The sequence below is a fragment of the Bufo bufo genome, chromosome 3, assembly GCF_905171765.1.
Source record: "Bufo bufo chromosome 3, aBufBuf1.1, whole genome shotgun sequence".
NCBI lineage: Eukaryota > Metazoa > Chordata > Amphibia > Anura > Bufonidae > Bufo > Bufo bufo.
The window spans coordinates 127,220,605-127,292,693 of NC_053391.1; positions in this window are offsets into that span (position 1 = coordinate 127,220,605).

The following is a 72,089-nucleotide window of genomic DNA, read 5'->3' on the forward strand; positions in this document are numbered from 1 at the left end:
CAATATAACATCTCAACATTCACAAATATACATTTCTGACATTCAAAAACAAAACAAAAACAAATCAGTGACCAATATAGCCACCTTTCTTTGCAAGGACACTCAAAAGCCTGCCATCCATGGATTCTGTCAGTGTTTTGATCTGTTCACCATCAACATTGCGTGCAGCAGCAACCACAGCCTCCCAGACACTGTTCAGAGAGGTGTACTGTTTTCCCTCCTTGTAAATCTCACATTTGATGATGGACCACAGGTTCTCAATGGGGTTCAGATCAGGTGAACAAGGAGGCCATGTCATTAGATTTTCTTCTTTTATACCCTTTCTTGCCAGCCACGCTGTGGAGTACTTGGACGCGTGTGATGGAGCATTGTCCTGCATGAAAATCATGTTTTTCTTGAAGGATGCAGACTTCTTCCTGTACCACTGCTTGAAGAAGGTGTCTTCCAGAAACTGGCAGTAGGACTGGGAGTTGAGCTTGACTCCATCCTCAACCCGAAAAGGCCCCACAAGCTCATCTTTGATGATACCAGCCCAAACCAGTACTCCACCTCCACCTTGCTGGCGTCTGAGTCGGACTGGAGCTCTCTGCCCTTTACCAATCCAGCCACGGGCCCATCCATCTGGCCCATCAAGACTCACTCTCATTTCATCAGTCCATAAAACCTTTGAAAAATCAGTTTTGAGATATTTCTTGGCCCAGTCTTGACGTTTCAGCTTGTGTGTCTTGTTCAGTGGTGGTCGTCTTTCAGCCTTTCTTACCTTGGCCATGTCTCTGAGTATTGCACACCTTGTGCTTTTGGGCACTCCAGTGATGTTGCAGCTCTGAAATATGGCCAAACTGGTGGCAAGTGGCATCTTGGCAGCTGCACGCTTGACTTTTCTCAGTTCATGGGCAGTTATTTTGCGCCTTGGTTTTTCCACACGCTTCTTGCGACCCTGTTGACTATTTTGAATGAAACGCTTGATTGTTCGATGATCACGCTTCAGAAGCTTTGCAATTTTAAGAGTGCTGCATCCCTCTGCAAGATATCTCACTATTTTTGACTTTTCTGAGCCTGTCAAGTCCTTCTTTTGACCCATTTTGCCAAAGGAAAGAAAGTTGCCTAATAATTATGCACACCTAATATAGGGTGTTGATGTCATTCGACCACACCCCTTCTCATTACAGAGATGCACATCACCTAATATGCTTAATTGGTAGTAGGCTTTCGAGCCTATACAGCTTGGAGTAAGACAACATGCATAAAGAGGATGATGTGGTCAAAATACTCATTTGCCTAATAATTCTGCACGCAGTGTATTGTTGCTCACATACAGCCGTGACACCAAGAGGGGGAGGATTGTCAACACTTGCACTCCCTCTTTAAGGCCCCGGTGGCACAAAGTTACCTCTAACTTACAATAACCAGTTTTAGACAAGCAAACAGCCACATTCTACTGATTGCAGTAGGCTGTTTTCTGCTGACATAAAATCTCTGCCATATCTCTTGTAAATGTCCTTTATGTCTTCACTCCATCAGGTGTAAATTCCCAATGCACATTTTCTGCATAGAATTAAATATTTGAAATATCACTATGTAAGAAATTAAAATGAGAGTAAACGCTTACCTTGACAGGACTACTGTATATGGGAAATTGAGAAAAACAGAATAGCATGTCTGCTTTTAAATAAATTGCTGTGTTTTCAATTAGCTTGTAACATATAAATAAACCAACATTTTGACAAGATAATGAATACAATGATTTATCACACCCATAAATTTTAGTATGACAGACCATGGAGTTTAACTCTGGCTATTGCTGTTTACAGGTAGAAAGGAGGCTTTTAAAATCTTGTACTATTTGTATTTGTGCTAATGGATTTGTTGTGTCTGACCTGAACTGGCTTTATTTATTTTGCTCACTTATATAGCGCTTACATATTCTGCAGTGCTTTAGGCCTCATGCACGCGGCTGGATCCGGAAAACACTGATACCAGCCATGTGTGTCCTGCTATTTTCCATTCCGAACTATTGTAAAAATACCTATTCGTCTCTGCAAAACGGGCAAGAATAGTACATGTTTTATGTTTTTGTGGGACAGTGTAATTAACATACGGATGCGGAGAGCACACAATGTGCTGTCTGCATTTTTTGCTGCCCCATTGAGATGAATGGGTTAGCAACCGATCGCAAAAAATGTGAATCGGATACAAAGAAAAAATACAGTCTCATTCATGAGGCCTTACAGACATCGTCAGTACACTGTCCCCAGTGGGGCTCACAATCTAAGTTCCATATCAGGATGTTTTTGGAGTATGGGAGGAAACCTGAGTATCTGGTGGTAAGCCACACAAACATGGGGAGAACATTCAAACTCCATGCAGATGATGGAGTTGGAGTTGGTTGGATTTGAACCTAAGCCATTATGATGCTCTCCTGTGTGCTTCAGACATTTTATACATTTCGCTATTGCTAGTTACTTTGTGACAAAAATGCTTCCATTCCAAAACTGTCTATCTATCTATCTATCTATCTATCTATCTATCTATCTATCTATCTATCTATCTATCTATCTATCTATCTATCTATCTATCTATCTATCATCCAAACAATCTATCCGTCTGTCTGGCTATTTATCTATGGTGGCAGGATTTGGTTAGGGCATTAATTTGTGGTTGGAAGTACATCTTAATTTTTATCTGATTGTTTATTTGAATTTTTATTTTATTGATTTTTATTAATACAATAATTGTAACAAATGATCTACAATTTACAGATTAAATTAAACTTTTTTTTTTCCATGTTCATGATTATACTTCTCTTGAGACACTGTTATCTCAATGTATTATTCCGATACCCAAAAACCTGTAAATCAAATTATTTACAGTTTCTCAATTTTTTTGCTTTCTTTCTGTTTTGCAATTGAAACTTGTTAACATTCAGCATGTGATTAATATTTTTACAGCCAGGCTTAAGGATGGTCCCAATCTCATATGGAATTCATGCAGGACACACAAGATTGAACTTTGAAGTAAGTGGTAATTAATGTATGTGTGTGCTGCTTTTCTCAGTATATGTAAAATATATTAGCCGGGCAGCATTTATTAAAACCCGGCTCTAAACGAATCCCCATGTGAACTGGAATCACTGTGCTCAGTACTTCTTCTGTCTTATCTCTGATGTCCTCTGCCTATCACTGCCTGACACATTCTCAGTCCTTGTTGTCAAAGCTCAATTTACAATTAAGCATTTTAATAACATGAAAACACTAATCACTACAATATCCTCTTAACAAACGCCATTAATTATCTCTTTCCCACGCACTGGGATCCCTAATGTACTTACCTATGTGTATCTGATATCTTGTCACATCCACCAAAGCTACACAAGCCATGTCATCCATCTTGCAACTTCTAGGAGTGTCTTGTTAATTTGCTAAATTGGCTATCATCTTGCTATTAGAGATAAACTATATCTACAAAAATTGTGTCCTAGGTCAGCCATGCACTACGATTCCCTAAGGCTACATTCCAAAAGTGAAAAAAAAAAAGGCCAATAAAAATGGACTGTCAGTTTTTCATGTCCATTCTGCATCCATGCGTGCATCCATTTTATGTCCGCTTGTCCACTTTTAATAGCCGTTTTACAGCCTTTTTGCATTAGTTGAAAAATAGATGTGGCGAATACCGTACTCCTACTTACGTCGGACGTCAAATACGTAGAGCCAGCGAGATACGGTATGGTCACTGGTTACCAAGGCGTGACGTTACTCCCTCCCTGAGGAGCAGGTAAGTTCAGCTTGGTACAGGGTTCACCGACTCCTCCTGTCCACACGGGCACAGAGAGGCAACAAGCTGAGAGAGCCTTTTCACTGCCCCAGTGAAACAGTGCGTTCTCAGCCCGATTATACTGCCACCAGTTTCTTGTTTGATATAAGCCCGGTCCGCTAACGAGATTATATAGGGTAAGAAACCATCCCGCGGTAGCGTATTACTAAGCCGAAAATACAATATACACAGAAAATATATACAGTGGTCTGAGTGGTAAATACAGATGGTGTAGTACAAACAGGGCTAAGCAGAACAAAATGGTGAGTTTACCAGGTATATGAGTCCTTTGGTTCGTGATGAGTTCTTAGGTGTATTCACATAGAAAGCAGTGATGTCAGCCAGTTGCAGGTCCCTATAAACACATGGCACGATGTGATCTCCCTTCAGAGAAAAGACACGCCCGCTTGCTGTAGCTGGCCCCTCCCCTCCCGGCCTCTGGGAGAGGTCCACTCCCCCTCTGCTGTGGCTGGCATCAAATGAGCCACAAAACCGATTAGGGCTCATGGCTCCAGACCAGAATGTCGCAGGGAGGTGGTTCTGGGACCAATGGATCCACCTGGGTTCCGGCTACCGGTCAAGTCCAAGCATGTTACCGTTATTTGGTTTCTGTGGGGAGATATGTATATCTCCCCTCCCTGGCATCCCACCACCAAACTATGACCACGGGCCTGTTCATCGTGGCCACAGAGACACAAATATGCATCTGGTTTATGTCTGTGATGGACAGGCGATTCATAATTCCTTTAGAGTTTTTTTCTGTTCCATTAGCTGGGTTCCTGGCTGGCTGAATGGAGGTGAGAAATTGTAAACAAAGGTGGCCTGCAAGAAGTTCTCTGCCATTTGGCTGAGCTTTGAAGCAGGGCCCACCTGTGGAGTTCACTACCTCTGCTATCTGACAGCAGAGGGCTGGTGTGGGAACATGGCTGACATTGAACAATAATCCATATTCCTCACAGATGAGTTTCATTTTTTTTTTTTTTTTTTTTAGCATCCCAACCCCTGCTGTGCCCTCAGTCCACCCCCACAATGCCCCCAGTATCTATAATGGCCCCTCTGTAGTGCCACCATTGTCTAGAATTATTATTATTTATTATTAAAGCCTCATTCATTCCATGGTGCTGTACGTATGATAAGGGGTGCATATACATAATTCAGACAATTGCACTAAGCATGAACAAGAGGAGTTACAAACTGGTACAGAAGGAGAAAAGACCCTGCCTGCGAGCTTACAATCTACAGGGTATGGGAGAAAGACACAGTAGGTAACGGTAAAGCTGGTCATAGGGGTATAGAAGCAGGGTCACTGTAGGCTGTAGCTTCTCTGAAGAGGTGTGTTTTCAGGTTTATTTTTAAGGTTTCCACTGTAGGTGAGAGTCTGATATGTTGGGGTAGAGAGTTCCAGAGTACAGGGCATACAGAGGAGAAATCTTGGAGGCGATTGTGGGAAGTGGTAATAGGAGAAGAGTAGAGAAGAAGGACTTGTGAGGATCAGAGATTATGCTTGGGGATGTATCGAGAAAGTAGTTCAGAGATGTACAGATTGTGGGCGGCCTTATATGTATTTGTTAATATTTTAAACTGATCGCGCTGAGTGATAGGGAGCCAGTGAAGGGAGGGGAGAGGCAGAGAATAAACAGGAGGATAAGTGGATTAGTTGGGCAGGAGAGTTGAGGACAGATTGAAGGTGTGCAAGATTGCTAGATGGAAGGCCATGGAGGAGGATGTTAAAGTAGTTTAGGCGGGAAATGATGAGGGTATGTACTAGCATTTTTGCAGACTCCTGGCTGAGGAATGCATGGATGCAAGAGAAATTTTTGAGGTGGCGGCGGCAGGTTGTGCAAAAAAAACTTGGATGTTCGGTTTGAAGGACAGGGCAGGATCAAAGGTTATTCCAAGGCAGCTGACTTGGTTGACTGGGGTAAGTGTGCAGCCATTGATCATGATAGATATGTCTGTTGGGGGGGGGGGGGGTTAGTGAGATGGGGAAAGATGATAAATTCTATTTTATCCATGTTGAGTTTTAGAAAGCGAGAGGAGAAGATATAGAAGATAGACATTGTGGGATTCTGGATAGTAAAGTGGTGATATCTGGACTAGAGACATAAATTTGTGAGTCATCAGCATAAAAGTGATACTGAACTCCATGGAATTCTATGAGCTGTCCCAGGCCAAAGGTGTAGAAAGAGAAGAGCAGAGGTTTCTAGGACAGAGTCTTGAGGGACACCAACAGATAGGGGATTTGACAAACAGGTGGTGTGAGAGACACTAAATGTTTGGTCTGTGAGGAATGATGTGATTCAGGAGAGGGCCAAATCCATGATGCCAGGAGATGTGTAACGGTCGCGTACACACACACACAGAGGAGAAGGGAAGTGACCACTGCGCTCCACCCTTACCCCTGGCCCTGCCTACTTGCCTCGCGAGTCCTAATGACAGGGGACAACTGGACGGCAATCCCTAACTTGGAATAAGTGCAGGGATGACAGACAGACAAACAACAGGACGTGAACGGACCGAGTCAATATCAGGAAAGCTACAAAGTACAAAGGATTAAGCAAAGAATTGTCAGGAGAAGCCGGGGTCAAATACCAGAAGAGCAGAGAAGTACAAGAGGAGTCCTAAGAGAGTAGTCAGGTGGGAGCCGAGGTCACAATACCAGGACGGATGCGCAGTACAGGAGGATCAGGCAAAAGGATGGCCAAGGAACAGGATCAGGTAAGTATTCAGCAGTCCAACAAATAGCCAGGAACCTAGAAATTAACAGGCAACCTGTAGCCAGCAGGCTGCCTGTATTTATAGTGTAGAGTGAGGGTCATGTGACGTGGCCAGCGTCACATGACCGACAGACCAACCAGTCGAGCACCGAGTGATCAGCTCGGCGCTCAAGGCAGACTAGGAGCAGGGAGCCACCCAGCTAGTAAAGCCGCCCTGGGAATGAGGTCAAACACAGAACCTCATTCCAAAAGCTAAGCAACAGTTCTGCGGGCAATGGGGGACCGAGTGCACCTTCGGAACCCCGTGACAAGATGAGAGAGTTTGTAACAGAAGGGAGTGGTCGATGGTGTCAAAGGCAGAGGGCAGATCAAGGAAAAGGAGGGCAGAGTCATGTTGTTTGGCTTTGACAGTGAGCAGGTCATTGGAGACTTTGATAAGGGCAGTTTCAGTTGAGTGGTAAAGTCAGAAGACAGATTTTAGCCATTCAAAATGGTGAGAGGACAGTTTAAGGTGAACATGTTGTTCAAGTAGCTTTGAGACATATTGGCAAAGGGATATGGGGCAATAACTAGACAAAGAAGATGGGACAAGAGACATCTTTTTGAGGATATGTGCAATGGTAGCATGTTTAAAACCAGAGGGGAAGACACCGGTGGTTAGTGATAGATTGAAGAGATGAGTTAGGGGAGGAACACTGGGGTAAGATTGGGGATGAGGTGGGATGAGGTCAAGAGCACAGGTGGTGAGATGTGATCTGGAGAGCCGAGTAGAACTTTTTTCCTCTGTAATGGTAGAGAAGCATGTTTTGGGGAAGAGGATTGAGTAGTTGTGTAGAGGGGCTGTGGGGACTGTAGGCTGAAGCTCCCTCTGATGTTGTCAATCTTTTGTTTAAAGTACAGTATGTGGCAAAGTCCGTAGCTGAGATATGAAGCGAGGGTGGGGGCACCTGGGGAAGGAGAATAGAGTTTAAAATGTTAAAAAGTTGTTTAGGGTTGTGATACAGGGAAGATATGAGAGATGTAAAGTAGGCCTGTTTTACAGCAGCGAGTAATTCCCCCATAGTTGCCCCAGTATATATAAAATGGACTCCACTGTACTCCCTGGATATAAAACACCCCAAAATAGAGCCCCCTGTATATAAAATAGTGTTTCCGGTATAAATAAGGCTCCCCATAGCGGCACCAATGTTACTGGGTTTGGGAAAAAAATACTCAGGTCATCCACTTTAATGTGCTAAAACTTGCTCTGCAATGGGGGAAAATGAAAGGACCTGACGCTCCCAGCATAGATGATGCTTTTATTTTTTACATTTTATTTTAACCCCTGAAAGGCACTTTAACCCGTTTTAATGGGCTGTTATATGGCCAATTCATTTTAATGGGGTTCATCTGGCCGTGAAAAAAGCCAAAAATAGGACACCTATTTTTTGATGGACTCTATTCTTTGGCTGTTTAAAAATGGGCAAGTGAATAGCTCCATAGACTTTGATTGGTTCTAAAAACGGCCATGTGAAGGCTATTACTGTATTTCATGTGAATGAAGCCTTACCCTTTCTCCGCCTTGGTGACATTGCAGATATTAAAAGGTTTGTCTAACATCATAAAAAGTTGTTCAGATGTTTTTAAAATGTTAATTAATGTCCCAATTTAATTGCAGGCCAGGAATCTGAGCTTCCGCATTTCAGATAGAAGAGAGCCTGTGTGTAGAAGCCATGCTTGAATGGAGCTGGCTAGCTCAGTTCATTAGGGAAGCCAGTCCATCTCTCTGTGTTCGCTGATTCAGAAACTGAGGAGGGGGCTGGTTTAGCTAACTAAATAAGCCAACAGAGAGGTAAGCAGTGGCCGTAACCCCGTGGATACGAACAGAGTATAATGCAAAAAAATGTATTAATTAATTAAACCAACAAAGGAGGCAATATGGACAATCACAATACATTAGTAAGTGCCTTGTATTAAAGGGGTTGTCTGGTAATAATATTGATGACTTACAGGGGTGGACTGGCAATAGACCTTACAGGAAAATTTCCCGGTCGGCTGATGCCCAAGACAAGAGTTAGCTAAAGCCCTCTTCTCTGTCTCTGGCTGGGTTCATAATAAGCACTCTGGGGTAATTAACGCTGTGAGAATCAGGTACTCATGTACCCAGCCAGTGTCTAAAGAAGCCTCCCGAATTCATCTGCTGTGGCCCACATCTCACTTCCCAAGCCCCCTGCTCCATATCTTAATAAGAGTGAACTGGAGGAGGAGGATAGAAAATGGCAGCTATTGATGGCCACCACAGAGGGACTGCTTTTGTGGAAATACATTGTGTTCTTTGTGGTAAATGGTTCTGCTGGGACAGTATTTTGTACTTTGACATTGCTGACACCATCTACTTGTGTTGCCCCGCCTTCTGTCAATTAGGACCTGTCTACAACATGGGGCCACTTTTTCTTTTTTTTTTTCCAGGGCCACTTTAAGTTTCCAGTCCATCCCTGATGACCTATCCTCAGGATAGCTTTTTCTACACCATGTGAGATCACCGTACTTTGGTCACATGGCCTGGTTGCAACTCAGTCCCATTTAAGTCACTGAATTGCTAAATGGCTGAGCTGCAATACCAAACACTGCCACTATATGATGTAGAGCGCTGTGATTGGAAAGCTGCCGGTAGCCCACAGCTCCCTTAAACAGCTGATCGGCGGGGGTTTCAGGACTCGGACCATCACAGATGTGATAATGATGACCTATCCTCAGTAGGTGGATCCAGCAATACCATACTGCAGCACAAAACACCACCCCAGAAGAACCAAGCAAGAATGTAGCACAATATACTGCCCCAGAAGAATCAAATACCAGAATACAGCACAAAATAATGTTCCAGCAGCGCAAAATACCTTCCCAGATGGTATTAATATGTCCCACTGTGGTAGTCAGCACCAGCTGCCACGTTCTGTCCTGCTACTCCAATTTCCTTAGGATAGCAAAACTGTTGAATTCAGGAGTCAGAAGTAAGGTTGAGCGAATCGGGTTCGGATTGCTGTATCTGAACCTAATTTTTAAAGGCTTTGTTAAGAATATGGGCTCTGTCCTACTGTAAAATGTATAACCTCTACGGAGATCTTTCCGACGTTTCAGCAAATATCGCAAGACTTACCGGTACTTCGTCTAGCCTCTATTACTGTATCAATGAAGCCAAACTCGTCTTTGTGCCTCATTAACAAAGCCGAGTTCAGCTTTGTATTTTGATACAGTCATTTTTGTGAATGAACAAAGTGACACGTGATAGAGGCGAGACGAAGTAAGTCTCGCAATATTTGCTAAAACTTTGGAAAGACCTCCACGGAGGCCATATATTTTACAGTAGGACGGAGTCCATATTCTTAATGTAGCATTCAAAAGAATCTGAACCCAATTCGCCGGACCCTATTCAAGAGGGCACCTGCAGCTATCAGGCAGGTACATAGGTACTTAACGCTCGCAAATCATTACTTATTTGACTGGTGGCCATAAGGAGGGCTCAGGTAGCCCCCTTGCATCAGCCTGCCAGGAAGTTTCCCTGAGAGTCCATGGCCAGTCCACCCCTGGGTAACAAGCATAAACATTCCATATGGAAATGAAATGTATTTTATGTTAGCTCACCAAATTCCAACAGAAAATATAGCCTTTAAACATGTCATGTGGATGTTATGTGGAAGTAGAGTATTTGTTGGAGAGAACGTAATATTTTATAATAGTGTAGTGTCTGTTAATTTCCCAAACGGCTTCATAGAGTTTCCCCCAAGGTAAACAGTAGGGTGAGAATGGAATTGAAGAAGTTTAATTGTAAGGTAGTAGACATGATGTGAATGAAATGGATTTCAATGAACATGACAATCAGGATCTGATTGTCATATGCCTGTCAGCACAGCTTATTCAAACGGATGTGTGTATATTACATATGCTACTAAATTATCCAGAGGAGAGACTGCACAGAGGTATGGAAACTAGAGCATTACAAAAGTATGGCAAATTAGTTGCAGTACACACTGTATATTATTTTTTCTTTTCTAGGTGTAATGTATGGTAACTAAGAGGAGGCTTTAGATGATCTGTTAGCTCTTCCAACATGTCTCTTGTAGTAAATGCCTCAGTTGTTCCTCCGGAAAGAGTATGAATAAATTGGGTGTGTACCTTCAATTACATCTTATCAGTGCTGACAGTGAAATGGCAAAAGATGGACAAATCATATCAGATTACTAATAAATGACTAAACAACAGCAGACTGGGTATTTTTTAGAGGATGCACACCATTTCTTCCACATTTTATGCTTGTTTGGCCGATAGCTAGTATTCCACCTGACCGCCCCCAAAACATCTGTTTTCCATGGCCGCACCAAGCATGCATGTGTTTTCAGTAGCGAGAGGGGAGTAAACTATAGTTAGACACCTTTTGTTGGTCACTTGTCTCCTCTCCGTCACCAACTTACCTGTCTGAGCTCCAGCGCCGCAGTCTGGGGCTCGGGCGCTGCAGCGCTGTGTCAGACGCACTGCCCCACTTAGCCACACCTCCTGGTGAGGCATCATGTAAGACACACACTCTGGTGATGTGAGCGCACAAGCTGGCTAAGGGAGATTAGTAGTTATTTGTATCACCCATGTACATGGCCTGCCTATCTCAGGACTGCTTGTTTCTAGTCAAATGGGGCGCTGAGTCTTTGGACCTATCAGGATCTGATCCAGGGACTCAGTGCTCTATTTAAACCACCTGCTGTCAATACACCCATGTCAATTATAGGTTTTCCCTTGCTGAGCTCCTGTTGCTACTGTGCGTTTTTGGACTGTTGCCATTTGGATTTGACTTCAGCTTGACTTAGACCTGTGTCTCTGCTCTGTGATTTTGTACCCTGTTTCCCATCTGGTTTTGACCCTTGGCTCGGCTTTTGTGACCACCCTTTTCTCTGTGATTTGGTACTGTATTGACCTCCTGGCTTTGACCTATTTCTGTACAACCCTTCTCTGTGTATTTGTCAGTTTTGGATTTCTGTTGCGTGAACAGGTCCCTGCATTTTTTACCACGGGTGCTTGGTTTGGGTCTCTGCACTTACCAGCATCGGGACGATCTACCAGTTGTGGACTTGCCGCTTAGAGCTTGCTCTGCAAAGTAGACAGGAAAAGCGAGTTGGGTTCCAGTTAGGGCTCACTGCATGAGTGTGTCTCCCTGTCTACGGTCGTGTCACTCTCAGAACAAAAGGATTGAGCAGTTGAAATCCAACTGCCTGATCCTTCTTTCCCCTGACATCTATATCTGCCCATGCATATTAGTTATTTGGCAATACTTGTCAGTTTCAGTCAACATTAATTTAATGAATAGCCAGCTTAACGGGGTTGCCCAGCCTAGGAGTTGAAGACCCCTATGGTCCTAAAATGTGTGGTCCATAAAAAATAAAAAAAACACACACATTTACCTGTCCATGGTCCTGCATCGCTGCTCCATTCCCAGCTGCTTCTGATCTCTCTGCAGGACCAGGAAGTGGTTTGGTCTAATGACCACTTCTGTCAATCACAGGCCTTAGCGGTCACATCTGATTGAATGGTACAGCACATGTGACTGCTAAGGCCTGTAGTTGCCTGCAGGCATGGGGCTAAGCCATCTCCTGGTCCTGTGGGGACTGGAAGCAGCTTGGAACAGGGCAGCGGTGCGCACACAGAAGGAGCGTGGAAGGGTAAGTAAGTGTGGTTTTCTTTTTTTATCACACGTTAGGTGGTTGCTGGCGTCTAGGCCAGACAATCCCTTTAAATGAACTTAATGCCGGTGAATTTTTATGTGGTCATGATGGATATTGGTTTCTGCACTGGACTTTCAAAGATTTCATTTACCACTGAAATGAAGATGTAACATGAAAATCTATCAAATTTCTTACATGTTCTAGAAATAAGCTAATTTGAACAATGTACATATCATATCTATTCCTGTAGCTCTTATCTTGTCACTATAACTGAGTGTAACAATTACATCTCAGAATTCTTGGGGGGGCATTCAAGGTAAATATATTACCGGTAGTTTCTACAGTAAACTGTAGCTTCACATCAAAGGTTTTGCTGATTGAAACCTAGGCTTTTCTTTCCCTATAGTTTACTTTTTTGGAGCATAGGTTCCTCAGATTAGAACTCTCTGTTTTTATATGATAGTTCACAGGCTTGCTGGAAGACAATGGGCAAAGTCTAAGGCTAAGGACAGAACTACAGTCACAAAAGGTCATACAGGAGCCATGCTGAGGTTAGGTGGAACCAAGATCAAATAAGCCAAAGTAAAGCATGCTTAACAGTCTTCCAGAAACAGTGTAACTCTGCTCCATTGGCTGTGTTTTTAGTGTAACTCAGCCCAATTCACTTCAGTGGAGTATGAGCTGCATTACTAAACACAACCAATAGACTGGTGTGGCGCTGTTCCTAGAAGAAAGCAGTAATGTTTAATTAATCCTGCACAGCCCCTTCAAGCACAGCAGGATTCTAGCTTCAGTCATACAGACAGCCTTGCTGCTGGTGATCTTTCCTCTAATTTCCCATTTAATAAATGAATGCATAGAGACGGTGGTTTGGGATAATTATATTTGCTCATTTTGGGTAATTCCTGTATTTCAACTGCCAGTAAGTCAGTTATAGACATTCCTGGTCTTTCGTTGTCTGACTCATGAGTAGAATAGTCTGCTTGAAGTATATAAGAAGCAAATTCACCAATAGTTTCATGATTTTCTTGAAGAAACGACATTATAGTGTGACGGAACAAGAAAGAAGTGCAAAACTTCTATTTGGTAGTAATATTAAAACATATTGTTAATATCAGAATAAGAGGAACACCTAGAGGTTCAGAACGAGGGTTGGGAAACAGATATGAGTGGGCCCAAACCCAAGTAACACCACTACCAAAACCAATACTACTAAGTAGTTGCAGAATAATATTAATATACTATTACTAAATAAACCATATTACACAAAGACCAATATGACAACTATAGTGTAACCATCAGAGTTATAAGGGCGTTCTGCTGACTGTATAAGTGATTACAGTGCAGTAAAACCCAATAACCTACAGTTGACAAACATGTTCTCCAATTGGAGTGATTCTCTTTTCCTGTCTTTTCCATCTGGCCTGGACCACCATGACAACTTCCATCCGTGACTTGTGTCTGCAGAGATGGCAACGAACACATCTTGGGCTCTTCACTTTTCTATCACCTGCTCTATCTTTCCCCCAACCTGCACAAACTTCCATCCTGCTGATACCCTCAATTCTGTGCTCATCTGCCCCGTTACTGAATCTGCTGTGTGGCATGATGCCCCCAAATACTGTACTTTATAGTAGTATCATAATTAGTGCCACATAAATGGTACTCCTGAAAACAATAGTGCCAGATAGTACCCCAAAAAATAATAATGCCAGATACACAGTGCCCAAGATAAGTGCGACTTTTTGTAACCCACTGAGTTATGGTGATTCTCAATGCCCCAACAAAAGTAATAAAGCCCAATGTTGTGCCCCTTAGAAAGTATTCATGCCCTCTAGAAAGTAATAATGCCCCATGCCCACCCTAAAAATTAAAAATGATCCTTGGAAAGTAATGCTGTCCCCCTTTTTCTTTATAGAAAGTAATAGAGCCCTTGTGTGTCCCTTTAAAAGTAACAAGGCCCAGTCTACTTAAGAGTAGTGTTAGGCGCGAATATTCAAATCGAGAATATTAATCGTGAATATTGGCACTTCGAGAATTTGCGAATATTTTGAATATGGTGATATATATTTGTAATTTCGAATATTCTAGATTTTTTTTAATCAGTAACCTCCTTTCTTGCTTGTGGGCCAATGAGAAGGCTGCAATGTCTTTGTCTGAGCTTAGCAACATCCCTAGCAACCAATAGGAAAGTTGCCTACCCCTTACTATATAAGAACCTCCCTAGCAGCCATTTTCTACAGTTTTTTAAAGTTCTGAGAGAGACAGCAGTGTCATTGCTGTGCTCTGTGCTTTTCACTCATTATATTAGATAGATAGTTAGATAGCTTATATATAATACAGATAGTTAGTGGGAGATAGTCAGTGTAGGTTATATCCACGCATGGGATTCAGCCAGTTCCCTCCGGTTGTCCAGATCCGGTTGTTAAAATTACAGCCGGAATGGAGAACCATGTTACCGGCTGAATCCTGATCAGGTGCGGTGGGAGATGAGCGCTTGCATTGTGGAAGCGCTCATCTTCCTACATTCTTCTGTATCACCGTCCTCAGGATGGCGATGCAGAGGAACACTGCAGCAGGGCAAGGGAGAGGTGTCTCCTTTCCCTGTTCTATCTTCTGATAGGCTGCACACACTAGGCTGGAAGAGACCTGCATCGCATCTCTGACAGAGTGGAGGTAAGTGTTTTTTTTTTCTTTTCTGTGGCGCACTGGGGGCATTGTTGGCACATGGGGGTATCTACTGGGGGCATGGCTGGCACATGGGGGACACTATGGGGGTATCTTCTGGGGGCATTGCTGGCATATGGGGGACAATATCTGGGCATCTACTGGGGCATTCCTGGCACATGGGGGGACACTATGGGGGCATCTACTGGCACATCCTTGGGGACACTATGGGGGGCATCTACTGGGGACATTGCTGGCATATGGGGGACACTATGGGGTCATCTACTGGGGGCATTTCTGGCACATGGGGACACCATGGGGGCATCCACTGGGGGAATTGCTGGTATATGGGGGACACTATGGGGGGCATCTACTGGGGGCATTGCTGGCACATGGGGACACTATGGGGGCATTACTGGCACATCATGGGGATACTATGGGGCATCGTAAACTGGCACATTATGGGGACACTATGGTGTTGGAGGGGGGAAGAACACTATGGGGGCATATTATATAGGCACATTATGGGGGCACTAAGAAGGGGCATTTATACTGGCACATTCTGGGGTACACCATGGGGGAATCTTATACTGGCACATTATGGGGGCACTATGGGGAAGAGGAGAGGACCACTATGTGGGTATTTACTAGGGGCATTACATAGGGGTATTTTATACTTGCACACATCATGGGGGCACTATGGGGACATTAGCTCAACTGGGGGCACTGAGGGAATTTTTTTGTAATGGCACACAGAACGGGAGCATTTTTGAACTAGTGCACATTATTATTATTATTATTATTATTATTGAAGGAGGCAGGTACGTTGTTAAGAAGGTAGGAGGATGATGGAAAAGTAGGAACCTAAGATGTCTTTTGTCAAACTGCAGAGACGAGAGATGGGTGAAAAATCATCATGGCGGTCTGAAGATGAAGAAAGAGAACGTCTGCATCAGAAGAGAAGTCACTTGATGTAAGAGGTATGTGGTGCTGTATTCTGGATATCACAGAATATAATATGTATGCAAATATGTATTTAGTGCTAGGTACAAATGTGTATAATATGTACATGGTGTAGGTAAATCTACTGTAAGTGTAGCCTAGGTGTCATTTATATACTGTATGGTGTATATTGTATATGTGATTATGTGAGTGTAGCGTCTATATCAGGCATGCTCAACCTGCGGCCCTCCAGCTGTTGTAAAACTACAACTCCTACAATGCCCTGCTGTAGACTAGTTGTAGTTTTGCAACAGCTGGAGGGCCGCAGGTTGAGCATGCCTGGTCTATATAGTCTGTTTATGTATGCATACCTCCCAACCATCCCAGATCTGGCATAACTACTGTGTGGGGGGCACAATGGAGACTAAGTAGGGTTGGGACATGTACAGATAGACATTGGGAGAAGTTAGAGGTGTGGGACAGCGCTGTTAAAAAAAGGATTTGCGCGACACTGATAGTTTAGCTCCTTAGGCTTTTTAAAAGTTTTGTGGTATGTGTGTGTAGTGTATACATGGTGTATTTATGTATGTGTACCATGTATATGTTGTATTTATGTGTATTGCATATTTATGGTGTATGTATATGTAAGCATGTGTCGTGACGCCGCATATCTGCCGTTGACTAGGGAACCTGTTGTTAAAAATTTGAATCCCATCCCTGGTTATATCCTGATACAGTGTAACTGTTGCAGTGCAGTGTGTTAGGTAGTGTGATAGGTTCTGCTGTCCATACATACATGCAGACCTGCTAAAATGTGAAGTTTCACGTATTGCGCCAAAATATTCGCATCATTAGTGGCAATTAGTGCAATTGCGAATATATTGGAGAACTCTAACTGCATGTAAAGCCATTTTTAATGTTCTGCCGTGCCAACCATTTTATCCAGTCTCAGGAAACTTCTAGCAGCTTGGAAAATGTAGAAAACGTGACCCACACTTGTATTTCGCGCATTAAGCAAATATTACATTGACAATTTTTCGCAATCAAGAAAATAATCTCGAATTCGCAAATATATGATGAATATTCGCCCAAATATTCGTGAAATATCGCAAATTCGAATATAGCCCCTGCTGCTCATCACTATTTAAAAGTAATAATGCTCCTGGGTGCACTACTAAAAAGTAAAAATGCACCATATTGACCCCTTAAAAAGTAATAATGCTCTTAAATGTCTCCTTAAAGAGCTATAATACTCCCAATAGCCTCTTAATAAGTAATAATTGTTAGATTAGCGGTCCTTGCACCCCACGCTACTCACTGTGCTGCATGGCTCCTTCCTCTGCAAGTTACGGCCTGCACTCCTTCTTCCAGCCTGCCAGCATCTGTGCCCTTAGGGTGTGCGCATGCTCATTGCCAGCTTCTTGAAGGGAAAGCGTGCACGCTTCCACATTCTTCCCTAGCCAATGGATGTAGTTCCTGTAGTCCCGTCAGAGGGTGCCTGAGCTTTAGGTTCCTTGGTATCTAGCAATAATCTACTGTTTTTGAGATATACCTGCATTTATATTGCATTATGTCGTGCCTGCATTTCTATTGTGTTCCAGCCCTGTTCCCCTCCTGCATGCATTATCCTGCACTTACCGGTTCAGTTTCAATTCTGGTTATGTTTAAGTTAACCCTGTCCATCTGCCTTGCCTGTGTTTCTGCCTAGTATCCACCCTGCCTGCAAGTCTGTCCTGTGTCTACCTTCATCTCCGCTACCAGTGTGCTGTCTGAATCTCTAAAAGCAGCATTCCAGCCTTAGCGACTGTTCAGACTGCTCTTGCAGTTTTCTTGTAGCTCTAGCGTGGTTTGTGCATTCTGAGCTTCTGGTGCTTGCACCAGAAAACCTGACAGCAGCAGGTCAGCTGCCAACTATACCCGGACTATCCCTAAAGGTAACATTCTGATTGTTCCCCTGCAGTGAAGTCCAGATCTCTGTACAGGAGTTAAAGGGTGCATACGAGGGGAACGCCAGAATAATGCCCTTAGGGTTAGCCCAAAGTCAAACCAGTTTGTTGGCACAGTGGGTCCATTCTCTGATTCACATCAATAATGCCCTTAAGGTACCACTTGGAACTGAACCCAAGTTCGGGAAATGTTTTTTTTACAGTATAAATGAATCAATGAAGTTATTAGGCGAAGTCACGCGAGACTTCGTGAAGTAATAACTTCGGCTTATCTGAGCCAATACATTCTAATACTGTACGGAGCGCTCACGCTGTACAGTATTGGACCAAGGTTTTATGCGAATCGACTTCGGATGTTTCATCCGAAATCGATTTGCTCATCCCCAATTGTTATGTCTGTTCTTTTTCCAGTTCTGTATTTGATGGTTTTCATCTTTCAAAGTGACAGCAGTGGCCAAGGAGATAAGTGGACGTTGGTAGGTTTCAAAGGTAAATTTTCCCCCCAAGAGTCTGAAAAAATACTGGTTTGAGCCTGTTGGATATGAAAAATGTATCAAAATTCCGTGAATATTATTTATTTTTAACTTATTTCAATAGCTATGAGCAACCCCAATCTACCAAAATTATGTTCTGTGTCTTTAATTTTAACATGGGAGCTATACTGCTGACCCATAAGATTTACCTAGAAGCATAGTCATTTTCTCCCTCTATGCTCCATAGTCTTCAAGTTGTTTTAGGTATGGTATTTGATTAGATCATTAGATTGTCCTTTCCCATTGTTTTATGTAGTACTAGGATTAGTGCTGAGCGTGAATATTCAAATTATGAATTATTATCCCGAATATCGGCACTTCGAGAATTCGCGAATATTTAGAATATAGTGATATACAGTATATTTGTAAAAACGAATATTGGTCTTTTTTTTTTTTTTTCATCTTGAACCCATTACCTACCTGCTTCTTGCTTGTGGGCTAATGTGAGAAGACTACAATATTGTAGTCTGTAGTGAATTAGAATATTCTTTATTATTTTATTTTATTTTATGTGAAAAATCGGGAATGTAAGATGCGAGTTAATCAAGTAAGGACGGGTTATAGGCAACTTTCCTATTGGGTTGGCTTGCTAGAATTCTTGAGTATGTAGAATATAGTGTGATATATATTCGGTAAAACCAATATTAGTTTTTTTTTCCATCTGAACCCATTACTAAATGTAATTGTAATTGTATTGAATATAGTGCTATATATTCATTTTTTAGAATAATTGTCATTTTTATCCATCTGAAGTCATGACTCCTCCCTACTTAATTTGCTTGTGGGCCAATGACTGTTCACTTCAGATGGGAAAAAATGACGAATATTCTAAAAAACAAATATATAGCACTATATTAAATATAGTGCTATATATTAGTTTTTTAGAATATTCGTCTTTTTTTTTTCCATCTGAAAACTCATGACTCATTGGCCCACAAACAAGAAGCAGGGAGGAATCATGTGTTGTTACGAATTCGCTTTACGTAATTTTTACATTGCCAATTTTTCGTAATCACGAAAATAATCTCGAATACGAATATTCACGAATATATGATGAATATTCTACCACATATTCGCGAAATATCGCTAATTTGAATATATAGTTTCCAGACAGAAGCGTGACCTGCTACATCAGCATCTACAGACACTGCTATAAGGTGAAGGACTACAGCCAAGCCACCTATCACCATACAACCACTAGGCAAGCATCACTTAATTGCTGAATGGCCAAAAACCAACCTGCCTCCAGATTCCTTGCTGGTGCCAAAGTAGAATTACTCTTAAAGCCTGCTTCTACTGTATGCATTTAAGGTTCTACATTGCACTTAGTAAAAAAGACTTTATTATGTTTAACTCTGGCCTCCTTCCGTAACACTATAATTCCACTGCAATGATCCCCAGGGAGCAATGGCCTGAGGGAGTACACCATGACACAACAGTCCTTTCCTCTACACTGGCTCCTCAGGGGGTCACTGCAACTGTACCTCACAATTCGTATCCTTAAAGTTACTTAGTAGCATAAGACTAAGCAGCATAGCCCTTGCAGTATGAAGAAGCTGCATAGTATAAACCATAATGAGTTTTCTCTGCAGGTTGTGTTGCCAGTTATTATCACAACATGCACGTTTCTTGTACAGGACAATATATACTAAGTAGAACAGTCACAGAAGGAAATTGTTTATGATTTTTAACTACAAAGAAGCAACGCATGGTTCCTGATGCTAAAGAATATTACACAAAGATCTGAAGTTTTCTAAACCTTAGTAGGCAGTTTATATAGATAATGACTTAATGCAAGTTTAGCATTATGTTTTCATGAAAATTAGACAAGGGCACCATTAAAATCTCAGTCCTGTGCTGCATCAGAAGAAGGGATTTACCAATTCCGTGCTAATTTCCTAAAGCTTGTAGGCATTGTAATGATATTCTACTGTTTTTATTGGTATTTGTTGTTGTAGTTGTATCTATGTTTCAAATTTACCAATTATTGTAACCTTTATTTACTTTATCTCATTTAATGATTATGTGCAACAAGGAGGAGCTGAAGCAGAGGATGGGAGGAATAGTAGCCCTGATGAGGTGCCATGACTGTCCCTTAGGTCGTCGCTCCCTATTTATCATTGCAGTGGAAAGATGGTTTAAAGACTTAGACCAGAAGTAAAAGAAAAAAAAGTCTCTCTTTACTCGGTGCAAAAGATAACTTGTATATACAGTTCAATGTGCAATTTCTTTCCCCTGATGATGAGGTATGGTGTCTCGAAAAATGGCAGTTTAGGACACCTCAGATATACTATCCTGCTGATAACTTTGGCTAACAGCTATACGCTGGCACTTGTGGATATAGATGTCAACTGTCTAACACAGGCTTTGAGTTGGTCTCGCCTGGATCTTTTGTAGGTGATAGGTGTCGGTACCTTCACCCCTCACCTGCAGCAGGGTCTGTTAAGCTGTGGCTTGCTGGTCACTCTGCTGTAAATGCTGTAGCTTTTAAGGTTTCCAGGTGTTCTTGCAATTCTCACAGGAGAATTGGATCTGAAGCTGGTCCCTAAAACTCTTGGAGTAGGAGCAATTGAACGTGCCTACTTTCTCATCACTGTCCTAGCAGGAATTCCCCCTCTTGCAGGAAACAGGACCAGCCCACTCCTACCAAGAGGGGAGGAACAGGGTGGATAACCCTGTTCCTGCTAATCATACCTTATCAATGCTTGTGTACATAACATAACAATAACATGGCAAAAGAATGTATACATTTGCAGATACCCCCAGGTCTGGGGTACTGCATATGCAAATCAAGAAGATAGAAAAATGAACATTGGGTAAACTGATGGCCTAATTTTTATAGTGGAATAAGTAGAAATACCACCAGAAAAGAAAAACAAATCTAGAAACAGAAATGAACAGTATCCAGTAGACAAATAGCATGTTATTAATGCAGTACTGGATGGTAGATGTTCGTGAACCTGCAACTGGGCCACGGGTGCCAAAAAGGCTCATATTACATATATGGGAAGCAAAGGCTTTCCCGTCTGGTCTCATCCTACTGAAAACTAATTTTTCAGCAACTCTCCTGATTAGTTACATATTTCTTAAATAGCATCTGTCTGCAGGATCATTCCTACTAAGCCAGATAGAGATGTCCCGAACTATTCGCCGGCGAACAGTTGCCGGCGAACATCGCTTGTTCGTGTTCGCCGCAGCGGGCGAACATATGCGATGTTCGGTCCGCCCCCTATACGTCATCATTAAGCAAACTTTGACCCTGTACATCACAGTCAGCAGACACATTCCAGCCAATCAGCAGCATACCCTCCCTCCCAGACCCTCACACCTCCTATCAAAAAGCAACGACGGCAGCCCTCTTAGATTCATTCTGAAGCTGCAGTGCTAGTTAGAGCAGGGACAGTGCTGCTGCTGCTGCTGAATTAATAGGGAAAGCGCTAGCTAGGCCAGTGTTCTGTGTCCACTCCAGTCCTCAAAGACTCATCTGCTGTGAGGACAGCGTCCTGACAGCACCCCAAAAAAGCCCTTTTTAAGGCTGGTACATCAGTCTGCTTTTATTTATTTTTTCTATATATATATTGCAGTTGCCTGCCCGTGTGTGAGAGGCCACAGGCCCACAGACTGTACTGTGTGCACACCACTCATATAGGGTGGCACAGTACCTTGCAGATAAAAAAGTCATTTAATTTTTCCTCTGTAATATAATGGCAGTTGCCTGCCAGTGAGTGTCAGGCCCACAGACTGTACTGTGCCCACTGCCCAAAACTCATATAGGGTGGCACAGCACCTTGCAGATAAAAAAGTCATTAAATTTTTCCTCTGTAATAAAATTGCAGTTGCCTGCCAGTGAGTGTCAGGCCCCCTGACTGTACTGTGCCCACTGCCCACCACTCATATAGGGTGGCACAGTACCTTGCAGATAAAAAAGTCATTTAATTTTTTCTCTGTAATATAATTGCAGTTGCCTGCCAGTGAGTGTCAGGCCCACAAACTGTACTGTGCCCACTGCCCACCACTCATATAGGGTGGCACAGTACCTTGTAGATAAAAAATTCATTCATTTTTTTTCTGTAATATAATTGCAGTTGCCTGCCAGTGAGTGTCAGGCCCACTGACTGTACTGTGCCCACTGCCCACCACTCATATAGGGTGGCACAGCACCTTGCAGATAAAAAAAGTCATTACATTTTTCCTATGTAAAATAATTGCAGTTGCCTGCCAGTGAGTGTCAGGCCCACTGACTGTACTGTGCCCACTGCCCAAAACTCATATAGGGTGGCACAGTACCTTGCAGATAAAAAAGTCATTACATTTTTACTCTGTAATATAATTGCAGTTGCCTGCCAGTGAGTGTCAGGCCCACAGACTGTACTGTGCCCACTGCCCAAAACTCATATAGGGTGGCACAGTACCTTGCAGATAAAAAAGTCATTAAATTTTTCCTCTGTAATATAATTGCAGTTGCCTGCTAGTGTTGAGCGCGAATATTCGAATTGCGAATTTTTTTCTCGAATATCGCAATTTCGAGATTTCGCGAATATTTAGAATATCGTTCTATATATTCGCGAAATCGAATATTCGTTTTTTTTCTTTTTTTTTTTATTATATTTTTTTCTTTCCCACTTCCCTAAAGTTGTTCTTACCTGTCCTTTGGATTCCTGGCTTCCTGGCTGCTCCAGTCAGTGGCGTTTTCAACTTGCTGCTATATTCCATATTAGCTAAATTACAATCTAATCTATATGTGTATTTTACGAAATTTCGCAATAGTCGCAATTGCGATGCGAGTAATATAACACGAAATATTCGCATGAAGATTTCAACTTAGCACTGCTATACTCCATATTCTAGCCTAATATGGAATATAGCTGTGCTTAGTTAGCACTGCTATATTCCATATTAGGCTAGAATATGGAGTATAGCAGTGCTAAGTTGAAATCTTCATGCGAATATTTCGTGTTATATTAGTCGCATCGCAATTTTGACTTTTTCAAATGTTCTTAATATTGCTCTAACTTCGTCTTTTAGAAATTTCGTAATATTGCTCTAACTTCGTCTCTTAGAATATTACGAATATTCTAAAAGACGAAGTTAGAGCAATATTACGAAATTTCGTAAAATACACATATAGATTGTAATTTAGCTAATATAGTGCTATAATCCTTTTTTTTTCCTGTAATTTTTTTTTTGCCTCTTCTGAACTTAAGTTTTGTAAAATATGTACACTATTAAAAATTATTACTATAGCAGTATATTAGCTTAAATACAATCTATGTGTATTTTACGAAATTTCGTAATATTGCTCTAACTTCGTCTTTTAGAATATTACGAATATTCTAAAAGACGAAGTTAGAGCAATATTAAGAACATTTGCAAAAGTCGAAATTGCGATGCGAGTAATATAACACAAAATAGTCGCATGAAGATTTCAACTTAGCACAGCTATATTCCATATTCTAGCCTAATATGGAATATAGCAGTGCTAACTTAACACAGCTATATTCCATATTAGGCTAGAATATGGAATATAGCAGTGCTAAGTTGAAATCTTCATGCGACTATTTCGTGTTATATTAGTCGCATCGCAATTTCGACTTTTGCAAATGTTCTTAATATTGCTCTAACTTCGTCTTTTAGAATATTCGTAATATTCTAAGAGACGAAGTTAGAGCAATATTACGAAATTTCGTAAAATACACATATTAGCCTAGCCATAGTCATTAGCATAGGAACGTTGCCTTATACTATACTATCAAGATAAATTTTCGCAATATGCGAAAAAAAAATTTCGCGATAATTGGAATAATTGCGAATATTCGATTTCGACGAATATAACACGAATATTCATGCGAATATTCGCGAAATATCGCGAAATCGAATATGGCACCTCCCGCTCATCACTATTGCCTGCCAGTGAGTGTCAGGCCCCCTGACTGTACTGTGCCCACTGCCCACCACTCATATAGGGTGGCACAGTACCTTGCAGATAAAAAAGTCATTTCTTTTTTTCTCTGTAATATAATTGCAGTTGCCTGCCAGTGAGTGTCAGGCCCACTGACTGTACTGTGCCCACTGCCCACCACTCATATAGGGTGGCACAGCACCTTGCAGATAAAAAAAGTCATTACATTTTTCCTATGTAATATAATTGCTGTTGCCTGCCAGTGAGTGTCAGGCCCACTGACTGTACTGTGCCCACCGCCCCACCACTCATATAGGGTGGCACAGTACCTTGCAGATAAAAAAGTCATTACATTTTTACTCTGTAATATAATTGCAGTTGCCTGCCAGTGAGTGTCAGGCCCCATGACTGTACTGTGCCCACTGCCCACCACTCATATCGGGTGGCAGGGCTGGGACAAGGTCAACCACCAACAGAGGCTGAGCTTCCCAAGTGCGCCCCCCCCCCCTTCCCCATCAACTTGTGGAGTCTTTACTAAATACTTACTGTTGTAATCACACATAAGTATGCGCAGTTTAATGATTATGTACCAATTAACTATAGCTGTAAACAAATGCACAACCTCTTTAGATCCATATAAATATAGAATCTAACAGGAATGACCCCCGCATAGTGACTGGATACTAACACCACACTGTAACTAAATTAAAACCAATATGACAATATAGTGGAAAATACTAGCACTACACAGATTCTGCAAACCATAAGTGATTAAAAGTACATAAATATTGACTCACAGGGCGACTCAAGGGTGAATCAAAGGCGACGTCTTCTTTGATTGGAATTAGTCTTTTTCTGGCCACCACTCGTCTCCGCAGAATCTGCAAAACTAATAGTTTAGGCTTCTCATTCCATGATTCCAGCACCATCCCCACCTCTGTACAAACTCCCAATGCGTATTGCCCCACACAGTAATAAAGCCCACTAAACATGGCAACACAGAGAAAAGGAATCTGTACTATATGACAGCACAGATGGGGGAGCCTGTACTATATGGGGGCTGTACTATATTGGGGCACAGAGGAGGGAAATGAAAATAAATGCAGACTTGTATGACTTCAAAGGGGTTATCCTGTTATTTAAAATTTATCCCCCATCCACAGGATGGGACTCCCTGAGCGATCTCCAGATCGGGCAGGTCTGTGGATGACAACACTGTTATGTGGGATCTGTGGATGGCACCATTATGGGGGGATCTTTCGATGACACTGTTATGGAGGATGTGTGGATGACACTGCTATGGGGGATCTGTGGTGGATGACACTGCTATGGGGGATCTGTGGTGGATGACACTGCTATGGGGGATCTGTGGTGGATGACACTGCTATGGGGGATCTGTGGTGGATGACACTGCTATGGGGGATCTGTGGTGGATGACACTGCTATGGGGGATCTGTGGTGGATGACACTGCTATGGGGGATCTGTGGTGGAGGACACTGCTATGGGGGGGATCTGTGGTGGAGGACACTGCTATGGGGGATCTGTGGTGGATTGGATGACACTGCTATGGGGGGATCTGTGGTGGAGGACACTGCTATGGGGGATCTGTGGTGGAGGACACTGCTATGGGGGGATCTGTGGTGGAGGACACTGCTATGGGGGGATCTGTGGTGGAGGACACTGCTATGGGGGGATCTGTGGTGGAAGACACTGCTATGGGGGATCTGTGGTGGATGACACTGCTATGGGGGGATCTGTGGTGGAAGACACTGCTATGGGGGGATCTGTGGTGGAAGACACTGCTATGGGGGATCTGTGGTGGAAGACACTGCTATGGGGGATCTGTGGTGGATGACACTGCAATGGGGGGATCTGTGGTGGATGACACTGTTATGGGGGGGATCTGTAGTGGTTGACACTGTTATGGGGGGATCTGTGGTGGATGACACTGCTATGGGGGATCTGTGGTGGAGGACACTGCTATGGGGGGATCTGTGGTGGATGACACTGTTATGGGGGAATCTGTAGTGGTTGACACTGTTATGGGGGGATCTGTGGTGGATGACACTGCTATTGGGGGGGATCTGAGGATGACACTGTTATTGGGGGAATCCCCCCCATAACAGGGTCCGTGTAGGAATGACCCCCAAATACAAGGGGTGAGGCTGTGGTGCTGTATCTGCTTTTATGATGACAGCGCTAGCGGGGCCCGGTTATATAGTTAATAAGATTATATCCAGTGAGCGGGGGGGTGTAGTAGAATACAGTCACATTGCACGGGCCCTGCCGTCATTATGAAAGCAAATGCGACCCCACACCTCTTTTATTGGTGGTCAGTAAATGGGTCTGTCACAGACCCATTTACTGACCACCAATAAAAGAGGTGTGGGGTCGCATTTGCTTTCATAATGACAGCAGGGCCCGTCGCCCGTGCAATGTGACTGTATTCTACTACTATAAAAGCAAAGCTCTGCAGATGTGACTGTATTGGGTCAGTCAATCACTAAATGAACCCTGTTATGGGGAGAAACTGTGGATGACACTATTTGTCATACACAGACCGTCTGTGTATGACAAATAGTGTCATCCACAGTTTCTCCCCATAACAGGGTTCATTTAGTGATTGACTGACCCAATACAGTCACATCTGCAGAGCTTTGCTTTTATGCCTCATATGCATCCATCCATCCATGCCCCCCCCCCCCCCCCCCCCTTCCCAGCAGGCACTGTAAAAATCACATTTTTATTTTTCAAACTGTCTCCCTCCCTGAGATTTTGGCGCCGCCTACTACTTACAAGTTATACAGAGGCAGCAGGGCACTTTATTACTGGAGGCAAGACAAGACTGAGTCTACTCTGAGACTACAGTCCACACCAGGACAGCTGGGCACAGTGGGCAGGCTGCTGAGGCGGGAGAACTTGGAGAAGGCAGCAGGCGCAGGAGTCGGGAGAAGAATTCAGTCAGTGGGCGGGCTCTGCCTGGCGCAGCGTGACATCAGCGTGACGCATCACGCTCTGGGCCCGCCCACCGTTCTCCTGCCGCTGCCGGCTCCCTCCTGGGTCCTTTGAATCACCGGCTGTGATGCATGATGTCTGTCTTTTAAGTACCGCACTCGGCGAGTCGGCACTCGCGCGGCGCACTGCTGTCACATAACAACTCAAGCGGCAGCAAGCGCTCGCCTGCCGCCTGGGGGACTTAAAGTGTTTGACCCCCCGGCGGTGACCGGTCTCCGGCCCCTGCTGCGCCCTGAGGCTGGAGCGCCCAGAGGCTGGAGCCTCCCCAGCCTCTGTGTCGGCCCGGCCCTGTCGGGTGGCACAGTACCTTGCAGATAAAAAAGTAATTTCATTTTTCCTCTGTAATATAATTGCAGTTGCCTGCCAGTGTGTGTCAGGCCCACTGACTGTACTGTGCCCACTGCCAACCATCATATAGGGTGGCACAGTACATTGCCACCCTATAATGCACCTGGGACGTAAAAATCCAAGAGCAGAATATAAAATCAGTGATACAGTCCTAACCTCAGTATCTGAGGAAAGGGATTTAGGGGTCATTATTTCAGAAGACTTAAAGGTAGGCAGACAATGTCATAGAGCAGCAGGATATGCTAGCAGAATGCTTAGGTGTATAGGGAGAGGCATTACCAGTAGAAAGAGGGAGGTGCTCATGCCGTTCTACAGAGCACTAGTGAGACCTCATTTGGAGTATTGTGCGCAGTACTGGAGACCATATCTCCAGAAGGATATTGATACTTTGGAGAGAGTTCAGAGAAGTGCTACTAAACTGGTACATGGATTGCAGGATAAAACTTACCAGGAAAGATTAAAGGACCTTAACATGTATAGCTTGGAAGAAAGACGAGACAGAGGGATATGATAGAAACTTTAAAATACATAAAGGGAATCAACAAGGTAAAAGATGAGAGAATATTTAAAAGAAGAAAAACTGCTACAAGAGGACATAGTTTTAAATTAGAGGGGCAAAGGTTTAAAAGTAATATCAGGAAGTATTACTTTACTGAGAGAGTAGTGGATGCATGGAATAGCCTTCCTGCAGAAGTGGTAGCTGCAAATACAGTGGAGGAGTTTAAGCATGCATGGGATAGGCATAAGGCCATCCTTCATATAAGATAGGGCCAGGGGCTATCCATAGTATTCAGTATATTGGGCAGACTAGATGGGCCAAATGGTTCTTATCTGCCGACACATTCTATGTTTCTATGTTTCTATTGCAGATAAAAAAAAGTCATTACATTTTTCCTCTGTAATATAATTGCAGTTGCCTGCCAGTGAGTGTCAGGCCCACTGACTGTACTGTGCCTACTGCCCACCACTCATATAGGGTGGCACAGTACCTTGCAGATAAAAAAGTAATTTCATTTTTTCTCTGTAATATAATTGCAGTTGCCTGCCAGTGAGTGTCAGGCCCACAGACTTTACTGTGCCCACTGCCCACCACTCATATAGGGTGGCACAGTACCTTGCAGATAAAAAAGTAATTTCATTTTTTCTCTGTAATATAATTGCAGTTGCCTGCCAGTGAGTGTCAGGCCCACAGACTGTACTGTGCCTACTGCCCACCACTCATATAGGGTGGCACAGTACCTTGCAGATAAAAAAGTCATTTCATTTTTCCTCTGTAATATAATTGCAGTTGCCTGCCAGTGAGTGTCAGGCCCACAGACTTTACTGTGCCCACTGCCCACCACTCATATAGGGTGGCACAGTACCTTGCAGATAGAAAAGTCATTTAATTTTTTCTCTGTAATATAATTGCAGTTGCCTGCCAGTGTTTGTCAGGCCCACAGACTGCACTGTGCCCACTGCCCACCACTCATATAGGGTGGCACAGTACCTTGCAGATAAAAAAGTCATTACATTTTTTCTCTGCAATATAATTGCAGTTGCCTGCCAGTGTGTGTCAGGCCCACTGACTGTACTGTGCCCACTGCCCACCACTCATATAGGGTGGCACAGTACCTTGCAGATAAAAAAGTCATTTCATTTTTCCTCTGTAATATAATTGCAGTTGCCTGCCAGTGAGTGTCAGGCCCACTGACTGTACTGTGCCCACTGCCCACCACTCATATAGGGTGGCACAGTACCTTGCAGATAAAAAAGTCATTTCATTTTTTCTCTGTAATACAATTGCAGTTGCCTGCCAGGGAGTGTCAGGCCCACAGACTTTACTGTGCCCACTGCCCACCACTCATATAGGGTGGCACAGCACCTTGCAGATAAAAAAGTCATTTCATTTTTCCTCTGTAATATAATTGCAGTTGCCTGCCAGTGAGTGTCAGGCCCACAGACTTTACTGTGCCCACTGCCCACCACTCATATCGGGTGGCACAGTACCTTGCAGATAAAAAAGTCATTTCATTTTTCCTCTGTAATATAATTTCAGTTGCCTGCCAGTGAGTGTCAGGCCCACTGACTGTACTGTGCTCACTGCTGACCACTCATATAGGGTGGCACAGTACCTTGCAGATAAAAAAGTCATTAAATTTTTTCTCTGTAATATAATTGCAGTTGCCTGCCAGTGTGTGTCAGGCCCACAGACTGCACTGTGCCCACTGCCCACCACTCATATAGGGTGGCACAGTACCTTGCAGATAAAAAAGTCATTTAATTTTTTCTCTGTAATATAATTGCAGTTGCCTGCCAGTGTGTGTCAGGCCCACAGACTGCACTGTGCCCACTGCCCACCACTCATATAGGGTGGCACAGTACCTTGCAGATAAAAATGTCACTAAATTTTTTCTCTGTAATTTAATTGCAGTTGCCTGCCAGTGAGTGTCAGGCCCACAGACTTTACTGTGCCCACTGCCCACCACTCATATAGGGTGGCACAGTACCTTTCAGATAAAAAAGTCATTTCATTTTTTCTCTGTAATATAATTGCAGTTGCCTGCCAGTGAGTGTCAGGCCCACTGACTGCACTGTGCCCACTGCCCACCATTCATGTAGGGTGGCACAGTACCTTGCAGATAAAAAAGTCATTTCATTTTTTCTCTGTAATATAATTGCAGTTGCCTGCCAGTGAGTGTCAGGCCACAGACTTTACTGTGCCCACTGCCCACCACTCATATAGGGTGGCATAGTAGCTTGCAGATAAAAAAGTCATTACATTTTTCCTCTGTAATATAATTGCAGTTGCCTGCTAGTGTGTGTCAGGCCCACAGACTGTACTGTGCCCACTGCCCACCACTCATATAGGGTGGCACAGTACCTTGCAAGCATAGTACACTAATCTAAAGAAAAATGACAGGCAGAGGCAGGCCCCCCCGCAGGGCCTATCGTGGTCGTGGTGCTGTGATTTCCTTTGGCCCTAGAATTATGCCCAGTGTTCAGAGGCCACGTACCCTGAACTCGAAAAATTCTGAGGACTTAGTTGACTGGCTTACACAGGACACCCAATCTTCTACAGCTTCCGCTCGGAACCTTGACGCACCATCCTCCTCCAGCTCAGCTTCGGGGCACCTCTCAAGTTACCACTCGCCCGCCCGCCGCCACCACCAACACTAGCACCACAGCCGCTTCACTTGACCTGTCAGAGGAGTTATTTACACATCAGTTGGAAGAAATGAGTGATGCGCAACCATTATTGCCAGAGGATGTAGATAACAGGGATATGTCTCAGTCAGGCAGCATTACACACATGGACGTACGGTGTGATGATGATGATGTTGTACCCGCTGCTGCTTCCTTTGCTAAGTTGTCAGATACAAGTGAAGCGGTTGATGATGACGATGTGTCCGTGGATGTCACGTGGGTGCCCGCTCGAATAGAAGAAGAACAGGGGGAAAGTTCAGATAGGGAGACAGAGAGGAGGAGGAGACGAGTTGGGAGCAGGGGGAGGTCGTCGCAAGGAGCTAGTGGCACAGTCAGACAGCATGTATTGGTACCCGGGGTCAGCCAGACAGCACGCCAATCAACGCATGCTGTTGCCACCACCAGAATGCCGTCATTGCAAAGCTCAGCAGTGTGGCATTTTTTTTGTGTCTGCCTCTGATAACAGTGATGCCATTTGCAACCTGTGCCAAAAAAAACTTGTGGGAAGTCCAACACCCACCTAGATACAACTGCTTTGCGAAGGCACATGATCTCACATCACAAACTCCTATGGGATCAACACATGTGTACAAGTAGCAGACAAACTCAAAGCTACCATCCTCCTCCTGGTGCAGCATCTTCAGTCATGTCAACCACTGCTGTCCTCCTTGCCCCCTCTCAACCACCCGCCACTCCGCCTCTCACCTTCAGCAGTTCCTGCTCATCTGCCCACAGTCAGGTGTCTGTCAAGGAAATGTTTGAGCGTAAGAAGCCAATGTCACAGAGTCACCTCTTGCCCGGCATCTGACAGCTGGCTTGTCGGAACTCTTAGCCCGCCAGCTTTTACCATTCAAGCTGGTGGAGTCTGAGGCCTTCAAAAATTTTCTAGCTATTGGGACACCGCAGTGGAAGGTACCCGGCCGAATTTTTTTTTCACAAAAGGCAATCCCCAACCTGTACTCTATTGTGGAAAAGGAAGTCATGCCATGTCTGGCACACAGTGTTGGGGCAAGGGTCCATCTGACCACTGATACCTGGTCTGCAAAGCACGGTCAGGGCAGGTATATCACGTACACTGCGCATTGGGTAAACCTGCTGACGGCTGCCAAGCATGGAATGCGTGGCTCTGCAGCGGAGTTGGTGACACCGCCACGACTTGCAGGCAGGCCTGCTGCCACCTCCTTTACTCCTCCTACTCCATCCTCTTTGCTAACCTCCTCTGCTGAGTCCTCTTCTGCTGCTGCGTCTTGCTCCACATCAACTGCACCCCCCCCAGCTCCCCAGGAGCTATTCCACATCCTGGATACAAACGCTTTGTGTATAAGTTCCCAGGCTTACAGGATGTCCTCAAGCAGGCCAGGAAGGTGTGTGGCCATTTCAGGCTTTCCTACACGGCCATGGCGCACTTTTCCGATATTCAGCGGCGAAACAACATGCCAGTGAGGCGCTTGATTTGCGATAGCCCGACACGTTGGAATTCAACACTCCTAATGTTCGACCGCCTGCTCCAACAAGAAAAAGCCGTCAACAAGTATTTGTATGACCGGGGTGCTAGGACAGCCTCTGCGGAGCTGGGTATTTTTTTGCCACGTTACTGGACTCTCATGCGCAATGCCTGTAGGCTCATGCGTCCTTTTGAGGAGGTGACAAACCTAGTCAGTCGCACCGAAAGCACCATCAGCGACCTCATTCCATTTGTTTTCTTCCTGGAGCGTGCCCTGCGAAGAGTGCTGGATCAGGCCGTAGATGAGCGTGAAGAGGAAGAGTTGTGGTCACCATCACCACCAGAAACAACCTTATCATCATCGCTTGCTGGACCTGCGGCAACGCTGGAAGAGGAGTCTGAGGAAGAGGAGTCAGAGGAGGAATGTGGCTTTGAGGAGGAGGAAGACCAACCACAGCAGGCATCCCAGGGTGCTCGTTGTCACCTATCTGGTACCCGTGGTGTTGTACGTAGCTGGGGGGAAGAACAGACCTTCAATGAGATCAGTGAGGACGAGGAACGGGACATGAGTAGCTCGGCATCCAACCTTGTGCAAATGGGGTCTTTCATGCTGTCATGCCTGTTGAGGGACCCTCGTATAAAAAGGCTGAAGGAGAACGACCTGTACTGGGTGGCCACGCTACTAGACCCCCGCAATAAGCAGAAAGTGGCTAAAATGTTACCGAATTACCGGAAGTCGGAAAGGATGCAGCAGTTCCAAAACAAGTTAAAAAGTATGCTTTACACATCGTATAAGGGTGATGTCACAGCACAACGGGAATCTAACAGGGGAAGAGGTGAAAGTAATCCTCCTCCTACCACGACCACGCCGGCAAGGACAGGACGCTTTACAGACGTGTTGTTGATGGAGGACATGCAGAGCTTTTTAAGTCCTACGCATCGCCACAGCTCTTCGGGGGCCACCCTCAGAGAACGACTCGACCGACAGGTAGCAGACTACCTCACCTTAACTGCAGATATCGACACTCTGAGGAGCGATGAACCCCTTGACTACTGGGTGTGCAGGCTTGAACTGTGGCCTGAGCTATCCCAATTTGCGATTGAACTTTTGGCCTGCCCCGCTTCAAGTGTCCTGTCAGAAAGGACCTTCAGCGCAGCAGGAGGTATTGTCACTGAGAAGAGAAGTTGCCTAGGTCAAAAAAGTCTAAATTACCTCACCTTTCTTAAGATTAATGAGGCATGGATCCCGAAGGGACTGACAGTGGGGGATGCATTTGACTAAAAAAGGTCTGATGAGATGCCTTGGGCTAAAAATGGTCCACACGCTGCTGTATTTAATCTCTGCATGCCGGATGACTTGCGTGACTTCTCTGCCACCAACTAGGGTTCAAGCCGCAATGTTTTAGTACACTTTCTTCCTGGAAAACATCAATTTTTCCGGCCGCTGCTACAATACCTAATTTTTCAGGCATGTGTACATGCCTAATTTTTCTGGCCTCTGGTGCTGCACTATGGCTGCAAAAACAAAACAAAAAAAAAGGCACATACATGTGTCAACTCCCCTTCGTGATCGTTACCTTGTTGTGGTGAAGGGGCTTGCGTATCACAATGAAGCGATCACCTCTATGAGTGTGTTGGCAATGTTGGCACACCCCAGATGATAAGGTCGTTGCTTCATCGTGAACAGACCAAAAGCGATCGGCTGGATAATTTTTCATAGAAAAAACATAAAATTTCTTTGTGGAAAATTATCTAAGGTGATCATTAAAGCCTACTAGGCCAACAATGGGCCCACACTGCAGAATCATTGTTTTCTGTGTCACTTAACTGTCACTGAACTACCTCAGCACGACCATAGGCTTTGAAAAACCGCCATCGCCTGCAATCTCCCGAACGTGCGCACGAGCACAGTCATCACTACACCAGGATTGACGCATAGAGGAATAAAATTTATGTCATGAGTGTGTCAACTATTGACAACTCTTTGCGGTTGTTTGCGGTGCGTTAAACGGGGAGTTTGGTCTGTCAGAGTTTGGACTGTCACTGTGAAGCGGGCGTAACCCTTACACTACCTGATCGATACAACATCATACCTGATTTTATACACACACTGGATGTTTTAAAGCACGTTATTACAAACAATTTAGGAATGTTAGGTGATTTATGCCCTTTATGGATTAAAACCCGACTCTGCGTCAACTACGTAATTTTCCATAGGAGTTTTGCCATGGATCTCCCTCCGGCATGCCACAGTCCAGGTGTTAGTCCCCTTGAAACAACTTTTCCATCATTATTGTGGCCAGAAAGAGTCCCTGTGGGTTTTAAAATTCGCCTGCCTATCGAAGTCTATGGCGGTTCGCCCGGTTCGCGAACATTTGCGTAAATTTGCGTTCTCCGTTCGCGAACGCAAAATTTTATGTTCGCGACATCTCTAAAGCCAGACAGTTCCTGGCTGGGTTCACTCTTTGGTTTTGTGATTGATTGCAGTGTTCCTAAGAAATAAGACTATTATTCTTTATGCAAAGTAGGGTCTCTGTGCACAGAGAAGCATGACCAGCCCAGAGAGGCTGGGGATCTGAAATACACCAAGGAGTTAGGACCTGCTCCTTCGTGCACAGACACCATAATTTGCATAAAGATTAAAAGTTGTTTCTCTCATGAATGCCATAACCTATTTTCAGAAGACAGATATCATTTTAATCAGCAAGATCAAGCCTACAAGTCAGCATTCTTGATTTAATAAGGTTGACCCTGCTGACAAGTTGTCAGGATTCATCCTGTTATGTTTGTTTAGTTCAGACTGTCTTGCCCTTAAGTTTTCCCTCAGGTAAGATGGTGGATTGTGTCTCAGCTGGGTACCATCTTACTTTCTGTTTCAGATATAAACCTCTCAAGCCTGTTACTCATTGCTTGAGTATTGTATTTTAGCTCCTGCTTGTGCAGTCCTTTCACCTGGAACTTGCTCTCTAATTTGTTCCTTCACCTTGCGGTTTTCCCTGCTACTCCTGGACACCTGCTGACCACTCACTGGGTTTCCTCCTGACCTCTCGTCTGTATTCCTGCCTTCATCTGCATTCCTGCTACCTCCTGTTCAAGACTCCGGTGCCTCCTGTGTTAATGCCTTGTCCTTGCTATTGGATTCCAGCAGTATTCCACTAGTATCGTGACAGAATACTCAAGCCTAAAATGGAGTCCGCCGGGACTGGGAGTTCAGAGGTTCGCATTAAGCAACTGCAGACTGCTCTGGCTAATATGCACACTGATGCAGATGCAGACTTTGAAAATAAATGACGCCTTTGAAGGACAGACTTCCCACAACATCCAATTTTATATGACCGGATAGTCCACTTGCAGAATTGAGTTTCTGTACCACCCGCTACAGTGCCTGCAATAACCCCTAAGTTGCTACCATTGAGATTTAGCGGAGATCGTGACAAATTCCGGGGATTCCTCAATCAATGTAGGCTATACTTTGATGCAAATTCAACTCAGTCTTAAAAGATCTAAAGTCCTATGTATTATTATGCTGCTAACACATAAAGCCATTGCCTGGATAGTCCATTAATTGAGACTCAAGATGCCCTGATAAATCACTTAGAGGACTTTATCGATGTCATGAGTTAAATGTTTGATGATCCCAATCGAGGTGCTATAGCTGAACCATCCTTACTAGTATTGCACCAGGGCAAACACCCTGTCACAGAGTATGCAATGGAGTTCAAGAGGTGGGCTGTCGACACCGATGGGAACGACGCAGCGAAAAAAAAATTTTTTTAGGAAAGGACTATGCAGCACATTAAAAGATGAATTTGCACGTGCGGAGGCTCCTTTAGGTTTGGATGCTTTTATTAACCATTGCATTCGAATCGATACACGACTGTCTGAATGACAACAAGAGAAATGGGCTACCTTGAATTATGATATTAAGCAATCCCCCTCCTTTCCTGTCTCCATTTCCAAGAAACCCCAAGGAAAGATTTACAGAGAATCAGGAAGTGAGCCTATGCAAGTAGATTCCATGCTAAGACGTGAAAGCGTTGATCGAAGGGAGCACAGGCTCCGGGATAGTCTATGCTTTTACTGTGGAAAGTCTGACCACTTCCTTATCAACTGCCCTAGCCGTCCACGGAGGTTGGGGGCAGCTATTACAGATCCAGACTTTTCAGATGGAGAATCAATTGCTTCGGAAACAGAATTATCTGAGAAAGCAATCATTCATTCCACTTCATCAGTGGCCTCTCATATTAAGAAAGAGAATAAAGACTCCCATTGCTTCCTTCCCATTAAGTTCTTTATTAACTCTCAGTGGATATCCACCTCTGCTATAGTGGACTCCAGGGCTAGTGGCAATTTCATGGACCTTTCCTTTGCTCAAAGGCATGGGGTTAAATTTCAGAAAAAAAATCTCACCCCTTGTAATGGAGACCGTAGATGGATAGCCAGTGGATCAAGAGACTGAACCACTTGAAATCATTTTAACACCCCATCACCGTGAAGTCCTATCGTTTATATTGATCTCTTCTCCACATTTCCCTGTTATTCTAGGCCTACCCTGCTTGCAAGCACAGAACCCTGTTATCAACTGGGAAACCAAAGAAATAAGCTTCCCAGTGGAGGATGTTCTTTCGACAGCTCAGTCTGAACAAGGTTCAGAAAATCCGGCTCAAGCTAATAAGGTAATAGTTACCCTCTGTATATAAGGAATTTGTGGATGTTTGCGATAAACAAAATGCGGACAAGCTCCCCCCACACCGACCCTACGATTGTCCTATAGAATTGCTTCCTGGTGCATCTATTCCTTTCGGAAACATCTACCCTTTGGCAGGCCCTGAACTAAAAGCCCTCAAGATCTACATAGAAGAAAATCGGGTTAAGGGGTTTATCCACCCATCTTCCTCACCGGCGGAGGCTCCCATATTCTTTGTTAAGAAGAAGGATGGTTCTCTAAGACCTTGCATTGATTACCGAGAACTTAACAAAATTACAATGAAAAAACATTATCCTCTACCATTGATCCCCGAGCTTTTGGAGAGAGTGCGACATGCCAAATTTTTTACCAAGTTAGACCTGCGAGGTGTCTATAACCTGGTCCGTATCAGATCTGGAGACGAATGGAAGACAGCTTTTAGGTCATGTTACGGACATTTCAAATATTTTGTTATGCCTTTTGGTCTTTGCAATGCCCTGGTCACTTTTCAACATCTCGTCAATGATATCTTCAGAGATCTTCTGGACCAGTTCATAGTCATCTATTTGGATGATATCTTGATCTTATTTTCCAACTCTATGGAAGAACATCAGAGACATGTGAGACTCTTTTTGGAACATCTAAGAAAGAATCAACTTTACATTAAGATTGAAAAATTAGAATTTCACCAGACTGACATCCAATTCCTTGGCTATATAATTTCAACTCATGGTCTACACATGGACTCTAGCTAGATTAAAGCAATAGTAGACTGGCCTATCCCAAGGAGCATGAAAGTTTCATAGGTTTTGCCAATTTTTTGTCTCCTAAAGTCCAATCCTTTTGTCTCCTAAAGTCCAAGTTCACTACAGCCCCTGTATTAGTTCATCCCGACCCAAAACTTGCCTTCATTGTAGAAGTAATGGACAAACTGAACGCACAAATCAGACTCTGAAATCGGATTTTCGATGCTATTTCTGTCATTTACAAAAAAAATTGGGTCAATCTGCTTCCTGTGGCTGAGTTCTCTTACAATAACTCCCAAAATGCCTCCACCAAAGCAAACTCCTTTCTTTGCAAATTTGGGGTATCATCCAAATATTCTTCCCAAATTCCCCGCTGTTTCACCTATTCCAGCAGTTGCGGAAAGGATCTCTGCATTACAGCAAAATTTAGAGCTACTAAAAGGAACATTAGAGAGGACTCAAGAAAATTACAAGAAGGCGGCAGATAAATTTCGTAAACCAGCACCTATCTTTAAAATAGGGGATAAAGTAGGTCTTTCCACTAGAAATTTGAAACTTAAGGTTCCTTCACCAAAACTAGGACAGAAGGTTGTTGGGCCTTTTAAGATTATCGGAATAATTAGTCCAGTAGCTGTTCGGCTCAAGCTCCCACGATCTATGAAGATTCATCCTGTTTTTCATGTTTTCCTACTAAAGCCTGCCGTGCCCAACTCTTTTCCAGAACGTGTCCCTCCTCCTCCGGATGCGGTGGAGATAGATGGGCAAGAACAGTTTGTTGTAGAGAAAATCTTGGACTCTAGAATTTTCAGGAACCATCTACAATACCTCATTAAGTGGCAGGGTTATGGGTCTGAAGAGAATTCTTGGGAACCGGTGAGTACTATTAATGCTCACCGATTGATCAAACTGTTTCAAAGACATCCTGGGAGACCAAGCCAGGTCTCGTCCAGAGGCCGCTGTTGAGGTGGGAGTAATGTCAGGAATCATCCTGTTACGTCTGTTTAGTTCAGACTGTCTTGCCCTTAAGTTTTCCCCTTAGTTAAGATGGTGGATTTAGTCTCAGCTGGGTGCCACCTTACTTCCTTTTTCAGATATAAACCTCTCAAGCCTGTTACTCATTGCTTGAGTATTGTGTTTTAGCTCCTGCTTGTGCAGTCTTCTCGCCTGGAACTTTCTCTCTGGATTGTTCCTTCTCTTGCGGTTTACCCTGCAACTCCGGGATGACCACTCACTGGGTTTCCCCCTGACCTCTCGTCTGGATCCCTGCCTTCATCTGCATTCCTGCTACCTCCTGTTCAAGACTCCGGTGCCTCCTGTGTTTAGGCCTTGTCCCTGCCATTGGATTCCAGCAGTATTGCACTAGTATTGTGACACAAGTACTCTTTAAGAACTGATCAGGAGGGTTGCTAAAAAAAAAAAAAATTAGATAACCTTCTGTCCCTAGAGCAAACCCTCAATAAAGTCGGTATATTACAATTGTTGAACATCTATGCATCTAGATATACCAGTGCTTTATGCTTTGCATTTTTGGCTTTTGGATGTTGCATGGTTTTGACACACAGGAATGAATTAGGCATTTATATTTTCCCAAGCAAAGTTATCTTTGGGGGATTCCTTTGCACCATTAAGTTCTGCCCCTGTCGGCCCACTAAGCCCCAATCGCAACTCAGTGCAGCCTGGGCACTTCTGATACTACTCTAGATTTTGTAAGGGCCACACTGCACAGGCAGTATGTTCACCCCTTTAGTCCCTTTTCTTCAGTCTTCTGCTTGTCACCATCAGAGGGCTCCCTGATCTCTGGGGCTTCGAGCATTTGCTTGACTTGCGTGGTGGTAAAATCCAGCATTGTTGACACATATCTAGCACGCTGGGTGCAAGACACTACAGTTCCCGCACTCTTGTTGACATTTACTATAGCGAATGTGTGCATAGCATTCTACAATTATCAGTATTTACCACCAGCAGCTACAGAAGAAGATAAATACCTTCCATTGCTCTATATCGATTCTTACATGTTATGTATATTGCTTTCTTCTTTAAAGACAAAGAATGTAAAGCATATTTATAGTTCCCTTTCAAGTGCTATAAATAAGGGTTAGGAAGGTCCACTGGGGGGTGAAGAGAAGAACTTTTAATCACTTTACCTTGTAACGCTACCATGGATTTCTTCCACATAGTAAATGTTGCGTGCTGACTTAATTACCTGTGCAAGCCATTAGAAGCAGAGAAACACTAAAATACAATCAGTATTGGGCCTTATACGCAGGGCATCAGTTAATGGTAAAAAAAAAAAATGCAACCATCATGGATCCTGGCAACATTTTATGATAAAAATAATGGAGGCCTTTAGAAATGTATAACAATGTGAAATAGCTGGATAAGAAACAAAACCCTAAAAATGGTAACCTATAAAGTTAAACCATGGCTCCATCTGAGACATGGCGCTGCTTGTAAGTCTCTGCCCTGTCAACACAATATCATCAATGACCTTGCTTCTGAGGGTGGTGTTCTGCTCATTCTCCAGGATCCTGCCCTATAGACCTGTTGTGTCTTAGGGTAGGGTTTTCCAGCAGGGCTTCAAGCAGGCTTAGATCTATGATGTTCAAGCTGACAGGGGAAGGCGAGGTTGAGACTTGATGCTACAGACATTCTTTATGAGTCTTGTGCTGACATGTGAACACAGGGCATGGGTCACATATTGCAACTATGCTGGAAGAGTCAAAATGCTCTCAGGATTTCATCATGTGACTTACAGTATATAATGTAGTAAGGTAGAGTGCTTTTATTTATTTATTTATATTTGTGTAACCAGAAAAAGTTAAATGATAGTTCTGTGATGGCTAACCTCCGGCACTCCAGCTGTGATAAAACTACAACTCTCAAGATGCACAGTTCCTTAGCTGTAATCAGAACTCTATAGAAATGAATTGAGCATGCTGGGAGTCGTAGTTTCACCACAGCTGGAGTGCTGGAGGTTTGCCATTACTGTTAAGTCCATCTATTTCTTACTGCATCACTATTGCTTAAGGCCTCTTTCACGCAGGCGAGTTTTCCGCACGGGTGCAATGCGTGAGGTGAATGCATTGCACCCGCACTGAATCCGGACCCATTCATTTCTATGGGGCTTTGCACATGGGCGGGGATTTTCACGCATCACTTGCTCTATAATGTGAGTTTTTCACGCAACGCAGGCCCCATAGAAGTGAATGGGTCTGCGTGAAAATCGCAAGCATCCGCAAGCAAGTGCTGATGCGGTGCGATTTTCACACATGGTTTCTAAGGAGACGATCGGGATGGGGACCCGATCTTTATTATTTTCCCTTATAACATGGTTATAATAAAATAATAAAATCTACAGAACACCTAACCCAAACTTGAACTTCTGTGAAGAAGTCCGGGTTCGGGTCTGGGTACCAAGCATGCCGATTTTTCTCACGCGCGCGTAAAACGCTTTGCACTCGCGCGGAAAAATTGCTCATTTTCTTACAACGCACCGCATCTTGTCCGGCCCTCACACGCGACGCCCGTGTGAAAGAGGCCTAACACCTCAAAATGCCTAAGCTAGAGCATTATTTTGCAAAGCTGGCTTACATCACTTTGTGGGGGATGAATTTATGCTGGCTTACATCACTTTGTGGGGGAAGAATTTATGAAGCCTTGAATTCCAGTTTTCTGGCACATGCCATTTTTACTAAAAACTTTTTGTGATTTCTGGCAATTGTAAGATGCAGCTTTAAAAAAAATGCAAAAAAGTCACAATTTCACATACAAAAATCCAAATTCCCTGCAAAGTCATAGAGTTAAATTATAAAATTCTGTTCATTTACAGTCACTAGAGAATTACTGTATACTGTGTTATTATTTATTTCATATGTCTGCAGTTAGTTACTATGCTCACCCTAGTGGTGACTGCAGGAGTCTAGATTATTATCATTTAGCACTATGTCTATACATGTGTTTGGGACTCTGAATTAGAAAAATAAGCTCTGTCTGCTATAAAGATTTATAAGACAATTAACCTTTACAATATTTGGAACAATATACTGTAGATTAAAAAAAAAAACATTTAGGCCTCTTTCACACGAGCGTGTCCGGATAAGGTCCGGATGCGTTGCGACAAACCCGCGCGAGTAGGTACGCAATTGCAGTCAGTTTTGACTGCGATTGCGTTCCGCTGTTCAGTTTTTATCGCGCGGGTGCAATGCGTTTTGCACGCGCATGATAAAAAACTGAATGTGGTACCCAGACCCGAACTTCTTCACAGAAGTTCAGGTTTGGGTTCAAGGTTGTGTAGATTGTATTATTTTCCTTTCTAACATGGTTATAAGGGAAAATAATAGCATTCTGAATACAGAATGCATAGTACAATAGGGCTGCAGGGGTTAAAAAAATAAAAATGTAACTCACCTTAATCCACTTGTTCGCGCAGCCGGCATCTCTTCTGTCTTCATCTGTGAGGAATAGGACCTTTGATGATGTCACTACGCTCATAACATGGTCCGTCACATGATCCATCACCAGCCCTATTGTACTATGCATTCTGTATTCAGAATGCTATTATTTTCCCTTATAACCATGTTCTAAGGGAAAATAATAATGATCGGGTCCCCATCCCGATTGTCTTCTAGCAATCGTGTGTGAAAATCGCACCGCATCCACACTTGCTTGCGGATGCTTGTGATTTTCACGCAGCCCTATTCACTTCTATGGGGCCTGCGTTGCGTGGAAAATGCACAAAGGCCCCTTTCACACGGGCGAGTATTCCGCGCGGATGCGATGCGTGAGTTAAACGCATTGCACCCGCACTGAATTCCGACCCATTCATTTCTATGGGGCTGTTCACATGAGCGGTGATTTTCACACATCACTTGCGCGTTGCGTGAAAATCGCAGCATGCTCTATAGTCTGCGTTTTTCACGCAATGCAGGCCCCATAGAAGTGAATGGGGTTGCGTGAAAATCGCAAGAATCCGCAAGCAAGTGCGGATGCGGTGCGATTTTCACACACGGTTGCTAGGAGACGATCGGGATGGAGACCCGATCATTATTATTTTCCCTTATAACATGGTTATAAGGGAAAATAATAGCATTCTGAATACAGAATGCATAGTAAAATAGCGCTGGAGGGGTTAAAAAAATAATAATAATAATTTAACTCACCTTAATCCACCTGATCGCGAAGCCCGGCATCTCCTTCTGTCTTCATCTTAGCTGTGCAGCAACAGGACCTGTGGTGACGTCACTCCGGTCATCACATGATCCATCACATGATCTTTTACCATGGTGATGGGTCATGATGATGGATCATGTGATGACGTCACCACAGGTCCTGTGTCAGCACACAGCTAAGATGAAGACAGAAGGAGATGCCGGGCTTTGCGATCAAGTGGATTAAGGTGAGTTAAATTATTATTTATTTATTTTTAACCCCTCCAGCGCTATTTTACTATGCATTTACTATGCATTCTGTATTCAGAATGCTATTATTTTCCCTTATAACCATGTTATAAGGGAAAATAATACAATCTACACAACCCCGATCCCAAGCCTGAACTTCTGTGAAGAAGTTCGGGTTTGGGTACCAAACATGCGTGATTTTTCTCACGCAAGTGCAAAACGCATTACAATGTTTTGCACCCGCGTGGAAAAATCGTGCGTGTTCCCGAAACGCACCCGCACCTTTTCCCGCAACGCCCGTCTGAACGAGGCCAAAGAGGAGCATGCTGCGATTTTTACGCAACGCACAAGTGATGCCTTAGGCCTCTTTCACACGGGCGTTGCGGGAAAATGTGCGGGTGCGTTGCGGGAACACCCGCGATTTTTCTGCGTGAGTGCAAAACATTGTAATGCGTTTTGCCCTCGCGTGAGAAAAATCACGCATGTTTGGTACCCAAACCCGAACTTCTTCACAGAAGTTCGGGCTTGGGTTAGCTGTTGTGTAGATGTTATTATTTTCCCTTATAACATGGTTATAAGGGAAAATAATAGCATTCTGAATACAGAATGCTAAGTAGGTGATCAATTGAGGGTTAAAAAAAATAAAAATAAATTAACTCACCTTCTCCTCTTGTTCGCGTAGTTCCCGGTCTCTTCTTTACTTCTTTAATGATGAGCTGTGGGCTAAAGGACCTTTGGTGACGTCAGATCACATGCTCCAATCACATGGTCCATGTCATGGCCACGGTTTTGGCCGTGACTCCTTGGGAGCCGCATACAGTTGCCCGTGGTTTGGGTTGTTGTTTCAAACGCAGCTTGAGGCTTGATGTTGTCTGCCTCGAGTGCGGTTGCCGCGGACAACAGGTATGTGTGCGGTCCCTTTGGAGTTTGTGTGCGTGTATGTATGCACTGTCGTTTGTCTGTGTGCACTCTGTGTAGTGTGTGGTGTGCACGGACACCTTTCCTGCACTGTGGTTGCCCGTGGCAACGTTTGTCATTGTGTACATGTGGTGGCAGTGTCCCGGCCTTGGGGCTGACTCCCAGGACACGGTTGCCACCCACAGTGTGTTTGTTGTGTTGGACACTGTTCCTTTAAGTTGGTGTTTTCCCTTTCCTGTGGTGCTGGAAGGGTTAACTCCCTTCCCAGTGTGTGTGATGTCACTGGGTGTGTCTGACCGTTGGGTGTGGCCTCTTAGGCCTATAAAGCCTCTCACTTTGACATGGCTCAGTATGTTGCTTCAGTCATGCTTTGCTGTTGCAGCCTCCTGTGATTATCCATCTTCTTGTAAGGGCCACCCTTCCGGTCATAAGTTCTAATACCGTGATGTGTTGTTGATGTCTTGAGTCTTTGGTTTTTGTGCAGCTATGGATGTCCTGGTCCCTGTGTGTCTTCATGTGTGTGCTGTTTACCTTTGTCTGTGTGGACAGCCTTTCCTAAGCACGGGTTCCAGTCAGCAAGGCTGAGACAGGTTTGTGTGGAACTGTTTGGTTCACCTGTCTTATCCATAGTCCTGTTTATGTACCCCCTTCTTTATGCTGCTTGGCCAGTGAGACTCCTGCTCCTCCGTGCCTAGGAGGAGTGGGTTGTCTTACCCAGCTCCTTAGCCCAGGGACCGGTCGGAGAGTAAGTCAGGGATCCGAGGTTCCTGCACATGGGTCCTCCTACCATCAAGGTCGGCCCATGCAGGTAGGAGACAGGGTCAGCGTTAGGGACGCAACAGGAGGGGACCTGCTCCCTGATTCTGTGTTCCTGGCGAGTAGCGACTGGACATCTTCCTTCACCGCATGGCTGAGGATTTCCCCCATCCTCAGCCGTGACAGTCCATCACCAGCATGTGATCTGACGTCACCAAAGGTCCTTTAGCCCACATCTCATCATTAAAGAAGTAAAGAAGAGACCGGGTACTACGCGAACAAGAGGAGAAGGTGAGTTCATTTTTATTTATTTTTTTAATCCCCAATTGATCACCTACTAAGCATTCTGCATTCAGAATGCTATTATTTTCCCTTATAACCATGTTATAAGGGAAAATAATACAGTGAATAGACTGTCACCTAGCAACCATGCGTGAAAATCGCACCGCATCCGCACTTGCTTGCGGATGCTTGCGATTTTCATGCAACCCCATTCACTTCTATGGGGCCTGCGTTGCGTGAAAAACGCTGAATATAGAGCATGCTGCGATTTTCACGCAACGCACAAGTGATGCATGAAAATCACCGCTCATGTGAACAGCCCCATAGAAATTAATGGGTCGGTATTCAGTGCGGGTGCAATGCGTTCACCTCACGCATCGCATCCGCGGGGAATACTCGCCCGTGTGAAAGGGGCCTTAGTCATGTTAGGTTAGGTTTTATTGTCATTTCAACCATATACATTGTACACAGCAAAAACAAAATAGTATTTCTCTAGGGACCTGTGATGCTACAAATAGTAATACACATAGGCCCCTTTCACACGAGCGTGACGGATTAGGTCCGGATGCGTTCAGGGTGCGTTCAGTGAAACTCGCACTATTTTGCAAGCAAGTTCAGTCAGTTTTATCTGCGATTGCGTTTAGTTGTTCAGTTTTTTTCTGCGCGGGTGCAATGCGTTTTGATGCGTTTTTCACGCGCGTGATAAAAAAAGGAAGGTTTACAAACAACATCTCTTAGCAACCATCAGTGAAAAACGCATCACACCCGCACTTGCTTGCGGATGCAATGCGTTTTTCATGCAGCTCCATTCACTTCTATGGGGCCATGGCTGCGTGAAAAACACAGAATATAGAACATGCTGCGATTTTCACGCAACGCAGAACTGATACGTGAAAAACAGCGCTCATGTACACAGACCCATTGAAATGAATGGGTCAGGATTTAGTGCGGGTGCTATGCGTTCACGTCACGCATTGCACCCGCGCGAAAAACTCGCTCGTGTGAAAGGGGCCATACTGGAAAGAACCCAGAGTATATGAGAGAACATACAAGACAGATTAGGCAGAGCAGAGCCATACAGAAATTTCTAGTGCAGTGCTAGTTTGTTGAGCATTCTGATTTGGTTTCGGGAAGAAGCTGTTCCGTAGTCTTGTTGTTGTGGCCTGGTTGATTCCGTACTTTTTTTTGCACAGTAAGACGGTGAAAAGGGTATTTAAAGAGGACCTTTCACTAGATAAAAAAATCTAAACTAACTATACAGACATGGAGAGCGGCGCCCAGGGATCCCCCTGCACTTACTATTATCCCTGGGCGCCGCTCCGTTCGCCTGGTATAGGCTCCGGTATCTTCACACGTTAGGCTCCACCCAGTGGAACCTGCCAGCGTCTCCTTCTCCCATGCTGTAGCGCTGGCCAATCGCAGCGCTCAGCTCATAGCCTGAGAGTTTTTTTTTTCTCTGTGGCTATGAGCTGAGCGCTGCGATTGGCCAGCGCTACAGCATGGGAGAAGGAGACGCGGGCAGGTTCCACTGGGTGGAGCCTAACATGTGAAGATACCGGAACCTATACCGGGCGAACGGAGCGGCGCCCAGGGATAATAGCAAGTGCAGGGAGATCCCTGGGCGCCGCTCTCCATGTCTGTATAGTTAGTTTAGATTTTTTAATCTAGTGAAAGGTCCTCTTTAAGGGTGTTGTCTGCATGAGCCTCTCAGTTGCCTTCACTACCCGCTGTAGTTTCTTGTGAGCCAAGGCGTTGAAGTTCTTAAACCAGGCATTGATGCAGCTGTTCAGAATGCTTTTGATAGCACGTCTATAGAAGATAGTGAGGATGGGAGGTGGAAGATGGGATTGAGGTGCAACACCAAGCACAGCCACTATTCAATTTATGGCACTTTGTAGAGGCTGCAGTTCTTGGATGGGAGTACAGCCTCTTCAAACAGCTGTTTGGCGGTGGTGCCAGGTGTCAGACCCCAATTGATAAAACATTAACGACTGAGGATATATATATGCAACGGACGCCTCACCCTAGGGCCCTCTATAACGCAACCTAGGTGTAGGAATGCCGAGTGGTATAGTGCGGCCTAAAATGTCACTTTATGTGTGTCGCGGTGCTCCTACCTGGATATGGCTGGACCCCAGGCTTTGGCTCTGAAGCAATAAATAGGGGGAATAATTGATGGATTAAGGAAGAACTTAAGTCCAGACCTTGAGATGAAGTTCAATGGCAGCTTTACTTTGCATAAACGTTCTCCAGAAATGTTTACAGGCTTTGTCTTGGTTCCAGCAGGCTTTAGCATGAAAATGGCAGGCAAATTCCACTCTGCTATATCTGTTTCTCTCTGACTCTGCTGTACTGACTGGCTGTATAACTCTGCTTATACTGCACTTCACTTTGTAGTCTGACTCTAGGTTATGCCAGGGAAATTTCCTCCTGGTTCTTGAGGCTTCAAGCTTTGGCCTCCATGACCAGCAGAGCTTAGGGTGCTCTGGCTGGCGTGGCCACGTCCAGCAGAGATGTGCCTCTGCATACCTGTCCCCTAGCAGGGGGTAAGCTAGACTGAAGCTAACTGGTCCCCACCCTACCTGCATGAAGTAGGGCTTGTCCATAGGGCTTGTCCACTTCTCTCCAGGGGGGGGGGGGGGGTTAGAATGGAATGGTAAGTTCCATTCTATCTACATGCAGCTCTGCCGTGTTTGCTTTCACCTGCTGGTGAGCCAGGCACATTAGATGTGAACATAACAGTTGCGTAACAAAATAGGAATGCACATTGTGGAGGACCTGGATTAAATACACAAGATGACATGAGGTTAGACCAATAAGGACAGTAGCCAGGTGCAGAAGTGGCAACACCACTCTGGGATGTTACATTTATATCTTGTAATTGTGGGATATGTGGTAGATGTGAACATTGACTGGTAGAGTTAATGGAAGTGAACATATTGATGTACAATCTATAAGTGTTTTGTCGAGATCCCACTGTTTTCATGAACATCCCCCTTAGCCAAGACACAGGACCCTCATGTGCGGAAAAAACATGACACAGATTCCCTTGGCTTCAGTTGCTGAGAAAACACTGGCAGACCCAGGATTCGAGCTTCGGATCAATGCCGCAAACTCATTTTCGGACACGCAGCACTAAGTCCTGCAGAGAAAGAGGATTAAGATGCAATTATTTATCTCAGCCTCCCTACCCCTTTAGACAGTTGTTATTTCAATGGCAGTGTTGGTATTTAACTAATGAGCACAGCAGTCCCTGAAGTATTCACTTAAGAAGAATAAGCAGCAGGGGAAAGTTGCTGCCCTTTCTTTCAGGATTTAACTTCTACCTTCTCTCAGAAGGGCGTGTTAAAGGTACATCCTTCAACCCTTGGAAAATATACATTTCAATGAAACTTTCTAATTACCTTAAGTTTATAAAACTAGGTGACTTGCAGGGTCTCTTCATTAAAAAGTAGAGTTAGCTCTATATTAACATTAGAAACACGTTTCCAGGTTTCATCTTGAAGTTCTCCTCCATATGCATTACTGTAATGATTTTATTTTTTTAGTGAATGTGTAGTTTATGCCTCTAATGACCCTGATTACATCTCAAGATGGGAATCAAATCAATATTAAAATAGATCTAAATGGCAAAATTTTAAGGCCATGTTATATTTATTAGTATTTAAATTTCTCAATTAAAATGGAGCTGCCTTTTCATTTCCACCTCTGAGTGGTAATAAGGATTCATATTTGGCAGAAACTGATAAGACTTGCAGAAATCCATGTACTTACCACCAAAACAATCCCCATTCAGATGTAAGGAACTGATTTTCAGTTGCAGAAATTTCTGCCACAACTCAGCTGTACAGGAATAGACTCTCATAGTGGTTCTTTATGTTTACCATAAAAATCTGCATTAGGTACCATTTGTAAGCCCCAAAGGATCCGGTGCTGAAGATGGGAGTGGTAGTCGCCCTGATGAGATGTTGTGTCACAGTATACTCCATTAGACAGTTGCTCCCTGGGGATCAGTGCAGTGGAAATGTAGTTTGAAGAATGAGACCAGAAGTAAATGTATAACAGTCAAAATATAACTTGTACATCCAATAGCAGTAAATTCAATGTGCAGTTTCTGGCACCAGTTGAGGAAGCATGGTGGCAGGTTGGATGACTGGATATTGGCCCTTGTGGGAATAGGTGTCCACTGTAAAGTTCAGACTTGAATTTCATCTGGCCTAGTGATGGTTTGGGTCATGGGTGTCTGAGCCATAGTCCCTTACCTTGCAGCAGTGTCTGCAACACAATATTTTGCTGTTCACTCTGCTGTCTTGTCACTCAAGTTTTTTCTTAAGACTGAATTGAGTTGGTCTCTCTAGAGAATCTTTCCAAGGAGCAGGAGCTCTGCCGGGTGCTTCTTCTCCAGTTTAACACTCTGAACAGCCCCCCCCCCAGCCTCCCAGAAGCAGGACCAGCCCACTCCCACCAATAGGGGAGGAACAAGGTGGTTAACCCTGTTCCTGTCAACCATTTGCCATCCATACCTTCCTCTTGCTGGAACTTACAGGCAAAACATAAAATACATTACATTATAATACATAACAATAAGAACCTAGATCTAGATTACTGCACATATTATATACCCAAATTGAGCCTCTGGTCTGTTCACCCAAAATAAAAGCATCATAAACTGCAATTTTCACCCTTTTTAGTTTCTTTACCCATCCCTATACAGCTCTGATCACTTCATTAGAGATGAGCAAAGTTCTTCTAAAATCGACTTGGCTCCTTTGCAGAATTTTCCAAAAACATTTCCTTTGTCACTAATTACTTTGTAACAAAGTGCATTGATTTTCTAAGTATCGGGTGCAATGACAGGGAACGCCGATTGCTCCTCTCCCCGTAATTGAACCCCTCATCGCTGATCGCAGCATCTGATCAATTTTAAAGCATTTTAGGGACTGCTCCTAAAAAAATAATAATTCATGAGTAAATTGTACTTAGCCAAAAATAGACCCAGAAGAAAACAGGCGGCACTCACCAGCTTATCTCGAGTATAAATCTTCTCGTTAATTTTTTCCAAATGCAGATCAAACAATGTATACAAGGGTAGGGGCGGACACACTGGACACGTCGGTTTCCAGTGAAGTGGGTGGTTGCTATGATGCCACTGGATTACGACATAAAAAGAAACACGCAGCTTGCGTGGTGACGTGACGGCCTGAGGAAGCTTGGACGCGCAAAATGGACGTCGCTGCTGGTACCTGTGTGTTTCCTATGTGTGTCCGCCCCTACCTTGGTGTATCTTGTTTGATCTGCATTTGGACAACATTAAAGAGAACATTTATACTCGAGTTAAGTGAGTTCCACCTGTTTTCTTCTGGATCTATTTTTGGCAATTTATGGACTATATATTGAGGGCAGAGCACCGATTATAGCATATACCCTTGCAGACTGTTTGTCTCATGATTTCACCGCTTCCGAAGGAGTAGTGCCATCCCTGTTTCTATCTCTGGTTCTTGAAGTAATAAATCATATTTACCTCATCCATTTAGGCGCGAAGAAGCGGCCATGGCCATGTTTCTTGAAGATCCAGTGTAAAATCTTGCGCGGCGCATGATGATGTCATCACATTGGCGTCATCATTAGTCACCGCACACAAGATTTTGTGCAGGATCTTCAAGCAAGATGGCCACGACGGCCTCTTCACGCTCAAATGGATGAGCTAAGTATGATTTTCTCCTTTATTTTTACCTGAGTTTTGGATCGAAGTCTACTTCGTTACTTTAATTCGCTCAACACTATTCTTCACTTTCTGTGGGTGGGCAACAGCTCATCCCATATGATCATTAAGCACCTGGTCTCCCAGGAGTGCAATTCAGTCAGCTCTTGCTAACCTTGCCCCCTCCCCCACAGTTGCCAAAACTCCTGTCTTCTCCTGTCTTCCTCCCCTGCATAGAAAATAATCTGTCACAAATGTTTACATAACTATTTTTAATGCATGTATATTGTAATAATACTTTATTCGAAATACACTATTCATAGCATAGTGTTATGCAATGGCCTGGAACAACAGTGTGTGATTTGACTTGGGGCTATTCCTAAAGCCTTTATCCTGGCAATCCTTTGGTATTTATTCTTTAACCCCTATACAGGTATCTGGAGAGGGATCTGCAAGGAAACCACCAGGCTGCTACCTCCTGGAGTTTCCTCTGTTTGGTTGACAGCTGACACAAAAGGGTCAAGAGACAACAGTGGAGGGCACTGACGGAGCAAGCAAAACTGTAGTCAGGGAGAGGCCGAGGTCAGGTCAGACTGAGTACCTGCAATTTGATAAATAGTCTGAGGTAAGGGCAAGCAGCTCAGTAATAATATCAAGCAGAGGTCAGGACAGAAAGCAAAGGGTCAAATCTGAGGAACAAGCAGAAGTCGGTACATGGGCAGACAAACGAATAACAGCACATAGCAGCACAGATCTGCTTCTGGAATGCACCCATCCAGTGCCCAGGCCCGCCCTCCCGCAGAGCCCAAGCACGCCGCTCCTGTGCTGAGACTCCACATCCCCATCAGCGCCGTTGCCCCCCCCTACCCCTGCTACATCACTGATGCAAGGTAGCACCACCTACACTTGCCTTCAGGTTCGCAAAGAAATCACACAGGCGCATGCCCATTGACATATTTGAGGCTGATGCCCTCAGTAGGACATAAAGCATGCAGGCAGTCTTCGGTACTGCGCCTGCGTGAGATTTCTCTGCGAACCTGAAGGCAAGTGTGGGTGGCGTTACCTTGCGTCAGTGACATAGCTGGGGGAGGGGTGGCAACGGCGCTGATGGGGATGTGGAGTCTCAGCCCAGGAGAGGGGACTTGGGCTCTGCTGGAGGGTGGGACTGGGCACTGGATGGGGGCGTTCCTGGGCAACATTGAAAGAAAATAACGCCCCTCTAGGCACCTTACTGCCTAATTTGCATATCATACAAAGATGATTTTCACAAGATAGAAAACAAGAAACGCCAAATGAAAGGTACATCAGGGAAGGAGGTGTTATGTTCTACATGGCAATAGTTTTACTTTATTAGTGATAATCCATGTGACAGATTTCCTTTAATGCTGAGAAGATAGGGAGATGACCAGATCTGCAATTTTCTGCGCTGACAGCAGGTGATATAGGCTAGGACCTATTACAGGGAAGGGACTCAGTACAGATCAAAGTAAACCCCTTATTAAAATAGGTTAGTATATGTAGGGAGGCAGAGAGAAGCCCGCCTCTGCTCCTTACAGTAAACTATATTCAGAGTTCAGTAGACCGTTGAAAGTGGATTCAGTTCCAGTGTTGCTATAGGAGGAACTTTGGAGGCAATTTTGTAATACAATTAGACATATTTCACCAATAAAGTATATAACGAAAGTTACTTACATCATTGTTAGTAAAAAAATGACATTTTAAGGCATATGAAGGTACAGTGCTGAGCACTATGGTTGCCAATGTCGTGGTATGGCTTTGTTCAAAGGTTATACAGAGTCAGAATATGCTCTTGTGCTTGAGGTCTAATAATATATTTATTTAGCTGTGGTGTATAAAGGTAGCATAGCTATATACTATACCATTCTATTTTGCCGTAATTTATCATGATTTTCACTAATTTTGTTGCCTTAAAACACTGATATCTGCAGAATCAAAAATTACAAGAAAATGTTTCTAGTTTTTACTGTGTTGCTATAAAGGATACCTAATATGTCCGGACTGTACTGTATTTCTCCATAAACTGCCAAAACAAATAAAAAGTCAGTCATTACCCGCATTCACAATATGATATATTTATTTTATGCTTTATAGAGATATGACCAGAAATGTTCATTTATAGAGCTGCAGTAACACTACCATAACACACAAATGACATTGCTATAAGCTGATATGGGTTAATACGGTGAAAGTCCAGAAAACAGGCACAGTGGGAATGGAAGTGCGCTGGACTATCATCCTTCTGGATTATTTTACTGTGGGTAATAGATGTAGGAGGGGAAACTGTTATTTCTTATGGGATGACCCTGACCATAAACCTTCACATTAATTCCTTAAGCCACATTGAAAAGGGGTATTAAAATTGTGGCTCATAAACGTGCCATTATTGCAGTTTTATATGTGCATTTTTGCAACTTTTGATTAAAGACGCTTTTCTAAAAATCCAACAGCCTTCTGGCCTGTGGAGGCAAGGTGGTTTCCTCGGTACTTACCCCTCCTTCATGCAACCGATTCCGGGGTCTCCACTGCACTCACGTGACCTCCTGGACTGTCTGTGGCTGTTCCACTCAGGTCCTAACAGCATGCAGCTGGACAGGAACATATTTTGTCAGGACCTGAGTGGAAAAGCCCACAGCCAGTCACGTGAGTGCAGTGGAGATGGCAGAATTGGTGGTGTAATTGAGTGGTAAGTATGAAACCTTCGTACCTGCACAGGTCAAAAGGATGCTGTATTTTTAGAAAAGCCTGGGGAACCCCTTTAATAGGAGTTCAAAGAAATGTTCACAAATTTTGCCTCTGCCACATGGTATTACATGGCAAGAGGGCTTATCCATGTGCAGATCCACTGGCCAATTTCTTCTATGGATTTTCTGAAAAATTTGTCTAAAGCAGTGATGCCCAACCTACGGCCGTGTCATGCGGCCCGGGCAGTAACAGGACTTTATCAGCGCAGGGCGCGCTGCGAACGGCACAGGCAGCAAAGCGATGCTACCTGTGCCTACAATCTCCCCGCCCAGCGCCGCCTCCTAGCTAATTTAGTCACTGCACTTGCCTCTGTGAAATTGAAGAGAAGCGCCGTAATCTCGCACAGGCACACTGGCAGAGGCATCGAAGTGCGCATGCACTGTCTTCCTGGCCTCTGCCAGTGCACCTGTGCGAGATTACGGCGCTTCTCTTCGATTATACAGAGGCAAGTGCAGTGAATAAATTAGCTAGGAAGCGGCTCTGGGTGGGGAGATCTGTGGATGACACTGAGGGGGGGATCTGTGGATGACACTGAGGGGGGGATCTGTGGATGACACTGAGGGGGGGATCTGTGGATGACACTGAGGGGGGATCAGTGGATGACACTTAGGGGGATCTAGGGAGGGGTGTGGGGATGTTGGGGTGGGAGGTCCCGGAGGGGTGTTTGGGTGGGAGCTCTGGAAGGGGTGGGAGGTCCGATAGGTATGTGGGGGTGGGAGATCCGGGAGGGGGGGCCCATAAATTGTTTTGCTATGGGGCCCAGTTATTTCTAGCTACGCCCCTGATTGGTAAGATTGGGCGGGCACTGGAGCGATAGAGTGTCCTGCTGTAGGAAAAGCCGTCGGGAGATGAATGGAGGAAGGGCCAGCTCCTGGTGTTGTCGGGCACACGGCGCAAGCATGGCGGTGGAGGATCTGACTGAAGCCTAAAGACCAGACATCAAGGTAGACCTGCAGAAAAAGGTGACAGCGCAGTATGTGAGGTATACATGTGTGTAATGTATGTAGTGCAGTGTGTGATAATCACATACTGCACTACATACATTACACACATGTATACATCACATGCCCCCTCACAGTAATAATGCCAAGATATGTGCCCTCTTCACAGACGTAATGCTCACACATGCCCCCTCACAGTAGTTATGCCCAGATATGTGCCCCCTCACAGTAGTTATGCCCAGATATGTGCCCCCTCACAGTAGTTATGCCCAGATATGTGCCCTCTTCACAGTAGTTATGCCCTGATATGTGCCCTCTTCACAGTAGTTATACCCTGATATGTGCCCCCTCACAGTAGTTTTGCCCAGATATGTGCCCCCTCACAGTAGTTATGCCCAGATATGTGCCCTCTTCATAGTATTTATGCCCTGATATGTGCCCTTCTCACAGTAGTTATGCCCTGATATGTGCCCCCTCACAGTAGTTATGCCCAGATATGTGCCCCCCTTACAGTAATAATGCCAAGATATGTGCCCTCTTCACAGACGTAATGCTCACACATGCCCCCTCACAGTAGTTATGCCCAGATATGTGCCCCCTCACAGTAGTTATGCCCAGATATGTGCCCCCTCAGAGTAGTTATGTCCAGATATGTGCCCTCTTCACAGTAGTTATGCCCTTATATGTGCCCTCTTCACAGTAGTTATACTCTGATATGTGCCCCCTCACAGTAGTTATGCCCAGATATGTGCCCCCTCACAGTAGTTATGCCAGATATGTGCCCTCTTCACAGTAGTAATGCTCACTCGTGCCCCCTCACAGTAGTTATGCCCTGATATGTGCCCTCCTCACAGTAGTTATACCCTGATATGTGCCCTCCTCACAGTAGTTATACCCTGATATGTGCCCCCTCACAGTAGTTATGCCCAGATATGTGCCCCCCTTACAGTAATAATGCCAAGATATGTGCCCTCTTCACAAACGTAATGCTCACACATGCCCCCTCACAGTAGTTATGCCCAGATATGTGCCCCCTCACAGTAGTTATGCCCAGATATGTGCCCCCTCACAGTAGTTATATCCAGATATGTGCCCTCTTCACAGTAGTTATGCCCTGATATGTGCCCTCTTCACAGTAGTTATACCCTGATATGTGCCCCCTCACAGTAGTTATGCCCAGATATGTGCCCCCTCACAGTAGTTATGCCAGATATGTGCCCTCTTCACAGTAGTAATGCTCACTCGTGCCCCTCACAGTAGTTATGCCCTGATATGTGCCCTCTTCACAGTAGTTATGCCCTGATATGTGCCCTCCTCACAGTAGTTATACCCTGATATGTGCCCTCCTCACAGTAGTTATACCCTGATATGTGCCCCCTCACAGTAGTTATGCCCAGATATGTGCCCTCTTCACAGTAGTAATGCTCACACGTGCCCCCTCACAGTGTTTGCATTTCTTTCTGGCAAAGCTACCTAGTTCCGGCCCGCAAAATTTATGCCAAGTCTAGTGCGGCCCTCAGACGACAAATGGTTGGGCACCACTGGTCTAAAGCAAATGCATCCTGTATAAATACCCTCAGAGAACTGCAAGTCTCAGCATACTCTCCAGTGTGATTCAGTCTGACCCTGGATTTCATAAAGGGTGTGCTAGACAGCCCACATTTTAAGCGTATTTCAGCTGTACACATTCGCTTTCTACCAATGTCAGTAAAGAACCCAAGAACAAGCAAGAGCCAGGCATGTGACGCTTCTCTCCTGAGTGCATCCTGGCAAAAAAGCTTGCAATCTGAATAAAAGCATCACAGACAATGCTTAAATGATATCCCGACAAACCTACATTCCTATTCCTCTCATGTCTTGTTCTCTTATCAAAAAGAAGCCTGAGGAGTAGTAGCTGTTAAAAAGAAGCTTTGTGCTGCCTACACCAAACCCAGCAACAGCGTGTGCTGGACAGCTCCCTCCTGACACAAAGAAATACTGCTGCCTGCCCGATAATTGGATGTACAACCGCCGGTGACAAACTTACTCCACAGGTTACAGGATTTCCACTGTCGGGGAAAAAAAATGGCAGAGTTGAAAATAACACAGTTGTTCAGATCTAAAAAAAATTACCATTATCCAGGAAGAGAAAAAAAAAATCTGATCATAAAAAAAACCTTTAATTCAACCCTTCAAGTGATCACATCATTACAGCATACAGCGGTACAAATGGGCTGCTTACACCGCTGGAATTGAAGCTCTTTAATGTCACAAACTAATTAGAGGGTAATTTACGCCAGACAAGTTTTGCGTGACCCTCTTGTTTTCATTTACTGTCACCGTTTTCCATCTGCAGAAGAAATGAATTTAGTGTTGTGCTTGATATCCAGGATAAGAGCAATATTTTCTGTGTATCTGTCATAATAAATGCTATTATCACGTTGCGCTAACCGCATTTAGCTGAATCAGTAGGAGACATCAGAATCTCTTATTTCCTGGAGGAAAATGGCAATCACGATGTATTGCTCTCCGATGAAGATTATTCAATAAAGAAAGTGTTAGTTTTTTCCGCCATATCTTGTTAGGTATGGGCTGAATACCCTCTTTGTCTTCTAGTTTGCAACATTAAAGGGGTAGAGAGCGTATCTGGAAATCTTTGAGACAGCTGTGACCTTTTGTAATGACCTTTGGATCTTGTGGACATCTCATCCCACAGGCTGTGTTGGAACAAGGCCCCAGTTACTTTGCAGTTTAGACTTTGCTTCAGTCACCTCCTGTTCTGATCTGTTTTCAATTCTGACCTCCGTGCCCTAGGATCACAGCAGTCTGAATTACTGTAAGTCCCTAGACCCAACAGCTTCCTCCAGTCTTCTATCCAAGTAATAAAAGTTTGATGGAATATAAGTGAGGACAGACAATACTGCTACTTTTTGATATTATCACTTTACCTGACACCTTTTCGCAGTCTGGATACAGAAGGTGTGTACAGCTGAAAATGACTTCTTGGAAGATAAATGCAATCATCTACAGTATATATCACCTAGCTCCCTACCTGTGTCTTAGAAGATGCATGGTCATTGACAATGAGATCATACTATGAATCACATGAACTGTGTGATCTTATGTTATGATATCATGCAATTATGCTATTATTTAAGATGTATAATTATGACTGGGTTAAGTCACAGTTACAGTTATTTATCAGTGATTAACACCTAAAGTCACAAAAAATACATTCCAAAATTCGGGATTGAGAGCAGATAAGCACAATCTCATTACTTCATTCCAAGCTACTCCCACTGGAGTTTGTCTCCTGCTTAATTTTTCTTTTTTATACTAACATGGTGAGATATTCACCCCTTTCTCCAGCGCTGTTGCTTGTTCACAAACTGCAGCGGCGACGTACTTGTTTATTGAATGTGACCACTGCAGCCAATCACTGTCGTCAACTGTCTTAGGGCTCTTTCACACTTGCGTTCTTGTCTTCCGGCATAGAGTTCCGTCGTCGGGGCTCTATGCCGGAAGAATCCTGATCAGGATTATCCTAATGCATTCTGAATGGAGAGAAATCCGTTCAGGATGCATCAGGATGTCTTCAGTTCCGGAACGGAACGTTTTTTGGCCGGACAAAATACCGCAGCATGCTGCGCTTTTTGCTCCGGCCAAAAATCCGGAACACTTGCCGCAAGGCCGGATCCGGAATTAATGCCCATTGAAAGGCATTGATCCGGATCCGGCCTTAAGCTAAACGTCGTTTCGGCGCATTGCCGGAGCCGACATTTAGCTTTTTCAGAGTGGTTACCATGGCTGCCGGGACGCTAAAGTCCTGGCAGCCATGGTAAAGTGTAGCGGGGAGCGGGGGAGCAGCATACTTACCGTCCGTGCGGCTCCCCGGGCGCTCCAGAGTGACGTCAGGGCGCCCCAAGCGCATGGATCACGTGATCACATGGATCACGTCATCCATGCGCATGGGGCGCTCTGACGTCACTCTGGAGCGCCCCGGGAGCCGCACGGACTGTAAGTATACTACTCCCCCGCTCCCCACTACTACTATGGCAACCAGGACTTTAATAGCGTCCTGGGTGCCATAGTAACACTGAACGCATTTGGAAGACGGTTCCGTCTTCAAATGCTTTCAGTACACTTGCGTTTTTCCGGATCCGGCGTGTAATTCCGGCAAGTGGAGTACACGCCGGATCCGGACAACGCAAGTGTGAAAGAGGCCTAAGGCTCCATTCACATGTCCGCAGTGTTTTGCGGATCTGCAAAACACCGGGCCGGCACCCCAATAAAAATGCCTATTCTTGACCGAAGCTGCAGGGCTCACATTTCATATTTGCAAAGAGCTGCCTGTGAATGGACACATGCCGCAGGCTACAGGAGGCCTCTGGCCTGCACTGCAGATAGAGTCATGGAGCAGGAATCAAGTCAGAATTGCATCTTTTTTTTTACTTGAGTGCTATAGGGGCATTACTAGGGGCATTTTGCATAGGGGGGGCATTTTTAATACTGAGGGCACAATAAGGGGTATTATCCGGGCCCTATAGGGACATTTTTATTACTGGGGGCACTACAGGAGCATTCCTGGAGGTACTATGGGGACATTATTAATACTGGGGGCACAATGGGGTCATTATTATTACCGGGGACACTATATTATTACTGAAGCATAATAAAGGGTAGCATTTATGGACAATAGGCTCCACTAACTTGTGTTGACCTCACCCACTTGGTTTGACCATGCCTACTTATTTTGGCCCTGTATTTTGGCAACTTGCACCTGCCTACAACATAGAGTCACTTTTTTTTTTTCAAGGACCACTTTAAGTTATCAGTCTGCTGATGGTCTGACCAGGCCAGTTGGTGCAAATAAATACGTCTCTCTTTAATAAAGTGCAGAATAGGAGTAGTAGTTTATCTAACAGTATAAAGGCACAATTCCTACACCATTTCACAGTGCAAATTCTTTCCCAATAGCAATGAATCGATAGATAGTAGCAATGATGGATGTTGTGGAACTTCTTCTCTCTGTCTCTCAGCAGGACCTTAGGGATGCAAGTGAGGCTTTATGGTATAGGTTCTGTAATTCCCAGACTGAGGGATATAGAATTAAGATATGGATGGCCAAACTGTCTTAAAGTGTGGAAGGGTGAGCTGGCAATATTCCCTGTCACGGGCAGCAAGGTCTATATCAGCCTTAAACAAGCACAGTACCTTGCTGACTGACTCCAATGCTCAGCCTTGCAGATTGTGGACCTTATAATTTTCCTTCTCTTTCTCTTCAGTACATTGAATTGCTGTAACTGTCTCAAAGATGATAGCTGTAACTGTCTCAGAGATGTTGGTTCTTTAGGACTGGAGCCTAGTACAAGAGACATGTGTTCTGTCAGTAGCGGAGTTAGGTTCTCTCTCTACTGACTAGGGAGCCATCAATTTGCAACCGAAAGGGTCCGAGTCAAGTTTGTTAACTCAGACCTATCCATACAGTACTATTATGTACAAAAATACACTAAATCTCAACATTTCACTTGAGTATTCTCGACCTTTTTGCAATGACCCTGTTCTGGGGTACTGCATATTCAAGAGCAGAGTGTTCACTCTCAACTCCACCCCTCAAACTGCTCATGAATACAGCCCTTACATGGGGAAGCATATTAAGCGAGAGATCCACTTTAATATGCACGATGATTGTCTAACACCCTTTATATTAGTGTGTTTGTCTGTGTCATTCAATTCTGGGAAAAACATACTATTCATTAATTAGGCATTGACCAAAGCAGCAGCCCACTGGTGGTCCACAGCTCTCCATCTAGAAACTCCTCTATATTTCTAAATTTTTTATACAGAGCTCTCAATCCCACACAGATCAGCACTGATATTTAGTTATAAAATTCTGGCTTCTCCTAGTGGTAGCTGCAAACAAAATTGTATCATTTCAAGCATACCTCAGAGGAAAAAGAAAAACTTCACAATGCTTTAGATTTTGAATCACATTACATTCTAGAGCCTTTCCCTTCAAAGCTCTGCCACTTGTGTTGCAGACCTCTCCTTTCTGATTTCCCATGTATAAAAATGCTACAGATACAGTGGAGCTGCAGCCCAGTCACTGATCACTGGTTCTATCAGCCTGCTCATGTAGCACTTCCCTTTATTCCCCTGTTAGTACACTTCTACACACTTCTTGGCTTATTGCTAAGGTCATTGTAATCACAGGATTTTAACTAGCAAGTTTCTTATTTAGACAAACAGTTTGTAATTTCCTGCTTCGATAAAATAATCAATACACTGTATCTCTCACTCTCTCTTGCAGCTAGCATTACAGTGGTCCCTTAAAGGGAATCTGTCACCTGCTTTTAGCATTTTAAGCTGTCACCATTGCCATGTTCACTAAAGTACCTTATTTCCTGCAGTCTTCTTCTTACTTTATTTCGTTTTGTCATTTTGATAAAAAACCCTTTTTCTGATATGCTAATGAAGCTCCAAGGTGCCCTGAGGGGCGTTTTTTTCCTCTCTGGTGCCCAGTGACGCCCCCCTGCAGTGCCCAGCCCGCCTTAATTTGAATCCCAAGAACGCCTCCTGTTCCTGAAATAACCTCCCACAGCCCCGGCAAACGGTTCCGCCCCCTCCCCACGTCATCTTCTACCTTCTAGAAATGCCCTGTCCTTCTTCCTGTCGGTGGCCAGAAATCTCGCGCAGGCGCAGATCATCAAGCTCCTCAGGGCAACAGTGCTCAGATTGCGTCACTAGGCTCGGCGTATGCCCAGTGAGACTTTTGAGGCTGTTGCCCTCAGGAGCTTGATGATCGCGCAGGCACAGGCCGCAGGCGGTACCGCGCCTGCGCGAGATTTCTGGTGACAGATTCCCTTTAAGTTACAATATAAATTGGTTCCAGAATAACCATTATGAAACTTAAAGTGGCCCTGGAAAGAAACCTAAAAGAGTCCCCATGTGGTAGACTGGTCAAAATTGTCAGTAGGCGGGGCAACACAAGTAGGCAGGGTCAGCAAAAACATACTATATACAATATGGTAGAACCATATACCACAGTGTAGCACAATATAGTGTAGCAATGTAGCACAATATAATGCCCCAAAAGCTTTCCTTCTGTGGTGGCCATTAATAGCTGTTATTTTCTGTCTTCCTCTTGCTGTTTTCTCTGATTAAGATATGGGGCAGGGGGCCTAGGAGGTGAGATGCGGGCCACAGCAGTTTAATTAAGGAGGGCATATGCCCACCATGAAATTTCACTGTAAGGTTTATGGCCAGTCCACCCCTGGACCATTGCATTAAGAACCCATTGTAACTTATAATAAACTAGAAATTAGTGCTAAAGCCCCATAATTAGGGATTATTTTGGGTTACAGTGGTACTATATGTAGTATACATGAAAAACTGAAGCTCTACGTGCACATTTTTGATCAAACCTATGTCAGGCCCATCTACCAACATCAAGGTGGCTTCTGAAGTTGGGTACTTAACACTTAACTGCCTATCCTGGCCTAACCTAAGCCTACAATGTTCATGGTGCTGTAGGAACCAGCCATATTAATTCTCTGCTTAGAAGCCATGGGCAGGAATTGCTTAATCTAAAGGAAAACAATAGTTGATCTTAGGGAGATCAACTACAAAAAACACTGTGGAGCCTCATTTAAGAGTCTCAACACAGGAAGGCAAAGTGCAAAGCTCCCTGGGAAACAGTAACATGCAAAATAACCATGGAGCCCCAGTTGTAGGTCTTCAACACAGTGAAAGCCAGTTATCCATCAAAGGAAGAAAAAACAAGCAAAGGGGTATCACCATTATAGAGATCACCAGGTGCTCCATATTAAGTGGTCCCTATGTATTTTGGATTGCAGTGGTACTATACCTAATATAAATATAAAATGGAAGCTCTTGGTCAAATATGTGTTGAGCCCATCTACCAACGTCATGGTGGCTTCTGCAGATGGGTACCTAATAGTGTTGATCGAGCACCAAAGTGCTCAGGTGCTCTGGCCGAACACATTGGGATGCTCGGGTGCATCTTGGACTCCCAGGTCGCTGCTGGGAACGATGTTGTCCACATCTGGAAGCCTCATTTAAGAGTCTCAGGAACATCTCAGTCTATGAAAAAAGGGGATAAGACATTCTTCAGATATATAAATGAAAAAAGGAAATTAAAACAAGGAATAACTAAATTAAAAACAAAGGACGGAAGGTATGTAGAAGAGAATAAAGGGCTAGCCGACTGCCTTAATGAATACTTCTGTTCAGTTTTTACAAAAGAAAAAGGAGAAGGACCTCCACTAGAAAGGATGACTAATAAATCATTTGATGCATGTATCTTTACAGAGGAAGATGTTCTAAGTTTGCTGTCTAAGGTGAAGACAAATAAGTCACAGGGGCCTGATGAGATACACCCAAAATTATTAAAAGAGCTTAGTGGTGAGCTGGCAAAACCGCTAACAGATTTATTTAACCAATCATTAGTAACAGGAGTCGTCCCGGAAGATTGGAAATTGGCAAATGTCATGCCCATTCACAAGAAAGGTAGTAGGGAGGAATCGAGCAACTATAGACCAGTGAGTCTGACATCAATAGTAGGCAAATTAATGGAAACCCTATTAAAGGATAGGATTGTGGAACATCTAAAATCCCATGGATTGCAAGATGAAAAACAACATGGGTTTACTTCAGGGAGATCATGTCAAACAAATCTTATAGATTTTTTTGACTGGGTGACTAAAATAATAGACGGTGGAGGTGCAGTAGACATCGCATATCTAGATTTTAGTAAGGCTTTTGACACTGTCCCACATAGAAGACTTATCAATAAACTGCAGTCATTGAGCATGGACTCCCATATTGTTGAGTGGATTAGGCAGTGGCTGAGTGACAGACAACAGAGGGTTGTAGTCAATGGAGAACATTCAAAACAAGGTCATGTTACCGGTGGGGTTCCACAGGGATCTGTACTGGGACCAATTTTGTTTAATATCTTCATAAGTGATATTGCAAAAGGCCTCGATGGTAAGGTTTGTCTTTTTGCTGATGACACAAAGATATGTAACAGGGTTGATGTTCCTGGAGGGAAACGCCAAATGGAAAAGGATTTAGGAAAACTAGAAGAATGGTCAGAACTCTGGCAACTGAAATTTAATGTGGATAAGTGCAAGATAATGCACCTGGGGCGTAAAAACCCAAGGGCAGAATATAGAATATTTGACACAGTCCTGACCTCAGTATCTGAGGAAAGGGTTTTAGGAGTAATTATTTCAGAAGACTTAAAGGTGGGAAGACAATGTAATAGAGCAGCACGAAATGCCAGCAGAATGCTTGGATGTATAGGGAGAGGTATAAGCAGTAGAAAGAGTGAAGTGCTTATGCCGCTGTACAGAACACTGGTGAGACCTCACTTGGAGTATTGTGTGCAGTACTGGGGGCCATATCTCCAGAAGGATATAGATACTCTAGAGAGAGTTCAGAGAAGAGCTACTAAACTAGTACATGGATTGCAGGATAAAACTTACCAGGAAAGGTTAAAGGACCTTAACATGTATAGCTTGGAAGAAAGAAGAGACAGAGGGGATATGATAGAAACTTTTAAATACATAAAGGGAATCAACTCGGTAAAGGAGGAGAGCATATTTAAAAGAAGAAAAACTACCACAAGAGGACACAGTTTTAAATTAGAGGGGCAAAGGTTTAAAAGTAATATAAGGAAGTATTACTTTACTGAGAGAGGAGTGGATGCATGGAGTAGCCTTCCTGCAGAAGTGGTAGCTGCAAATACAGTGAAGGGGTTTAAGCATGCATGGGATAGGCATAAGGCTATCCTTCATATAAGATAGGGCCAGGGACTATTCATAGGATTCAGATATATTGGGCAGACTAGATGGGCCAAATGGTTCTTATCTGCCGACACATTCTATGTTTCTATGTTTCTAGTACGCCACTTTTACAGACTGACAATAATACGCACCAAAACCGAAGATAAGATAAGGAAGGGGCACTCCGTTACAACCTGTATATTACATAAAGTAGGGCCTCATTCACATTGTGGTACAATTGTTCAGGTCGTGGGACTCCTACACTCATAAAGCCTATGCACTAAGGGAAAGGGCTGCCAAAAAATTACAAGGAACCGGCACTCCAATACAACCTTAGTTACACATAAAGGAGGGCATCATACACAGCCTTAAAAAATTATGATTGCTGGCCTGCTGGTGACCCTCAAAAACATTTGGAGCAAGGGCCTGCTGATTTGACCATCTAAAACATTATGGGTGAGGGCCTTCTGCCAGTTTGGTGACTCTTGATAACCTGGGGCCGATCGCACGTCTCCGTGACGGCGACGATCCATTCGGATGTCTGCCCTATCAACTTTCAATGTTATTTTAAGAACAAACCATGGTGACCACGGGTAACGGGGGAATCATGGTTCGATTCCGGAGAGGGAGCCTGAGAAACAGCTATGGATACCACATCCAAGCAAGGCAGCACACGTGCAAATTACCCTGTTAGGTATAATTTGGTGTGGGCCTGCTGGTGAGCTGACCCTGTAAAAGATTTTAGGTGCGGGACTGCAGGTGAGCTGACCCTGTAAAAGATTTTAGGTGTGGACCTGCTCGTGAGCTGACCCTGTAAAAGATTGTAGGTGAAGGCCTGCTGGTGATCTGACCCTGTAAAAAATTATATGCGAAGGCCTGCTGGTGAGCTGACCCTGTCAAAGGTTGTAAGTGAGAGCCTGCAGGTGAGCTTACCCTCTAAAATATTATATGTGAGGGCCTTCAGGTGAGATGACCCAGTAAGATTTGAGGTGGGGCCTGCTGGTGAGCTGACCATCTAAGAGGTTGTAGGTGAGGGCCTGCAGGTGAGCTGACCCTCTAAAACATTATATGCAAGGGCCTTCAGGTGAGCTACCCTGTAAAAGATTGTAGGTGAAGGCCTGCTGGTGAGCTGATCCTGTAAAACATTATATGTGAGGGCCTGCTGGTGAGCTGACCCTGTAAAACATTATATGCAAGGGCCTGCTGGTGAGCTGACCCTCTAAAAAATTATATGCGAGGGCCTGCTGGTGAGCTGATCCTGTAAAACATTATATGTGAGGGCCTGCTGGTGAGCTGACCCTATAAAAAATTATATGCGAGGGCCTGCTGGTGCGCTGACCCTGTAAAACATTATTGTCAGATGGAAATTTCTGGAGCAATTTTTCAACAAGGATCTTCTGGTTTTGCACCGTTTTTTCGTCCTCTTCACCAGAGGAATGAGAGATGAGAAGTTCTCTTTGTAGCGGGGGTCGAGAAGGGTGAACAACCAGTAATCCGTGTTGTCTAAAATGCGTATAATGCGCGGGTCGTGGGAAAGGCAGCCTAACATGAAGTCAGCCATGTGTGCCAGAGTACCAACAGGCAAGACTTTGCTGTTATCATTAGGAGGATCACTCTCAATCTCCTCATCCTCCTCCTCCTCTTCTGCCCACCCACACTGAACAGATTGAATTAAACTTCCATGGATACTACTCTCTGTAGCGGAGGCAACTGTCTCCTGCTCCTCCTCCTCCTCTTCAACGGCCAATTCGCGCTAAGAAGACGAACTGGGGGTGGTCTGGCTATCACCCTGTGTAATGTCTTCCCCCATTTCCACCTCTTCTACAATAATAGCGTTGTCCTTAATTGTGAGCAGCGAGCGTTTGAGTAGACACAGAAGTGAGATGGTTACGCTGATAATAGCGTTATTGCCACTCCCCATCTGTGTTGATTCCTCAAAGTTTCTTAAAACCTCACAGAGTTCAGACATCCATGCCCACACCTCGCTTGTGAATAGCAGAAGCTGACTGGAAAGGCGATGACCATGTTGCAGCTGGAATTCCACTACTGCCCTCTGCTGCTGACAAAGCCTGGCCAACATGTGGAATGTGGAGTTCCAGCGCGTGCTCATGTCGCACAACAGCTTGTGAGCTGGCAATTTCAAGCATTGCTGCAATGTTGACAGACCAGCTGAAGCTATCGATGACTTGCGGAAATGTGTACACACGTGGCGCACCTTCACCAGTAGCTCAGGCAAATTTGGGTAGGTTTTGATAAACCGCTGAACCACAAGGTTGAACATGTGGGCTAGGAATGGGATGTGTCTGAGCTTGCCAAGCTCCAAAGCCGCCACCAAGTGACGGCCTTTATCAGACACAACCATAGCTGGCTGTAGGTTGAGTGGCGAGAGCCACAGTTTAGTCTGGTCTCTTATCCCCTGCCACAGCTCTGCGGCAGCGTGCTGTTTATCCCCTAAGCATATCAGCTTTAGCACGGCCTATTGCCGCTTCCCCACTGCAGTGCTACACTGCTTTCAGCTACCGACTGATGACTGACTGGTGCTACACGCGGATAATTCAGAGGTGGAAGTGGAGGAGGAGGCGGAGGGGGAGAAGTGGGGTTTGGAGACACTAACGTATGTGTTGGCGGAAACCCTGATCAACGTAGGGCCCGCAATCCTTAGTGTCAGTAGCACCTGTGCCATCCCAGGGTATGACTCGCTCCCAGCCTTCACAACATTCACCCAGTGTGCCGTCAGGGAAATGTAGCATCCCTAGTCGAATGCACTTGTCCATGTGTCTGTGGTTAGGTGGACCTTCCCAGTAACTGCGTTGGTCAGGGCATGTGTGATGTTACGGGACACATGTTGGTGTAAGGCGGGTGCAGCACACCTTGAAAAATAGTGGCAGGTGGGGACTGCGTAAAGCAGGATGGCCACCGACATCAGGCTGTGAAAGGCCTCAGTGTCCACAAGCTCAAATGGCAACATTTCCAGGGCCAGTAATTTGGAAATGAAAGTGGATGTTGTTTGATGATGGTGCTTGCGAAGGTCCAGGTGCAGGGCGAGAGACATTTGGGCCTGTGCCTTTGACAGGGGATTGGCCAGCACGTAACATAGGAGAAGATGAGGCAGTGTGTCATGAGAGGCAGACGGTGGGCGTCTTGTTCCCTGCGCCGCCGTCGGCCCACAATCTCGCGGCAGCCAGGACATTCAGGTCTCCTGGCTGCGCTCTCCTGTCTGTGGCGTCCCGGTTGCCATGGCGACGGGGGAGGCGGGACGTTCGGCCGCACTCCTCCTGCAGGAGTGGCCGACACTCCCCGTCACCATGGGGACCAGCTGGGGCTGAGCGCCGAGCTGGGCACTTGGCGCTCGGCTACTGTCAGGGAGGAGGGATCATGTGACGCTGGCCACGTCACATGACCCCTTCCCTCCACTATTTAAACAGGCAACCTGCTGGCCACAGGTTGCCTGTGATTTTCGTCCCTTAGGCTTTGTATTATTACTATTAAGCTACCTCTGGACTTGACCCTTGATCTGTTTCCTGACACCTCTTCTGCCTGCTCCCTGAACCTTGACGATTTTGACCTCGGCTTGCTTTTGGATTTTGTCTTTGCCTCTTCCCTGGTACAGACGTGACCTCCAGGATTTTGACCTCGGCTCGCTCTCGGATTTGTCTCTGCCTCCTCCCTTGTACTGACGTGACCTCCTGGACTGACCTCGGCTAGTTGACCCGCCTCGCCCTTCCGTTTTCGGTGGTACCTTGCTTGTTCTACCTCTCTGCCCGCTACCTCTCATTGGCTGTCCGCTTCCCTGTTGTCTCTATCTCTCTGCTTGCACTTACGCAGGTCAGGGACTGTAGCCCAGTTGCGGCCCATCACCTAGGGCGGGTGGTGCAAGTAGGCAGGGACAGGGGACCGGGTGGCAGCTCAGGGGGTGTACCTCCGCTCTATCTTGATACCCGTGACGCTACCTCGTGACACAGTGATGTGACCCGCAGACACAGATTCTGGACCCAGGCATTCGTCCCACTTATTACTGTGCTGGGATGCCATGTGGCAGATCATACTGGTGGTGGTGAGGTTGCTAGTGCTCACTCCCCGGCTCATTTAAGTATGGCACAGGTTGCAAACTACTATTCTTTTGTTGTCCGCACTTTCCTCAAAAAATCGCCATACTGCGGAACATCTACCTCTTGGCAAGTGAGATTTCCACAAGGGGGTGCTCAGTGGAACAGTTCCGGGCCTGTTTGGTGTGGCCCGCCATTTCTTCCTTTTGGCACCCCACTGCCTCCTTCAGCTTGTTGCGGTGCTGCAGGTCCCTCACCCTTTGTACTACTGTCCTCACTTGGCTTTCCACCTTCCCAGGTTGGGTCAGTGACCTCATTATCCACCACCTCCTCTTCCACTTCCTCACTCTGATCATCCTCCTGATTTGTTGACCTAACCACAACCTCAGTGATTGACAACTGTGTCTCATCCTCTTCATCAACCTCTTGAGACAGTAATTGCGGTTGACTCATTGGCAACGTGCTTGGCGAGAGGGCCAAATCAATTAATGGCGATGTAAAGAGGTCCTCAGAATATCCGATTGTGGGATCACTTGTTTGGCCAGACTGTACATGGTGGGAGGAAGGAGGATCAGGGTGAGGATTGTGTTGACCAGACTTCTGGCTACTGAGACTGGACTTGGTGGAAGACAGGGTGGTGCTTAACTGACTGGAAGCATTATCTGCTGCAATCCAACCGACCACCTGCTCGAACTGGGCTGACTTCGCAAGCGTTGTCTTGCGCTGCCCTGCAAACTTGGACATGAAGCTAGGTATCGTGGATGATTGTTTTTCTTGTCCTCTGGCAGCAGGCACAGTTTCTCCGCTCCCAGGGACACAGCCTCTGTGTGCACCATCAGCATCACGGCCACTAACCCGTCCCTTACGGTTCGCCTTCTTCATTTTAAATGTGATATATGCTTGAAAGTATGTCACACGTACAGTAGCGTAGGGTTTGGAAGTGTATGCGCAAAAAAATTTACAAATGTATTTGTGATGAGGAAACGTTATACAGGAGAGGTAACACAGGTAATGTCACTGTTCGCAGTGTCAACGGAAAAAGGTAAAGTGGATGTCAGTGATATTTCAGGGATGCGTACACTTTAAACATGATATGTGGCGCGAATAATTTAACTGTCCGCAGCGGACACCGTCTACGGAAGAAGTGCACTGAATGTCACTGATATTTTAGGGATGCGCACACTTTAAACAGGAGATGTGGCGCGGATAATTTAACTTTCCGCAGCGAACACCGTCTACGGAAAAAGTACACTGGATGTCACTGATATTTTAGGGATGCGCAGACTTTAAACAGGAGATGTGGTGTGGATAATTTAACTGTCCGCAGCGGACACCGTCTATAGAAAAACTATGCTGGATGTCACTGATATTTTAGGGATGCGCACACTTTACACAGGATATGTGGTGCGAATAATATAACTGTCCGCAGTGGCCTATTAAACAGTATTTAGCGCAGGATGCACTTACATACTAGCGCAGTTACAGAAGATGCCGGGCGCATGCGCAGTAGCGAAACTGAAGCCGGCTGAGTGTACGAGCCGGAGCCGGGATCGCGCTACAGGCTACAGCAGCCCTTTACTGCGCATGCGGGCTGGGAGCGCGGTCCCGGCACTGAGATCCGGCTTGTCAATAAAGGCGGCGGGAGGCGGGGATAGCAGGATTGGAGACGCCTAGGCCGCTGCCCCCTTGACTTCAAACCTGACTTGAAGCACGGGGCAGCGACTGAATAAAACATTGGTTTCTCAAGGAGGCTAAATGCGGCTAAACGAAGAAAAAGTGCATTAGGAAACTACTATGCAGCACTATAAGGTACTACATACTAGTACATACTTTGCACAAGTTTATTATTTACAACTTAAAGGGAACCTGTCACCAAAAAAATCGCTTATTAAGCTGTTAATAGTATTAACAGCTTAATAAGCAGTTTCTTTGGTGACAGGTTCCCTTTAAGTTGTAAATAATAAACTTGTGCAAAGTATGTACTAGTATGTATACTACTATCTAATAATCCTTATCTATCACTTGACACTTCACTAACTTATGGGGACAGTCAGGACTCCTCTCCACTCCAGACTTTTTCTTTTTACTGTGGCAGACTGATGGCAGTGCAGAAAAGATCAGAATCCATTCACTTCTGGCCTACTGGGCATGGGCAGTTAGGCACACTGGGCGCGGGCGGGCAGGCAGGCTCCCACTTTTCACATTCAAAATAGGCAGCCGGCGGCAGCGTGACGTCACTCACTCCGTCACGCCTCACGCGCATGCTCCTCCCACTTTAGAAGCAGGCGGAGCAGGCGCGTGACGTCGGAGTGAGTGACGTTACGACGCCGGCCGCCGGGAGACTGAGACAAGGAGACGGAGCACATGACCTGACTACTCCTTGGCTTCCCAATCCCCAGCCAGGCCCGAGCCGCGAACCGCCCGCCCACTACACTGGGCGGGCGGGCCTGGCTGCCAGTGCCTGTGTGTGTTAATCAAAATTATTTTTTTTTAAATGAATGCGGTCCGGACGGGCCCCCAGTGGCATAGGGCCCCATAGCCACTGCTATGGTTGCTATGGTGATCCCTACGCCACTGTTCAATAACACTCTCTACACTCACTGTCCCTTCCGATGCTCAGCTCTCCCTGAGTTAGAATAAGCCGAACATGCGTCATCGGGTGCTATATAGCACCCGATGACGCGTTCCGGCCAGCCAATCACTGTAATGCCAGTAACCAACATGGCTACTGTCATTACAGTGAGGGCAGTACTTACAAGCATGTTTATTGGCTGCGTAGCAGCCAAGAAACATGCGGGGAGGAGAATCGAGCATGGTGCTCCAGCACATGCGGTACTCGGCCGAGTACCGCCATGTGCCAAGCATCGAGATGCTTGAGCCAAACAGATGTTCATCCGAGCATGCTCGATTAACACTAGTACCTAACACATTTTTCATGTTTAGTAGGTATAGTACCACAGTAATTCAAAAAAATCCCTAATCCCTAGTTCCATTGTTTGCATGTATAACAGTGTGCTGCCATACATATTTTGTTTGCTGTCTGCATGTTGGCTTTATGGATGTGCACCTGTGAATTTGGATGAGCTAGTAATTTTTCTTGCAGCATATATCTAAATGAGCAGCTCATCCTGGCACAGAGAAAGGCCAGTACAAGACCGGCTGATTGGTTGGATCTGAATCTGAGCCATTGTATGTTGCATCTAGTTGTGAGATGGAAAACAGCTCTCATTCTGTGAACACTGTGTGTATTAAATTAAATGTTCTGGACTGACATTCTGCTATTTGGCCACAAGATGCCGCTGTTTCTTAAACAAAGATAACAGATAAGGAGGTGGGGTTTTAAGAACCTGCTAGAAGAGAGACATCAGCAATCTTAGAAGCTGAGCTGGGACTGAGGAACTGTGTGTGAGCAGAGAATCTGATGGATCCAGGAGTGAGAGGACCCCTCAGTGACCACAGCTGCAGCTGAGTGAAGATGATCATTGTACAAGACCCAGATCCTGTCCAGGGAAAGGAGGATTGTTTCCAGGAAGGCGGATAAGAGCTGAGGAACAAAGCTGCATACCCTGCAAGACCTTATGTTTGCCGGAGAGACTGGTTATTTGGGTCAGAGTCATCAGCGGAAGAAGAGCAGACCCGGGTCGGTAAGATCGTGCCTCATTGCAAAGTTGGCACCTAGAGACTGAGACCAGACCTTTAGTTAGCTAGTTAGGGTCTCTGCTTTGTGTCAGGCCTAAAGTGTTGCTACCCCCACAAACTCCATCCAGTTCAGCGTTTTGCTCAGGAGTAATAATCAGGCACGTGCTACCGGACTAGTTATTGGAGGGGAGAATACTATAGAGCACGGTAAGATTGTAAACTCTTGTGTTG